The following is a 72,089-nucleotide window of genomic DNA, read 5'->3' on the forward strand; positions in this document are numbered from 1 at the left end:
ATTCTCAACTCGGAAAATATCCACAAACTCCCGCAAAGCATCGGCTATCCCTCGGGCTAAAGCGCCCATAGCCTCCTGACCTGCTGGCTCGGCCATGTTGGCCTGGCCAACCCCCTCCTGCTGTGCCGGAATATCATTCGGTAAAGGCATCTCCTGCCTACCACGTCTGCCATGTCCTCGTCCTGACATCCTAATAAAGGTAACGAAGAACGTTAGCGCATTCATAAATGTGCTAAAACTAAACACTCGCGTCCTAATACATGGACAACTGTAATTCACTCCACGTAAGCACATAAACACATAAGCACTTACGAATTTCATTTCCGGATAATGATAGTCTCGAGGCATTACTAGAGTTCCGGTTAGAAACAGCATTGATCAAGTACCTTTCCAACAAGACTCCTAGAAACCCAAGGATCCAATCAACATCCTGGAAACTACATTCCATACCCACATAGTCACATAAGCATGTTATCAATTAAGCACATAGCATATGACACTACATCTAAGTCTCTATCAAGCGAGACAAACCCATTGTGATCCTAATCACTTCCCACGTACCCGAAGTATTCGAACCCAGTACGCTCTGATACCAAGTTGTAACGGCCTCAAAAAATAATACATAACACCCATCACTTTAAACATGCATTGACATAAAAGAAACCAACCATTTCTATTCATCAGAGTAATTTTTACACTGTATTACATGTTAACAATAAAAGCAAATGCCCTATGGGCTTACAGCTTTCCAAGTCAACACCTGGTTACACAAAAGAAGAGTACTAACTCTATACAAAATAAGCCCTTGGCTTGATATACATGTAATACAAACAAAATAAACAAAAAGAGTCTTCAACTCTCATTATCATCCAAGCTATGTCCTTAGAGGTGGCATATTACCTGTACCTGAAAATAATGTCCCATAAAGGGTGAGCCAACGCCCAGTAGAGATATGCTAAACACAGTATGAGCAATGACTAAGACATTAGCAATTGATAAATGTTCAATTTCCATAAATCAATTCATAACCCATTTCCATTTCATGACCACCATGTTCATGTTTCATTTCAATTTCCATTTCTTATCAATTTCACAATTTACATCAACGGCTCAGAACCTGGCCAACCACTTCTATGAGACAGTGACTTATATTAGACATTTCCCATTTTACAATAGATAAACATATTAGTTGTATCAACATCTCAACAGATAAGCATACAAGCTGTATCAACATTTCAACAGATATGCATATTAGCTATATCAACACTTCCAATGATAAGCATATGAGTTGTATCAACACTTCCAAAGATAAGCATATGAGCTATATCAACACATTATCTGACAAGTATATGAGTTGTATCAGTGGAATCCATCCCCTATCTCCTCCCAAACAACATCCGGTTTAGAGGCCCATCCCCTATCTTTCCCTAAACCGTGGAGTACATCCCCTATCTCCTCCCACACACACAACGTATATACACAAAGGTCATATACACAATCAATCAATACATAACGTTAATTTATTCTATCAACCGTCATACTCTATGACATATCCAATTGATTAGTTTTAGTTTGCCTAATCATCATGCATTGTCTACAATAATCAAGACTACCCTCCACCGGTAGCCCAAGCAATTATTTCTAAACAGATAATAAAAGTTCCAACAGATAAAATATCAATGTTTTCAAAAGTGAGCGATTAATAAATCTAACTCCACTATTTAACCATATAATGAACCAATTTCATTATTTTCAACTCAATTCCATAAAGTCACAATTTTCCCAAAATTAGGGTTTTCCACCCGATTTCCAAATATTGACCCAATGGTCTAAATATCAACAACCAATAACGGTATCATTATTTTGAACCCATAATATACATTTTAGACTCAAAATAACAAATCTTCTTTTAACATTTTGAAACCCTAAGTCCCAAAATTACCCAACTTCAACACTTTATCAAAACAACCAAAAATCTAGGTCAAAGACCATAAGAATGAATAGGAATCCCTACCTCAAATTCGGAGCTCAAGGAAAGAAGGTGAAGAAACTCAACGTGCTCCAAAACTCAATATTCTTGGATCAATGTATAGCCCTCGACGATCAACCTAACTTTACAAAGGCCGAAGGGAAAGGAAACACTCTAACTAGATCAAACCCTAGAGAGAAGGGAGTTTCTAGAGAGAGGAACTCTCAAAATGTCTTTTTAGAAAGTAAGAGAGAGAGAGAGAGAATGTAAAAAGTGATTTTAAAATGCCCAGCTGCCAACTGATATACGACATTCCCGCTCGAGCGGAGAACACAACGCTCGAGTGTCAAGAACAAAAAACTAGGTACGCTCGAGCGCAAAAAGACCCGCTTGAGCTCCAAGACACAAGAATAAAGTACATCCGCTCGAGTGCGAAAACCAGTCCGCTCGAGCATAGATTTCCCCCTCCCAGAACTTACACCAAAAGGTACTACACGCTCGAGCGCCATAGTACCCGCTCAAGCGCCACCGCTCAAGTCCAAAGAAACCCGCTCGAGCGTGAAAAACATGCCTACAGAAGTTCTGCAGAGCACCAAAATACTGGGAGCGTGCAATCTCCGCTCGAGCGCAAGAAGACCCGCTCGAGCGGACCTCCTAAAAACTGGGCAACAAAGAATTGAAACTGAAGCCTAACTAACCTGTAACAACTCTGCCCAATACATCCTAAAATCCGAACAAATGGAATTTAAGGATGACAACAAGATAGAGACAACTACCAACTCCACGGAACTGAATCCGGAATACAACAGAACAGTAAAGGGACAACCGGGATCGTTATACATTCTTTGCTCCAGCGTAACTTCTTTTGCTCGAGCGAAGAGTGCGAATTTTGAAATTTCTAGATTGCTCTCTAAGCTACAAAACTTAATTCCAATGCTACAAAACACATTCTTTTGGACCAAAACTTAAGAAAACATGTAGAAAATTATAAAACTTCAAGAATTACAAATCATTTCACAAAATCATGGCCCAAAAGCAGGCCAATTGTTCAAAATCAAACTTGAAACTTTCAAAACACAACATGCATGAGTTGATATGAACTTCAACCTTCCAAAACATGATCAAATGAGTCATTTAGATCAAAAACATGTTGAATTCTTTTAACAAAACCAAGATAAGAACATGCATGTGGGAATTCGTTTGAAAACAACTTCAAAATTTCATGAAATGCACATGCATGCATGGAATACTCTTCTTTCCTATTTCTTTAGTTCATTTCATGTCTTTAACCTCTAAATTCTCTTGAATCCATGCATTTGTTGACTCAATTACGTAACCAAAGGCTTGAATTCTTACCTTAGGTATTCAATTGTGTTCTAGATGCTTAGTTGGTTGAGCTCTCAAGTCAAATGCTTTAAATTTCTTCTCAATTTAAGCTTTTTCCTCTCTTGTCTTCTTGAATTCTTTTCTCACTCTAGCTGTCCCTCTCTTTCATGTTTATGAGCTCAAAATAGATGAAGGAGGTGTGTGTAAAGTGTGTTCTAGAAGTCTTCCTAGCCTTATATAGGCTTGGTTAATGGAGTTGAATTAAGTTTGGGTTAGGATGCTTAATTGTGATTATTTTATTATAATTATTTGGTTTCGAATCAAATTTTTAATTAAACCTATCATAATATTTCAAAAATTTCAAATTACACATTAACCTAGGCAATTTCGTGATCGGATGCCGATAAAGTCTTCAATTCGCATACCGAAACAGAAATATAGACATATATTCTTACTATGGACAGATATAAACACAATTAACACATATCACATGTAATTAATTCAAAATTTCATCTTAATTACTGATTAAGCATTTTTAAGTAAAGTTTATTAGCCAATCACAAGTCGGAGTTGTTACAAGATGGTTCCTTCTAATACTAGTATAGATAGATAGATAGATACATTCAGCTTGTTTGGTTTCAATTTTTTGAATTCAATTTTTTAAAAATTAAATTTTTTGTTTTTCCTTTTTTTTTAAATTTTTAGTGATTTTTTTTAATATTTTAAACACATTTTTTACTTTTTAGATACATCTAACTTAATTGTACTTAAAATGTAAAATATTGGTAAAAATATTTTAAAAAATCAACAAATACACAAGAATATGAAAATGTACTGAATTTTTTTATTATTTATATTTTTAGTATTTAGTAAATTTTTAATTTTTTTTACAAATATTATACTTTTTAATTATATTTAAATTAAATGTGTTAAAAAGTAAAATATTAAACAAATTTAATAAAAATAAAAAATTTAATTTTCACAAATAAGGTGGATATTTTTTTAATTTTTTTCGTGACGGACTGTGTATCTCCCTCACGATCTGCCGATGTCTCACGTTTCACACAACACCATTGGCAGCAGTCCTTCATTCTTCGCTTCCAATTCTTCTCTCTCTCTCTCTCTCTCTCTCTCACGTTAGATCAACTGATCGTTTGCATTGCTCTGCTCGGAAATTTTCTGATGAATTTCGATCAGATTTCACTTTGAATTTTAGGCAAGACACTACTGTTAGATTACACCATTTTTTATTTTTTGTACCTAATTCTGTTTTATTTTGGTTCATGTTGATTTCATTTTCTGTGTTTGTATTGGTTTTTGAATTCCATCTAATTTTTTGTTGATCATATTTTCTTGTCTTTCTAAGTTACGCCAAAAAGTTGAAATCCTCGAAAAATATGGACCTGAAGCCTTGAGAAAAATCTGCAACTCTGTACACCTTTCATGTTGGAACATTGAACTCTCTGAATTTTGTAAATTATTAATCCTTTCATATTGTTATAAAGTTAAACAAATTTGGAATCCTATACCGGATTCACAATGTGTATTTCCCAGGGAGTTTTTAAGTGCCAGAAGCTAGTGACAAAAATTAGCACGCTAAATGTTGCCTATGTCAGATAGGATCAGCTCAGCTTCGATTTCATAGTCATGCCGATTTTCTAGTGGTTATTATTTACTCGTCTTATGGATGTATGGTGTATCAAGAGTATTCTTTCACCTATCATTTCTCATTTTGCTTTCCTGCTATTGTTTTTGGAACCACATGAGGGTGGGAGTTGGGGAAAAATATTACAAACAAATGGAGGTGCAAGTGTGTGCGTCTATGGCGGAGTGCAAATGCACCCGTCCATATGTTGGTAATTTTTTTTCCTAACTCCAACCTACATGTAGTTCCCCCATTGTTTTTCTATAAATATGGCCAATCTGATATAGCCGACCCCGTTTGATGGAACTTAATGCTTGGTCTAGTTTAACTTTACTTGGTAATATTGTTATATGTTTTTAATCCTCTGGCAGCTGCCTCTAAGAACATGCCATTTGTTTTCTTCACTTTGGTGGCCCTTGTTGCCTTCTTTAACAAGCCCTTGAGCTTCCTTTCCTTTGCCCCACATTCAAGTTGAGTTTATTACATCATGGTTTTGTCTGAACTGAGATTTTTTAGCTCCTTCTGCTGAGTAGCTTCTATAGGTAGTGTTATTTCCTTCTTGGTGATTAGTGGAGACTCAGCCACCAGTTTTCATATCCTTTCATTGGATTGTTTACCATAATTTTTAATCAAAGACAAGTCTGCTTTTGGAGGTTGCTTGATCCATATTCTGATTGCATTTCTTAATATTCAGAGTGAGCATCTCACATATAGATCTTGCAGGAACTAGCTAATGAAGTAAGGTTTTGGAGAGCATTTGGGTTTTATGCTCTTTTAACTTTGATGTGTTATTTGATTCTTTTGCTAATTCATTATTCACCTACTCTTTAACAAATTACTTGAGATGTTTGTTTGACTCATTGGATTTTTTTTCGGTTAAAATTGAAAAGTATTTTTAAAGAACTAATATTAGAATTGGCTAAATAAAACTTATGAAAGCAGGCTTATCTTGTAACTGGGTTGAGTGGAGGTTTATTGACTTTTTCCTTGTCAGTTTTTATGCTTCCTGCCTGGATTTGCTTCTGCCTATCACTCAAGTCTTTTGGTCATCAATCACTTAGGTAGCACGTATGATAATTCTTTTTCCAATATCATAAGCTTTTTCGGAATGCATACTGGACAATCTAATTTGTTATGCCACCTGTTTCAGGTCAATAGCATGTTATGTTGTACCTCTAATACCTTGCCTTACTTAGTCAGTCTACTTTACTGGGTCTATTGCCAAATTCTTAATTGAGAAGATGGGGATGATTGGTTCTCTGCCACCTCCTCATGGTTAGTAGTTTTGGACTTCTTTATTTTCTGAGGCTTCCATCATTTCTTGACGTTTTAGTTTTGTCACAACTGATTGCTCTCTTGATGTTAAAAAGCTCCATTTACTAGTAGTTTACTCCTATGTTACATGAACTAGGGTACAAGTGTTGGGTACAGGTGTGATATACGTCCAGGTGTCCAATTGTTTTAATTCTCAATGTCATTGGACATGGGGACACAGGTAAATTCATATTTCTTAATTTTTTTTTTTTGTTTTTTTTTTCTAGAGGGAACAATGTTCACAAGGTACCATAGAGCATTTCATGCATATGCAGGGGTTCTATGCATAGTTTTATAGTAAACTTGAATTACTAATTGTGCTTACTAGGTGAATGTTCAAGTACACATGTATACATACCCCATTCTCTTACCCAAGTATCAAGTGTCCACAGGTACTTCATACGTTTAGAATAATCCATGTAACATAGGTTTACACTAGTGCTAGGTTTTCTTCAGTCATACTTTTCGAAAAATGGCCCATTTACTGCCCATAAGAAAAAGAATTAAAGTATTACTTACCGAAAATACGTTAGATTTCCAAGTTCATATAAAGTTTACATTTCATTGTATTTTGCAATCTGCATTGTCATGCTTCCTGCTCTCTATATTGCACTCTTTTCCAAGACTTATGTTGGACTTTTTAGTCACCAAGTCAACACTTCGTTTAAACTTTATCCCAATAATGATTTTACCTTCTCTAAATTTTGGATAATGTGCAATTATTTTTTCTTGTGTTTCTTTAACTCTAGTTTCAAATTTTAAGATCTTCCTGTCCCAAATTATTGAATGGGTTATTTCATTTGTATGATTCATTTTCTAAACAGACAATGATGAACACCTGTATAGAAATTTTATTTTTTTTTATATAATTATACTTAAGGCTTGGCTTGGTTTGGTTTGGTTATAATTATACTTGAATTGGTATGTGTTGAACGTGTATTTCCGTGAATATTCATCTTAGCTAGATCAGGTTGTGAGAATATATTGTGTATATTCTCAATTTGGCATGATTGTGTGTATTAGGTATTAGGAAAGATTGTGGTGTAAATATTTGAATTGGCTGTATTTCCTTTTTCAGTTATAGGTTTAAGGTTATATAAACTAATGAGCTCTTTATAAATAAGATACAATTGAATGTACAGAAACATTCAAAAATCTTACATGGTATCAGAGCCAAGTGCGAAACCCTAACAGAAATATCAACTGGTTCTTTGGTTCTGAGCTTTAGTTGATTCTGTTTTGGTTCTGTTCTCTAGATTTGATTAAGTTCACGACCTATTTAGTTCACTATCCATCATCACGGTCAAGTTCACCCTTTGCTTCATCTTGCTTGTGTGACTCATCTGAGTTCAAATCGCGATTCGTCTACTCGCGACCCACCTAATTCACTTCACGACTTCGCATCATAGCCCGTTTGGTTCGACCCACCTTGTTCTCTCTAACTCACGACTCATCTGGTTTGCATCGCGAAGTTCTCTGGTTTGAAGTTCTACTTGTTCGACACCTCTCTGTGGTCTCGGAGTCGCAATTGACATCGTGATCAGCATTTGCCTTTGTCGTATCGAAACCTACCTGGTTCGCAACTTGTTTCCTCTGTTACCGACTTGGTTCTGGACGTGCGATGCTCGCTCGATCTCTCTCACTTTGATTCTCTGCTTGTGAGGTCTTGGTGGCCCGTGATATTTGGTTCTATTTTGGGATTAGTACACTTGAACCCTCTAATTTTTGTTTATTACACTTTGCCCAATCGGTTCTCTATTTTTGGTTCATTATGATGTTGAATGATCAGACTCAGGCTATTGGTTCTCCATCTGTCTTCTTGGATTCTGCTAGGCCCAAGATGGGACGCTTGGCTTTAGATGGGTGTGCTTTTTGCCATCAAAAGGGCCATTGGAAGTATCATTATCCCAAGAAGGGATGTCTGACTGCCTCATCTTCTCAACAGTTTTCGATCCAGTTCTGCGCCCCTTCTCCGAATATTTTTTAGCCTCCCGCCGGTTCTACTGCATCTGCTTTGGCTCCTGATCCTGACCTGACTTCCTTGAGTGCTCAGATTAGTCAGCTCCAACATATACTGTCTACCTCCCAACCATCCACGTCTACCTTAATTGTTTCCTCTCTTTATTGAGGTTTGCTTGGGTCTTTTTCAAGTATCTCTTTGTCTGTTTGGATTTTTGACTCTGGTGCTTCTCATCATATGACTCTCCATTTCTTTTTACTTCAAAATTGTACTACTCCTCCCCTTCCTATTACTGTTAATACTGCTAATAGGTCTGGTATGTCTGTTATATCTGTTGGGTCTGTCTTATCGTCTGCTATCTCTATTCCATCTGTCCTTTATGTTCCTCAGTTATCTGTCAGTTTATTATCTATCAGTCAACTTGATGCCTCCGATTTTGATATTATCTTTTCTTTTTCTATCTGTTCTGTGCAGGATCGGATGTCCAAGCAGCAAATTGGGACTGGCCGTAAAGTTGGAGACCTCTATATGGTAGAGAGCTTGCATTTGCCTATGACAACCTCTCCGACTAACTTTTCCTCTTTTCAGCTAGATTCTCTGTCCAGTCCTTTCTACTTGTGGCATTCTAGATTAGGGCATTTGTCTGCTGACCGCTTACGATCTTTAGCTCAATCAGGTATATTGGGTAAAGTTTCTGTTAGTAAATTTACTAAATGTCGGGGGTGTAAATTTGCCAAAATGACAACCTTACTTTTTCGTAAAAGTATTTCTATATCTAATATACCATGTTCTTTAGTTCATACTGATGTTTGGGGCTCTTCTCCTATTCTCACAAAAGGGGGTTCTGCATACTATGTGTCATTTGTTGACGACTGCATCCGTTATACTTGGATTTATCTTATGACTCATAAGTCCGATTTCTATTAGATATACTGTACCTTTTAGTCTGTGATTACTACTCAGTTTGGGTCTACAATTAAAGTGTTACGGTCTGACTTGGGTAGGGAATATTTTAAAAATGAGTTCTGTGAGTATTTAGTCAATTTGGGTACCATTCACCAAACTTCCTGTATAGATACACCTGTCCAAAATGGTCGAGCCGAGCGTAAACACCGCCATCTTCTTGAGACAGTTAGGTCTCTTCTTCTCTCTGCCTCAGTTCCGGCTCCGTTTTGGGGAGGCAATTCTTACTGCTGCTTTTCTTCTCAACCGCATGCCTACTCCCCTTCTTTCTGGTCGATCTCCTTATGAGGCTTTGTTCTCCCAAATTCCTAATTAATCCCTCCTTCATGTGTTTGGGTCTGCCTGTTTTGTCGTTCTTCTCCTCAAAGATTGGACCAAATTTAGTACCCGGTCTGTCCTCTGTGTCTTTTTGGGTTATAGTCCTACTCAGAAAGGCTATCGGTGTTACGACCCTGTTTCCCGTCGTCTTTATGTCTCTTGTCATGTTTCTTTTCTCGAACATCTGCCTTACTTTCAGCTTCCTCCTATCATTACTCCAGTTTCTAAAGAGGATTTGGTTCATATTGATCAGTTTCCTTCTGAGGTCCCTCATGATGAGTATATCTCTATTGTTCCCCCTGAACTTGTTCCCTCTTCTCCTACCACCCCTCTTGCTGAGTCTTTCTCCAATGAATCCCATGAATCTGCTCCGTTTTCTCCTCCTTCTCCCCAGCTTGCTCTTTCTCCTCCTCCTCCGTTGTTAGTTTATTCTCGTCGTTAGGCTCTCCCTCCACCAGTTGTCTCTGCCCCTACTACTGATCCTTTTGCTTTTGATGACTCTAATCCTGTTGCACACCGATATCCTACTCAAGCGCGTCATCCTCCAAACAGGTTGGGTTGGTCTAATACATGTTTTTTCGCTTCTTGTTATACTTTTTTGTCTGCTATTTATTATTTTTTAGAGCCTCAGTCTTGCAAGAAGGCCTGTTAGGATCCCAATTGGGTTTGAGCTATGGAGGATGAGTTGTTTGCCTTACAGAAAACTAACACTTGGGCGTTAGTCCCGTTGCCTGCTGGCAAGAATCTGGCTAGTTGCAAATGGGTCTATAAAGTCAAGACTCATTCTGATAGTTCTCTCGAGCGATATAAAGCTCGCCTGGTTGCCAAGGGTTTCTCACAGGAGTATGGTATAGATTATGATGAGACCTTTGCCCTTGTTGCCAAGATGACTATTGTCCGTACCTTGATTTTTGTTATCACTATTCACCATTGGCCTCTTTATCAGATGGACATTAAGAATGCTTTTCTTAATGGTCATCTCACTAAGGAGGTCTGCATGTATCCACACCCTGGCCTTCCCCACTCCTTTGGGCAGGTTTGTTGTCTTCGGCGTGCTCTGTATGGTTTGAAACAATCTCCTCGTGCTTGGTATGATCACTTTCAGACTGTTGTTACTCAGCTTGGATTTCATCCTTCTGCTTCTGACTCTGCTTTGTTTCTGAAACATACCTCGGCTGGTTTTGTTGCTCTCTTACTATATGTAGATGATATGATCATCACTGGCTCTGGCTCTTCTACTATCTCTGAGGTCAAGCAGCATCTCTTCCGCACCTTTGAGATGAAGGATCTAGGTCCATTGCGGTATTTTCTTAGTATTGAGGTTGCTTCTTCTCCAAAGGGCTATTTTTTGTCTTAGGCTAAGTATGCTAATGAGGTCATTCACCGTGTTAGTCTTACTGATACTAAGGTTTTTGATACACCTACTAAGCTTAATGTGAAGCTCAACTCTACTGATGGTGTCCGTGTGGATGATCCTATTTTATATCGCGAGCTTGTGGATTGCTTAGTCTATCTAACGGTTACTTGTCCTGATCTTGCCTATGTTGTTCATGTGGTTAGCTAGTTTGTTTTTGCTCCTCGCTCCACACATTGGGCTGCATTGGTTCGGCTTCTTCGCTATCTCCGAAGTACTATATTTCAGGGTTTACTGTTGTCCTCTACTTTCTCTCTAGATTTGGTGGCCTATGCTGATTTTGATTGGGCTGGTGATGTTATTGATCGCAAGTCCACGTCTCTGTTTGTTTCTTAACGATTCCTTGATCTCTTGGAAAAACAAGAAACAAACTGTTGTTGCTCGCTCTACTGTCGAAACTGAGTACCGTGCTGTGGTTCATACTATTGCTGAGATTGTTTGGCTTCATTGTCTCTTATCTGATTTGGGTGTCCCTCAATCTTCTCCGACCTCCCTCTATTGTGACAACCGTAGTGCTATTCAAATTGCCACAATACTGTCTTCTATGAACGGACGAAACACATTGAGATTGATTGTCACTTTGTCAGCCGACATCTGCAGTCTGGCTCTCTCTCGCTTCCTTTTGTCTCTTCGGCTTTGCAACTTGCGGACTTCTTCACCAAAACTCACGCTACCGCTCGGTTTCAGTTTCTTCTTAGCAAACTCTTAGTGTTTTCTGCTAAAACACCTTGAGTTTGAGTGGGGATGTGATAATATATTGTGTATATTCTCAATTTGGCATGATTGTGTATATTAGGAATTAGGAATTAGGAAAGATTGTGGTGTAAATATTTGAATTGGTTGTATTTCCTTTTTCAGTCATAGGTTTAGGGTTATATAAACTGATGAGCTGTTTGTAGATAAGATACAATTGAACATACAGAAATATTCAGAAATCTTACATATCATGCAATTTTTGCTGCAACATAGTGTGATTGCCGTGGCACTCTCATCACTATTCTTTCCATATAGCATTGATGAACCTAATACAGGTATTGAAGAAAGAACAGTTCAAATGCTTCGAGTGCTATAGTCGTTCTAGAAAACAATCTTGCAGCCACAATCTTGTTCTGATTACTAAAATTGCTGTAGTTCTCGACAACAAATATTCAGGTAATAATTTTATGTAGTTTGATTACAGTTTTTTGTTCATTAATTTACTTATTTTTTGCATTGCTTGATAATCACAACATGAAAATATGAGTGGAAAAGTTGTACAGAGCTTGGATAATGTCAAATGCAAACTGTTGCATTAGGAGGAAACAAAGTTGGTGGTTGCATTAGAGGTGTCATGAAATGGTTTTTATAGCATACATTGCATGCTGCCAAAAGTCAATTATGTTGTAGTGTGGAGAATCTAAGAATTACAGATAAATTTTGGAATAAGTGAAATTTTGAAGAATCTAAGGAGATGTCTAGAGAGAGCGTGGTTTTTGACCTTTTTGGTAGAGTCTGCTCAATTTCTCTTTATTATGAGCACGAAATTGAATTGAACCACATAATGTATCACAGAAAGTGCATTGGTAGGCTGGGATTTATTTGAAGTGGGATCCCTCCATAACTGGGTTTAATCTCAGTTTTTCATTACATTTTCTGTAATAGTTAATTTGGTTACCCAAAAAATGGGTCCAAAATTTTACCCAAAACCTGAGCGTGGTTGAGATTGAATTCGTGTATTGAGGGGTCCATATGTAGAATGAATCTATACCACGTATTGATATTTCTAAGTAAAATTTTGAGTAGGTAGGTAGTATTACTGTTTCTGTAAACTATTCTATAATCATTTGTGTGTTGCTAACATTGTTGGAGAGAAACGGACATAAACTCTTCATATCCTGTGGAGGTTTTAACCACAACCATCCATTGAGAAGATCTAATGGTGGTAAAGATGACATGCAAGAATGATGGGACCATTTAGTGCGATGTTGTTCTGGATAGTCACTGACCTAGCCTAGCTCGCCTTTTTTTTTTTCTTTTTCCTTTTTCTTTTCTAATTCACACAATTGCCCACACAATGTTGCATTTTTATTTGAAGACAAGTACCAGGCAACCAACTGAATGTATGAGGGGAAAAAAAAACTAAAGAACAAAAATATATATATAATAAATTAAGTGAATATTTTTTTTAGTTCAGAACTTGATGTCTACAACATAGATTCCTAATTGCTCAGATTGTGAATCCGAATGGTGGGGTACTTATGCCTGGTGGATGAAGAACAAAGATGAGATTACACCTGAAGGGAAGAAAAGAGTTGCATAGCTGATTTGCTGAGGAGCTAGACCTGGTCCATGTGGAGATCAATTGGTATAATCCTGATGAGCAAACTGATGATTCTAATTGGAACCAAGAACCCGAAAGGCCCAACCTAAAGATTGGACTACAGCATGAACCAAATCTGAAATCAAAACCTGAACCAGAAAAGCCTAAAGATTCAACACCTGAAATCCATGGCCTAGAACCAGATTATCCTATCTTTGACCTGTTAAAGTACATTATCCCATCCCATCTGCCTAAACCCATTGCCCATGTCCCATCAGACTTGAGCTGAATTTGCTCACTAGAAGATGATGAGAAAAACCCATTCGACTTCAAAGACATAAAGCAAGCAGTGGAAGATCTCACCCGATCTGAGGTGTATGATGACTCGATAGAACCCGAATTGGACTTGCTATTTGCAAAACAAAAATATTGCAAATATGATTGTCTTGAAGCAAAGGTCGTCATGCAGACAAAGAAGGCTGTGAGCGACAAGACTGCTTTTGAATTTCTGAAAATCATTACCACAAGGGAGGAAGGCAAGTTGATAACCCCTCAAATCCAAGTCACCAAAGTTGAAGAAGAGGATCGAGATTTGGAAAATGAGGGATCAAAAAATGAATATGCTAGTGACACTGAAACCATTGGCCAGCAGGCCAAGAAGCACTAGTCAAACCAAGAATAATCACAACAAATGCTAAGCACAGCACTCTGAATTGCTTCAGAATTTGATCGATTAGGCTAATGAAGTTGATGATACTTTTATGAAAAGTTTGTTTGCATATGAGAACCCAAAAGATCAAGTTGCAAATGGAGTGGCAATGCTTAACACTGAAGTCAACATGCTGGACTACACTTTGGTTATCGAGGATGCATGTGGAAAGCTGAAAAACTAATCTTAAAAATGGAATAAAACTTGTCTACGAAACATTCGTGTCTGAGTCTAAGTTTGATAGTGAGTCCGAGTTTGAGTCTAGCAGTGAGTTAGAGGCTGAGTCTAGACCATTTGTCAAACCTAGGTCTAGCTTTTCTTTTGAGTTTGAGTAAGGATTTGAGTTTGAGTAAGAATTTGTAACTCAGAATTCTATCAATGAAATAAGCTTAGCTTTTGCTTACGTCCATGTTCCTCAAGTTAATGGTGTGGATCTCGATATTGAAAATGATTGACACCGATTTTAAAAATGAAAATGATCTAAAAATAAAATTCCCAAAGATTTGAAAGATTTAGTTGAACAGAGGAAAAATGTACTCAACCAATAATGGAAGAAACTTTGACAATAAATTTGAGAAAGAAAAATCCTAGACGATTTAGATTGATTCCAGTTTATTTTCAGAGGAAAGCAAAGAATTAGTTAACTTTTTGAAAGAATACAAAAATGTTTCTACGTGGTCCTGTGAAGACATGTTTAGAATCAATATGGATATTGTCCAATATCGTATTCCTTGTACCCTGATGCTAAACATGTAAAGAAGAAATTGAAAATAATTTGACTTGACTGGCTTTTGAAAATAAAGGAGGAAATCACTATGCAAATTGATGCTGATTTTCTATTGGCCATGGCGTATCCACAATGGGTAGCTAATGTTATGCCAGCCCCTAAGAAAGATGGTAGAATTAGGGTCCCTAAAGATGATTTCCCCTTACCTTACATCAATACCTTGGTCGATAATATTGCTGGCCATGCAATATTGTCTTTTATGGATAGGTTTTCTAGATACAATTAGATCTTAACAGCACCTAAAGACAAGGAGAAGACCACCTTTACCACGCAATGAAGGACTTTTTGCTATAGGGTTATACCATTTGAGTTGAAGAATGCTGGAGCCACTTATCAGAGAGAAGCCACCACACTGTTACATGATATGATATACTCAGGTAGAGGTTTATGTTGACGATATAATTGTCAAATTTAAGTAGAAATCTGAACATGTGCAAGTATTGCACAAGTTTGTCAACCGAATGAGGAAGTACAGACTCATGCTCAATCCACAGAAATGGACATTTGGGGTTACAGTAGGAAAGCTTTTGGGTTTTCTAATCATTGGACGTGGCATTGAGGTCGATCCCAGCAAAATAAAGGTTGTCCTTGAATTGGCTCCACCTCGAATTGAGAGTGAAGTCATTAGTTTTTTTTAGCAATATGCAATACATCAGAAAATTGATTGCCAAGCTCACCATAATCTATGAACCGACAATTTGTGATTCCTGAAATGAAGTTACAACAATTCGTGATACAGTAACATATTTTATGCTGTAATGTTATGTATTTTCATCCAAATGTTATGTTAGAATACTTATTTTTGTTCTTTTGTTCTCTTGTTAATATTTACGCAAGTTGAGGGCACGATAGTCATATTGCTATGTTAGGGTTTGTATATATATTTGGCTAATGTAAAGTTGAAAAATAATGATTATTCAATATATATAAAATTACTCTTTCTTCTTCTTCTTCCTCCTCCTAAATCCCAACCCTAAATCCTTCATTTTACAATCTAACTTGGTATCAGAGAAATCTATTCTTTTTCAAAAAGGTTTCTACAGACTCTGGAGATCGATCTGGGGTGACTGAGACGTGCTGATGTCATTAGCTGTACGATGACGTCAGCATGACGTAAGTACTGTACGGATGGGACCTTCACCCCTAGACTCGAAATTGTCTCCTAAGATTTATGGTGATTTTTATAGAATTTTTTTATCATCCCTGATGTGAGTTTTCGATTTTTGAAAGTATTTCATGTTTTTTGGGATTGTTTTTTTTGCTGAATCTACTTGCTGGAATCCTATCTCTGGGAGCCGAGGCTCCCTCCTTTAGTGTTATTTGCTATTATTTTGTTGATTTACTACCGTTGGGTTGATGTTTAATTCGTTTTTGGACTCTTTCTGGTACTATACATAATCGGCAGTGTTATTTTCCAGCCTACCCACTGAAACTTACTATATAGGGCTGAAAATTATCTAGCAAGGTTTGGTTGATTTTAAAGTGTTAATTTGTGTTGGTGGGTTGATGTTTTTGGTTGAATTTGCGTCTAAATCTGTTTGGTAGACATAGGTTCTCCACTCATGCCTTTGTAATCTTGGATTCTTGTTGATTGAACTATTTCCAGTGGCTATACTCATGATTGTAAGAGCTGATTGGTGTGGATAATTTCTATTTGCAAGATTTCTGCTGCTTTTATACTCTTGTGTTGAGTATTTTGTGTGATTGATTGTCATGGCTGAAATTGAGACTAAGGCAATGGCTATGAGTAAAGATAATGACATGCCCAATTCTATTACTACCAAGAAGTTGAATGGTGCCAATTATTTAGCTTGGGCTCATGCTATAAAAAATTTCTTACATGGTAAGAAGAAATCCTGCTTCATTAGCGAACTCCTTCCTGCCACTGACGACAAAGCTTATGATGATTGGTGTAGTGAGGATTCTTGTGTTATGGGTTGGATTTGGCATAAGCTTGGAACCACAGGTTGCTACTACCGTGGAATTTTGTGATACCTCTAAGGAAATTTGGAACTCCCTTGCTGACTCCTTTTCGAATCAGAGTAATGTCTCTCGGGTCTATGAGCTATATGAGCAGATTTTTGCTATGCGTCAATTTGGCCGGTCCCTTCTTGATTATTATAGTAGTCTCAAGACATTGTGGGATCAGTTATTGCAGCATCAACCCTTCACTACTGATGTGAACAAACAGAAGCAACACTGGGAGGAGTTCATGATGGCTTCTTCACTCTCTGGCTTAGATCCTAAATTGCGGGGGTTCAAGGATCAGATTCTTGCCAGTGAGACTTTACCTTCTGCTGCTAATGCCTATTCTCAGCTGTTACGTCCTTCTTTGGGACAGGCACAATCTACCTCCAGGTCCGCTACCTTGTCATCTTCTACATTAGTCTTGAGTAGTGTTGATCGTAGGTCTACTCGAGGGGGTTTTCTTGGCACATCTGGTCAACAGGGCTCTTATTCTGGTTCACGGGGTTCTCGTGGGGCTGGTTCCTGTGGTGGTGGCTCCCGTGGTGGTTTCAGGGGTGGATGTAGTAGTGGACCTAGTTCTTGCACATGTGGTCATCGCAAGTGTACTCATTGTGGTTCCCAAGGTCATACTGAACCTTGGTGTTGGCAAAAGTATGGCAAACCTGACCATGTCCATCAGGTTATTGATGTTCCATCCTCACAGTCATCCTTGCTTTCCACTGGTTTTGTTGCTTCTCCAATTGATTCACATGAGACACTCAATACTCAGATTAGTGAGCTTACCGCTCTTGGCCAATCTCTCTGGCCTAGTCTACCTTCATCCTCTACCACTACTATGGCTAGTTCAGGTAATATTGCATGTGTGGCTAAGTCCTCTCTGCCTTGGCTCCTAGACTCTGGTGCTAGTTCCCATGTTTCTGGTAATTCCTCTCTTTTTGATACTCTTAGACCTGTTGATCATACCATTATACTTGCTGACGGATCTTCTCGACCTGTCTGTGGTCAAGGTCCTCTTCATCCTACTCCATCCCTTTCCTTACCCTCTAGTCTTTATGTTCCTAAGTTTCCATTTAATTTGTTTTCTGTTAGCCAATTGACTCAAGCTCTCCATTGTTTGATAACATTTTCTTCTACTTCATGTGTTTTGCAGGGCCTCCAGACCAAGAGGATGATTGGTTCGAGGCATGAGAAGGATGGCTTATACTTTTTGGACACTGAGACCTCTCATTATCCTCCATCTGCTGTGTTGAGTGCTGCTGTAACTCCTCTTTAGTGGTATTTTTGCATGGGTCATCCCTCATTGGCCAAGCTCAAGTTAGCTGTTCCGGGTTTGAGTTTTGTTTCTCAGATTAAGTGTGAAGCTCGTCAATTTAGGAAGCATCACCGTAGTTCTTTTCCTAGTCGTAGTGTTAGTCGTGTGTCTGAGTCGTTTGCTCTTGTCCATACAGATATTTGGGGTCCTTCTAGAACTCCCACTGTTAATGGCTTCTTTTATTTTGTTATTTTTGCGGATAATTACTCTCGGATGACTTGGTTGTTCTTAATGAAACAAAGATCTTATTTGCCTTCCATTGTCTCTAAGTTTTGTAATGAAATCTTTACTCAATTTGGCAAACGTATTAAGATATTTAGGTCTGATAATGCCTTAGAATATGTGCAATCTATTGTAACTACCTTTTGTGATACTCATGGTATTATCCATCAAACTAGTTGTTCTCATACATCTCCTCAAAATGGTGTTGTTGAGCGAAAACACCGCCTTTTGTTAGATGTTGCTCGCATACTGATGTTTAATATGCATGTCTCCAAACAGTTTTGGGAGTTCTCGCCACTTGTTTTCTTATCAATCGCATGCCCTCTAGTGTTGTCCACCAATCTCCCTATTTTCTGTTATATCACACAACATCTCTTTTTCCCTTACCTCCTCGCACTTTTGGTTGTGTGGCCTTTGTCCATGTTCTTGGCCCTGGTTTGGATAAGTTATCTCCTAGAGCACGAATGTGTGTGTTCTTAGGCTATTCTCGCACTCAGAAAGGGTATCGTTGTTATTGTCTTGAGTCACGTCGCCACTTTGTCAATGCTGATGTTACCTTTTTTGAGTCTACTCCGTTTTTTTCTTCCTCTGGGCAACAGTTATCCACTGATCTTCTCTCTTATCGTGCGGGGGAGCCAGCCTCTCACACTCTTACTACTGATCTTCTCTCTTATCGTGCGGGGGAGCCAGCCTCTCACACTCTTACTCTTCCCACTTATGCTCCTTTCACATCCGCTCCTATATCCTCTACCTCTCCTCTCGCTTCTACCCCTCCTTTGTATGTTTATCACCGGTCTCAAGCTTGTTGCATTGTGTTTTATGGCCCGACCAGTTCATCTCCTTCGTCTAAGGTCCCTGTTCCACCTACTGATATGCCATTGGATAACCTTCCTATTGCACTCCGCAAAGGTAAACAAACTTGCACTCAATATCCTATTGCTAATTTCGTTTCTTATGATCGCCTCTCTCTTGATCTTCACTCTTTTGCTTGTAGCTTGTAGCTTGTCTAGTATTTCCATTCCTCGCTCCTATCAGCAGGCTATGTCCATCTCTGGTTGAAAGCATGCCATGGATGAGGAAATGCGTGCTCTTTATCAGAATCAGATGTGGGAACTTACCCCTCTGCCGTCTAGCAAATCTATTATGGGTTATCGTTGGATTTATACTGTTAAGTATCTTCCTGATGGAACTCTTGAGTGACTTAAGGCTTGCATGGTAGCTAAAGGCTACACCCAGACCTATGTTGTTGATTATTTGGAGACCTTCTCTCCTGTGCCTAGTCCTAACTCTGTTCGGATTCTTCTCTCTGTTGCAGTTAATAAGTCTTGGCCTTTATACCAACTTGATATCAAGCAGGCCTTTCTTTGTGGTGATCTCTAAGAGGAGGTCTATATGAATCAGCTCCCTAGCTATGTTGTTCCCGGCCAAGAGCATCTTGTTTGCCGATTGCAGAAGGCCTTGTATGGTCTTAAGCAGTCTCCTTGTGCCTGGTTTGATCGCTTCAGTACTGTTGTGCTTGCCTATGGATTTCACCGTTCCACCTTTGATTACTCAGTTTTTGTTCACCACTCATCTACTGGGAGTATTGTTCTTATTGTCTATGTGGATGACATCATCATTTCAGAGAGTGATTCCAATGGTATTGCTGATTTGAAGCAGTATTTGGGACAACAATTTCACACCAAAGACTTGGGCCATCTTCGGTATTTTCTTGGGATTGAAGTTGCCCGCTCTTCTCAGGGCTTGTTTCTTTCTCAACGGAAGTATGTCGTTGATTTTCTTACTGAGACTAGCCTCTTAGGCACTCGCCCCAGTGATACTCTCATGGATTTTAGTGTCAAGCTTGATGGTGACACTGGAGACTTATTTCCCGATATTGGTCGTTATCGTCAGTTGGTTGGGAAGTTAATCTATCTCACTGTCACTCGTTCCGATATTACCTATGCCGTGGGTGTGGTCAGTCAGTTTATGCATGCTCCCTGCCAACCCCATTTTGTGGCTGTGTGTCGTATCTTACAATACTTGAAGAGTGCTCCAGGTCGGGGTGTGCTCTATTGCCCATCTTCCTCTATGTCTGTTACTGGCTTTAGTGATGCTGATTGGGCTGGTAATAAGGCTGACCGACGTTCTACCTCGGGCTATTGTACTTTTGTTGGTGATAATCTTGTTACTTGGCGTAGCAAGAAACAGACTGTTATTGCTCGTTCTAGTGCCGAGGCTAAGTATTGTGCTATGGCTCATACTGCTTCTGAGATGCTTTGGGTTCAGTCTCTTCTCCAAGATTTTGGCTTTTCTGTTCCTACTCCTATGAGCATGTCTTGTGACAATCAGGCTGCTATCTTCATTGCCAATAATCCCGTGTTTCATGAACGCACCAAACATATAGAAGTTGATTGCCATTTTGTTCGTGATCTCTTACTTCGCAAGCAACTTGTGACTCCTTATGTTCGTTCTGCAGATCAATTGGGTGATATTCTAACCAAGCTGTTGGCTCTGTCTTCGTTTCATCGTTTATCCGTCAAGCTGAGCATGTTCGATCTCTATGCTCCAGCTTGAGGGGGAGTGTTAGAATACTTGTTTTTGTTCTTTTGTTCTCTTGTTAATATTTACGTAAGTTGAGGGTACGATGGTCATATTGCTATGGTAGGGTTTGTATATATATTTGGTTGATGTAAAGTTGAGAAACAATGATTATTTAATATATATAAAATTACTCTTTCTTCTTTTTCTTCTTCCTCCTAAATCCCAACCCTAAATTCCTTCATTTTACAATCTAACTTGTTACACAACAATTTGAAATATAATATAATAATGTATTATTATTGTGAAACATTTCAATGAAGAAAACATAATCCATATAAAAATACGTAATTGTATCACAAATTATTGTAATTCCACTTTAGAAATTACAAATATCATAATTTTACTTAGATTGCGAAACATTTACCACAAAAAATCATAATATTTACCAAACAAAGCAATACAAAACATGCATATAGTATTCCCTTTAGGGCATATTTATGATCACGTTTATTTAACCTTTTTACTTTACCTCATGTATGCATTTATACAATCAATATAGGAAATCCCTTTGGTACACAAGTGTGGACCATATGCCCCTTGTTATGCATTTTTCTAGTACATGTTATGTATTTTTGTGGCAAATGTTATGTATTTTTCTGGTAGAGTTGTCACATGTGTAACTTCATTTTTGAACCATAAGTTGTTGTAACTCTACCCAGAAAGTACATAACATTGATCACAAAAATGTGTAACATATATAAGAAAAATGTGGAACAAGGTGCATACGATACACACCCTGAATGGGTTCCCATCAATATAATACGTACATGTAGAGACCCACATTTAATAAGAGAAATGCTTGAAATCCACTTTTTAGACTCCTAAATTCACCCACAATGATGTGACAAGGGAGTTGGGCTCTAACAAATCAAAAGTTAACACTTAAACATGCCATGTGGATCTAATTATGAGAGCATTTTTAGTGACATCAGACATTTTCAATCTAATAAATGGTGAAACATAAGGCCTTCTTTCTCATAATTTATTTTTTTCATTCTTCTTTCATTGCTCAATATTTGTCAACTCCTTACTCATTCAAACAGGAAATTCTCTATTTATTTTCTTTTGGCACTAAACTGCAACAACCCAAACAGCCTGTTATTATCATTTATTACTATCCTTTTATTAGATTGAAAATGTCTGACACCCCTAAAAATGCTCTCATAATTAGATCCACATGGCATGCTAAGTGTTAATTTTTGATTTGTTAGAGCCCAACTCCCTTCTCACATCATTATGGGTGAATTTAGGAGTCTAAAATGTGGATTTCTAGCATTTCTCTTATTAAATGTGGGTCTCTACATGCAAATACCATTTTTCTTTCATTGCTCAATATTTGTCAACTCCTTAATCATTCTCAATTAATCATTCAAACAGGAAATTCTCTATTTATTTTCTTTTGGCACTAAACCGCAACAATCCAAACAGCCTGTTAGTATCAACTATGGAGAGAGATCCATGTGATGGAAAGGAAGCATCTCCTGCAGAGACTTCTTGGTCTCCTGAGATTCCAAACCACTGGATTGAGTACTTACCTCATTTACATTCATCAATCTTTGGTTAAAACTCAATCAGTATATATACACATATAAATGGGTCTTAATTCATTTAGGGCTCAAGATTCACTGAAGAGAAGACTAGTCACAGAAGATGATTTCACATGGAAATTACCCACAGACACAAATACAGCCACAGCCAGTGCATTCGGAGGAGGAGAAGTCTGTGGAGTGTTGAAGTATGTGGGTGGGGTGGATATTAGCTTCTCCAAGGATGATCCATCCATTGCTTGTGGTACACTTGTTGTTTTGGATCTCCTCACTCTTGAAGTTGTCTATGATGATTTCTCTGTTGTCAGGCTCCATATCCCTTATGTTCCTGGGTTTCTTGCCTTCAGAGAGGTCAATATTACCCCTTTTTCTCTCTTATTGTATAATTCTGCACTGAAGATGTCTTGCTTTTCTTTCTCCCATCTTTCTAGATAGTCTTTTTTTTTTTTAAATTAATTTTTAAATTTTTTTTTAATAATTGTGCACACATATGCAGGTAGTTTTGTTTGTGCGTTACATTTATATCATAATTTGGCATAGAGTTCCACAGATCATTCCTTTGTCCTTAATTTGTGACACCAAAACTTAGAAATTGGTACATGTTTGCTATCGTTTTTGTGACACCAAAACTTGGAAATGAACCTCCAATAGCATTTTTCTTTCATAGATATTTTGTCAGAATTTATGTAAATATATATACCTTGAAATTTAAAAATAATTTTTAATATAATTATAACGTCATGGTTCGATTCTAGTTGACCCGATGGTTGAACCCTTGACCCTTGACCCTTTGATGTAGGACGAGTAGGGATTATTTTCCTACAAGTAGTGAGCCCGGTTTAAGTATACTGGCAGCAACAACTTATAGGACTGGATTTGGTGGAATGTTGTGGCTGCAAAAGTATTTAAAAAAATAGAAGTTTAACGGTTTGTAAAAGGGTAGGGTTTTGGGAATGAAAATACGAGTGTTCAGAGGTTGTCGGGTGGTTGTTCTGAGCACCGTGAATAGTAATCTTGCTGGATAGAAGAAGAACAAGAAGAGAGAGAGAGAGAGAGAGAGAAAGAGAGAGAGGTGCTTCACACTCACAAGGGATAGGCCAATCACACAAACACAATTTCAAATTTTCATAATATTAACTCTTCTCCTCTATCATTGAGATTACACATATATTTATAGGCTAAAGACTCTCCTAATTCTATAAGGACAATAACTTCAAAACTAAAAAATATTTAGCAACTACTAATATTCTAGACCAACTATGACTTCTAATTCTACATCAATCATAATAGGAAACTTTAATGACTTCTAATTTTATTTTAATATTAAAATAGGAAATTTAGACTTTTGACCACTAAGATTATTTTAGACATAATAAAACCTATATATAATAAGCTATTTAATAACTTGACCCAAAATAAAACCCATAGGCAATCTTACAACCCATGTCCAGCAAAGCTGAAATTCCTTAACTACTAAAACCTACTATAATGACATGAAGACTTAAAATTATTCCAAATATTTAATTCTTGATGCCCTGAATGTGCTTCATGTGAAATCCCAGATTTGTTTTTTTTTTTCTTTCCATGATCTTCATCACCCTTGATCCGGTCCCTTTTCTAGTTTCACCAATGGTCAGGGTTACAAAACATTGCAAAATACTGTAACTGGATTCATTGTTTTATACGTAGGCTAAAGAATATAACCTCTTAGTTTACTTATCCCAAAAAAGTAAAAAGTAAAAAGAAAAAAGAAAAAAGAAAAGGAATATAACCTCTGACCACCACAATTATGTGAAGTTTATATATATATAAATATTTTTGGTCATTCGTTTAATTGAACAATTACAGAAGTCACAAGATTTTTTTGGTTGATGTATTCAATTGGTTTTTTTTTTTTAAATCTTAGGCTCCAATCCTTCTAGAGCTTTTGGAGAAAATGAAGAATTGTGCTCATCCTTTCTATCCCCAGGTGTTTCTTGTCTTTTGTTATATTTAATTTGTCTATTTTCAATGTGCATTTTTTGAAACTTCAAATTGTAAGTTGTCTCTGCTAAAAATTACTGAATAACCGTTCATCAACCCGGCTAGTTTAAAAGCTATTGTAGTAAATACATTACTCACTATGGTGCTATACTTAGATCTGATTGCCCCACAATTTAAATTCATACCAGCCTGAGCCCTAATTCTGTTATTTTATGAATGTTTACAGTTGTTGATGGTTGATGGCAATGGATTACTCCATCCTCGAGGCAAGTGGTCCCCTCATAGGCATAGATATTTCCTGGAACTTTTTTTTTGAAATATTTGCCTATTGCATATCATTATTGCACAAGGTTTTACATTACTATTCATTTTTCTTCTAAAGCGCCAGCTAAATCTTTTAAGACCAATAGGAACAAATTTTCATTTTTATAGATTTATTAGAGAAGGAAAAGTGAATAGGTACTTACCCAAAACAGAAAAGAATAGGAGATTCCATAATATAACTTGATTGTACAAAACATTCTAAGTTCTTAACAATATATTCATTCAATTTGGATTGGCTCCTTTCATGGGTCCCATCTCTTCGCTCAATCTTTCAATATGAAGGGGGTCAAACTAAATTATTTATTATTTTACCTACTGCTTAGCCAGGAGACTGCTAATATCTGCTAGATCCATTTAAATTTTAAACTCAGCAGTTCAGTCACAATTATACTTGACAATAGATTGCATTCACAATTTAATATAAGTTGTGAGTTTGACTGCTTTAATGGTCATATCTAACATTCAGTTTACTCCACTTCTGCAAATTCTAAACCATAAAGTTTCTTGTTTAGGCTTTGGTTTGGCTTGTCATCTAGGTGTTCTGGCTAATCTTCCTACTATTGGGATAGGAAAGAATGTGAGTTTTGACTTTTTCACCCAGCTCCTTTCTATCTATATTATTGGTCATGAGTGGACCTCCATTTAACTCCACAGGATTATTGACCTTTTATATCTTCAATTATTTTGTATATGACCATGTATGCTTCTTGCGAAACAAGTTTACGAACTTGGCTCAAAAAATCCCTTATTTGTTGGGATGTAAGCGGTTTGGTACGGTCGGTATTTAGATAAAATTTATCACCGAACCAATAATATCGGTTTTATTATTTTGAACAGTAATATAGATTGCTTCTCCCATCAAACCGCACATAACTGAATCGATTAAAACGGTTCGGTTCGATGCGGTTTAAACAGTCTAAGACCTTTCAAACTTGAGCCACTTTTTAGTATAGTCACTAATCTATCCACCACTTCAAACATATCCAATCCATCCATTTAATAAATATTTTTCAATTCCTAATTAATAAAAATACAAACAAAAAAAAAGTTAAAAAATACTAAGGCTTTTAAAAATAATGTGGATTAGAGTTAAGATTACATATAATAAGAATTTACAAACTTAGGTTATAGAGATAATAAAGTTAATTAATTGAGGTTAATAATTTATTATACTTATTAATATCATTATATTATTATATTATGTCTATATATATTATAAATACAATAGATGTTGAAGCGGTCAGTTTTGGTTTAGTTTAGTACACAATATGCTTGAACCAATACCGAACTGAAAATTGAAAAAAAATCAAATTAAAAAACCGACTGATTCTTGTAAAAAAAAAATGACCAATTATAGCTAGTTCGGTTCAGTTCAATCGGTTTGGTCGGGTTTTTTGGTTTTTCTTACATCTGTACTTATTTGTTTATCTATTCAAATCACAATACAATTATGATTTTTAACAATGATTAATGTCAGTTGCATCATGTGGATGGTCTTCCCCAATCTAGAGTGAGACAGCTCCTTGAAGCGAAAGGAAACTTACCTGAAGATATTATCACTTTAAGTGGTGACTCTGGGAGTATATGGGGAGCGGTAAGGGATCTACTACAAGCTGTTGCTTCCTTTCAGGAATTAGTAAAATCTATAGGTATACATTGCTATTATTGAGATATAGTACTTTTGTTTGACAAACCATATTTTGGTAACTTGTGCCAACACAAAATAAAGCACCCCTGGTAAAACTTGCAGGCATCTTCATTCTTGCTCTTTCTTTTCTGTTTGTGTTATTTACACCAAGACCCCCTCAACTATTAGCAAATATCACTTTAGAAGCAACACGAAGCAATTTTTAATGAAATTATTTATTCAGGCAATGCGATCGACTCAGGGGTCATTTAAGCCCATATTCATTTCAGTTGGTCACCGTGTATCTCTTGCAACTGCTATCGAAATTGCTAAAATGACTTGCAAATACCGTGTGCCAGAGCCTATCAGACAGGTAAGCTTGTCTAACTTGTAAGCTTGAAAATACTTTTTTTTTTATTTATAAATGGTAAGCTTGAAAATACTTAATGGTAATGTTGTTTATTGACCCTTGTACAATCTGTTCATGTTGGACCGTTTATTAAAACCAAATGTAGAAGCTGGGTACAAACTAGAAGTGTCAACATTGTTGATGTCTGATTTACTTTGCATTGAATGCTTTTGTCTCTCATATCACTTACAAAATTGATATGCTAAGGATGGCCATGGAAGTTATTGGTCTGATATGAAAGTCGATACAAATCTATTATAATTTTCCTTTAATTTTAATTTTTATTTTACAAGCAATCTTTAAATTTTTTTGATAATTTATCATTCTTTTTCTATTAATGACTTGCCTGCAAAATTGTCGTTGTTTCCAAAATTCAATTTATGATGTAATCATATGAAAGATGAGTTTTGAAAAATCTAAAATTCCCGAGATATTGATTCGTGATTATGTTTCAATTTAAAACAATAAACAACAATCCCAATCAAACAATCAAGACAAATCGACATAACAATTTAATGTGGAAAAATCACAATTGGAGCACATCCAACTGTGATAAAAAACTACGGGCCAAAGCCACAAAACAACTCACTAAGAAGACAAAAAAGAATTACACAAGAGTATTCTTAATTACCTAGCGAATCCGTGTCCAAATTGAATCGACTCCGATGTGCCTTTTCCACCATTGTCTTTTCCATGGGATTGTCTTGCCCAACATTGAATCCACAACGCCGATGTCGAATCTACGATGACGAGCCATGCCGATGTCCAAAGTCTTTGATCCTTTGTTCCAAAGACCAATGGTAGCCATAGCACAATTGAGCTCTTCATCTTTCTTGATGACTAGTTTTTCCAAGGCAACTTGAAACATCTCGAGAGTTTTTCTTCATATGTTGCATAGATTTGTTGTAACTTAATCCTCTCTGTCTCACAAGTCAAGAGTTTTGAACAAAGAGCTTGTCGATCATTAGAGATCTTGATAGCATCATTCCTAACCTCTTCCTTTAGTTTGACTTTCTTACTTTCAAGGCTTTTAGTTTGATAGTGGGTTTGTCATTCAATTTGGATAAGTTAAGGGATTCTTTGTACAACTTTTCATAAGCTTGTTGAAGCTCTTCACCATCTATGTCATCATCACTCCCCAAAGGATTCATCATCAATGCCATTCTCAACCGGCCTCTTGGGATACTCCGTTCGTCCTTCAGCTCCGGAAACCGCCATGAAAGCAAGAAATTGTTCATGTCCCTCTTTGCCTTGAGCTTCATTGTCACTTTTATCCTTATTAGACTCTGATTCATCATCTCAAGTAATAGCAAAAGCTTTCTTCTTCCTCAAATGATTAGGGCATTCTTAAGCAAAGTGGCCAAACTCTTGGAATTCATAGCATTGGACTCTTTGAGAGTTCCCTTGTATTTTTCATTTTTTCTTCTTTGTTGTAGGATCAATTTTGAGTTTATCTTTGTCTTTAGATTTATGAGTTGATTCCAAAAGATTAGGCTTTTTTTTTCAGCAAAGAATTTTTAAATTGTTTTGAAAGCATCCGTAATCTTGGAACCAAACTCACAATCCTCATCGAAATTCTTTCCAACTCTATGAGCACTACTCAAAGCAATATTATCTTTTTGTTTCTTTTTGAAATTCATGTGTGCCTCATAGGTTTGGAGATTACCAACCAAATGATCCAACTTGAGGTTGTCAACATCTTGAGCCTCCTCAATGGCCGTAACTTTTGGTTGAAACCAATCGGACAAGGACCTCAAAATTTTTCCTACAATCATGGATTTCAGTATTTTTTCACCTAAATTGAAGCTGGAATTTACAATGTCACTCAACTTTGCATAAAATTCGTCAAATGTCTTACTATTTTTCATTGAAAGGTTTTCGAAACTAGAAGTGAGCCTTTGAAGTTTTGAATATTTAACCGAAGGAGTGCCCTCATGAATAGTTTGTAAGATATCTCAAGCCTCTTTTGCAACTTCACAATTACAAATACGACTAAACTTTTTTGGTGTAACGGCGCAAAAGAGAGAATTGATAGCTTTACTATTCCAGCTTCTATTTTGGTAATTAGTTGTGTCCCATTTATCAATTGGTTTGGGAAATATTACTCCATTAATGGTAATCGTTGGTCCGGTCCACCCACACATGACAGATAGCCAAATTTTTTCATCAATAGATTTTAAAAACGCTTTCATCCGAGCTTTCCCAAAAGAATAATTGGATTTGTCAAATAGGAGTGGTTGAACCATAGAATTCCTTTCACGAGTTGAATCTATTATCACAAATCAAATAAGATCTCGCTCCTATAGTTTTGAAAAAATAAAAATTGAGTGACCTACTCTGAAACCAATTGAAAAATCACAAATCAACATCTAAGAAATTTTAGATTTTTCAAGTGTTTTATGTAACTTCAGAAATGTTTAGAATCCAAAAAATGGAGCCATTCTTGTTTGATAGTATATTTTATGCTTAGATGAAGCTTTGGGTCTGTTGCCTTTCACAGCACGCGCGTGCAGGTGCGCGCACACACACACACACATATATTGTTGTTTAGGGAAAGTTGCAATGGTTCCTGTGTTAGAACATTCCTCAACAAAAAAACTGGCTTGTTATGTGGCATTCTTCCATTAGACAAATGTCTGAAAATATTGCCTCAGATTTTAGTGAAACAGATTTCGTTCTGTTATCAGGTCGATGATACCAGATATGGAATATAACACTTGAAAGTTGCTGAAAACAATGTTCTGCCTCCATGTTTAATGAGAATGTACACCGGACTTTTTCTCTTTTCATTTTTTTTTTTTTTTTTCACCGTTGGTTTTCATTTACTTAATTGCATGAAAATGGTTTTCTCTTGCTATGATTTTGGAATATGTCTTCAGTTCTAATTCCACGAAGCCATTTTCACTGTAGGCTGATGTAAGATCCAGAGACTACCTCCGGAAGCATCAATTGGTTCAGTAATTCAAATGTGTAAGCAAAGCACATTTTGCACTACCTGGAAGAGTTGTTTTGTATTTAGTTTTTGGTTTTATTTATTTATTTATTATTTAGTCACTAGATAGAAGTGTGACCAAGAATCTTAAAACATCACTTGCTGGTTACATAACATGTAGAATAAAATGAATACCCATTTCCATTTTCTGGAAGTAGAAATGCAAAGGATATGATGGAACTAGATAGCCTCTACTTTTTTAGAATTTTAAATTAAAATAAGCATGAGTATAAATTTTAATGACTTTTGTGTGCAAACTAGGTTTGTCAAAGAGGCAAGTTGTCTTGGCTCTAAGGGTATGTTTGATTGGGTGGATTAGAGTATGGGATTGAGATTATTAATCCGTAGGCCCAATTATCTCATGTTTGTTTTAACATTTTGGTTTAGGATTATTAATCCAACAAATTTGTAGGATTATTAGTAATGGGGTAGGGGTGGGATTATTAATCCAATGGATATTAATCCAATTGAATAGTAAATACTACACTAATTTAATAAGATTATTAATACTTCACTATTAGTCTTTTGAATCAAACATGACCCAAATGTATAAATATACTAGAAGCACTAATACAGGATACAAATATACTAGCAATGTTATTTCTTTATTTATTTTATTATTAAAAAAAAAAAAAAAAAAAACAGGACACTTGTCACACAGCATGAGAACAAATTAATATATATTCTTTTCTTTTTTTTGGGTGAATAATTAATAATTAATATATATTCTACTACTATTAAAACATAGAAGAGGCCAGAGGGGGCTTATTTCCCTGAACAGGGTAAATGAGACAATTAATTCCCCAAATTGGGTGATTTTTTAGTTTATTCATTTATTAGGGTAAAAGGTGAATGGTGACAGTTTTTTAAAAAATGTGATTTGCAATCACATTTTTCGACTTTTTTCTTGTACAGAAATAATATTATTTCTATACTAGAAAAACTTTGTTAATTGTTAGTACTAAAGATTTTTTCAAAAAAAAAAAAAAAAAAAAAAACCTTTATTAGTAATCACATTAATTTAATTATTTATGGTTGCTGCTAATTTATTTTTCTAAATAAAACCGTGTTTAGAAATAGAGTTTCAGTCATTTATACAAAAAAGCTCCCTTTCTATCAAAGTTTTTTAAAAACCAAAAATTCTGGTTAATTTTTTTTTTTTACTGATGGAGTTTATTAAAAACTTTCTTACTAATATAGTATATTAAAAACATTTAGAGAGTATTAAAAACTTTCTTACTAACAGAGTTTTACAAATCATATTTTTTTTCTTCTCACCCTTCTTCAAAAAACTAGCTATTTTACCAACAGAGTTCTTCAAAATTCAAAATTTTTTTTTCCTACTAACACCTAAAAAAAAAATTCAAAACTTGCTTGCTATGAGAATTTCTCAGTACATATTAAAAATTATTATTAACAGAGTTTCAAAAAACATTAAAACCCAAAGCGCGCATTGAAAAATAAGCAAAAAAAAAGTGTCAAATTTTTTTAGCTATTATATTAATTAACAAAAAAATATTTAAATTTGAAAGGTCTCAATAAAATTTGATCAAAACTAATAGATAGTTAATGTGATGAACTATTTCTTTAAACTAATGAGTAATTGTTTATCAAAAAAAATTAGAAAGCCTATTGATAATGTGAGTTATTTGAAATTAATGAAGGGTTGGTTGTTTCTCTAATGAATTGTGTATATAATACAATTAACTGATATTTTTTTAAAAAAATTTGCCTAATTAAGTACACATTAATGTGTTCGGGAGTGAGAAAATTGGGTACATGCCTAATTTTTAACATAATACACACAGTAGCTATTCCGAGATTTGGATCCATAACCTCAAAGTTATTAAGCTAAGGTTTTACCATTAAAGCAATGGTCACCCCTGATTAACTAATATTTTTATGAACATGAAATATAAATTACAATAAAAAAAATTGTTAGTAATAAAGTTCTATCAGATTTTTTTTCCCTTTATATATATGCTTGTAAATATGCATTACAATGTTCATATTGTTTTATAGAATTATGTTTCGAGTTCTGTTTTCACTCACAAGTTTGTGTACTAAAAAAAAAAAAAAGGTGATCAACCCAATTTTTGCTTGAACCGGAACTAGAATAGACGTTTTGTTAATAACTTACTCTACGGTATCCCGTTTCAAGTTCCATTTTTCTTGAGCTTGTACTAGAATATAAATTTCACAAATTACACTATATTTAACCTAGCTGTCATGGAAACCTTAATTTGTTGATAACTTGCTTTACATAATCATGTTTCGAATTTTATTTTCACGGCAAGTTTGTGTGCTAAAAAAGAAGGTGAGCAGCCCCATTTCGCTTGAATCAAAATACAAATTGATTAACTCACCTCCCAAAATCGTAAACTTCAAAGTTTTTAACCTCACTGTCATAGAAATCCTAAATTTGTTGATAACTAGATTCTTAATTATATCAACATAACTAAAGGCATAAGCACATAACATAAAACAAATAACCTTAGAGTTCTTGTCACACCTCACTTTTTAATTTACGGTTAATATTACCAAATTTATTGTGATAGTCCATTTTTGTTGATATAATATAGAGACAAGTCCACAAACATCCATAAATACATAAAAAAAAAACCTCTCAATCGTATATACATATTGAAATGCAACATAAATTACAATTAAATAGATTGCTCGTAAGATAACACTATTACATAAAAAAGAAAGGATTTAATTCTTTTACAACAACGGTGTTCCGCCAATAAATAAAGAGCCCGTGGCCAACAGCTAAAGAAGATCATTGATCTTGAGCCACTTCTTAACATACACCTGAAAAAGAATTAGCAACGTGGGATGAATATGAACTCCGGTAGAATTTCCAATATAATCCTAAATAATAACAATATATAGATAACTATGATCATGAATGCTTCATATCATACTATATAGGGTAAATTACACTTTTTGCACCCCTGCACTTTATACAAAATCTCACTTTAGTCCCTACATATCAAATTGTAACACTTAACCCCCTGCACTTTTGGTCAAGTGTCACATTGGCCCTTCTGTTAATAGTGAGGCTAACAGAAGTTATCCTTTAGGGAACTAAGTGTCACAATTTTGATGTGTAGGGACTAAAGTGGGATTTTGTGTAAAGTGTAAGGGTGCAAAGTGTAATTTATCCTCACATATTTTTCATGTGACTAACCTTTGTTAACAATGAAGCTAACAGAAGGGTCAAAGTGACATTCAACCAAAAGTGCAGGGAGTTAAGTGTCACAATTTGATGTGTAGGGGCCAAAGTGGGATTTGATGTAAAGTGCAAGGGTGCAAAGTATAATTTACCCTACTATATAAATAATATGACGCTTTATAACCAAAGTATACTTGTATATGCATTTCTTTCCAAAATCATTCAGTTTATTCAACACACCAAAAGATCCACTTTTCTTTCCCATTTCTCATTTCATAAATATCACATAACAATTGGTTTGTTTAAAACATGTTCACAAAAATCCAATTACTTTTCATTACTTACGCCCCAATACATGACTTCTGTTCATTTCTAATACGTTCATAACATTTCCTAGCCTTAATGGTGAAGAAACACTTTCAACAACTTGTCCAATACACCTATGTACATACATATACATCTTAACACAAATACAAAAACAATACAAGTGCAATGACCACTACACTATCACATAAGACAACCCAGCCCCATATAACCATAATCATTACCATGCATCATATACATGGATACACCGAGACAAAATAAGAAATGAAACAATGTTCTACCTACCTCAAGCATAGTAAATCAATGATACACCTTTCCATAACGAAATGTCAATTTACTAGACACAAGCTGGAAGGTAATAGTACCTCTGCCAAGTTTTCCAAGTGCTAGCTGGAATGTATTGGTATTTCTCAATCTAAGCGCAATCAATTCTCCAGACGCTAGCTGGAAGGTAATGGTACCTCTTATTCTCAGCGCATGTACATTACCAACCATCACAACATGCTAAAAGCATAAATAACCCAGGTGTAATACATACACATAATCTATTCAACACATGAATGTCATATTCCACCAATAACCAAGGACAAAACCTCTAAGCATATGCATTTAATACGCGTAACAATAACCCAATTCTCATAAGACATTAAGTCCAACAACAATAATAAATAAAGTGTACAAAATCCAATCTCCTTTTCATTCTCAATTTTCAAAGTGTTATGATTTCATTTTCTTTCCTAAAACCAATTTCCTTATTTTTCCCAATTCACAATACTCAAATCTTTATCCCAATTTTCTATTCATTTAACAAAACCTAATCCATGGATATCAAAAACTACAACCCAACTCAACTCAACATATGTTAATCAAAACAATCCTAATATATCGGCTAACTCCCTTTTTAACAATTAACACATTAATTAAATTTCCATAATACATATAACACAACAATTACTCAATTTACCCCTTTACATTTCATCAAACCTTTGATGTGTTTCTCCATTCATAACATAAACAATATCATATTCCAAAGCTTAAACCCCAAAAATCCCCTTTCATGGCTTTGAAATCACATAACTAAATCATGACTTTCTATGCAATAAAAATATACCACATATCTATCTATAAAGAAGTATTAAAAATGAGTAAAGAAATCCTTACCTCAAGCAAGAAGAGAAAAAATCCCAGAAGTCCGACTTCGACGAAAATTGTAATGCCCCAATTTTTATTTCACGGATACCATTACCAAATCCATTATTATAATACAATTTCAGAGATAACGTACGGAACTTCAATACATTAATAAGAACAATTAAGCTAAGGTTCTCTCATTCAAATACATGAAGGATGCAACATGAGTTATAATTAAATAAATTGTCCACAGGCTTACATTATTACATATAAGAGAAAGGGTTCAACCCTTTTTATTTACAACGACGACATTCTGCCAGCAAATAAAAGGCCTGTGGCCAACAGATAAAGAAGATCCTTGATCTTGAACCGCTTCTTGACATTCACTTGAAAAATAAATAAATAAATTAGCAACGTGGGATGAACACAATGTCTAGTAGGGATTCCAACATGATCCTAAACAATAACGACTTACAAATAGCTATGATCATAAATGCTTCATCTCATACTATATAAATAATGTGGCGGTTTATAACCAAAGTATACTTACATAAGTATTTTTTCCAAAATCATCTAATTTATTCAACAATACAGACGGTCCACCTTTCCTTTTCATTTTCCATTTCATAAATATCACTCACCATTAGTTGTTTGAAAACATGTTTACTTTTAATACATTCATCACATTTCCTGGCCAAACTCATGGTAAAAATAAACACTTTTGACAACTCACCAATATGTCCGAGTACGTACGTATACATCTTACATGAAAATGGAAACAACATATGATTAACCTCTATCCAATCATATAAGACAATTTGTACTCATCTGACCATAACCATCGCCACACTTGATATACACAGATACACAGGGATATTAATGATAAACAAAACTCTATTACCTGCCTTAAGCACGGTAAACCAAGAATACACCTTCTCATAACGAAATGTCAATTTATCAAATGCTGGCTGGAATGTAATAGTATCTCTGCCAAATTCTCTAGGCGCTAGCTGGAAGGTACTGGTACCTCTCATTCTAAGCGCTGCCAAGTTCTCTAGGCATTAGCTGAAAGGTTCTAGTATCACTCATTTTCACGTGTATATCACCGATCATTTCAACATGCTAAAAACATAAATAACGCAAGTCTAATACATACACATACTTTATTCAACACATCAATGTCATCATCTACCGATAACCAAGGACAAAACCTCTAGGCACATGCATTTAATAAGCGTAATACAATAATCCAAAACTCATGGGACATTAAACAACTATAACAAGTAAAATGTTCAAAGTTTAATCCCCATTCCTTCTTAATTTACAAAAGAGTTATGACTTACATTTTTTTTTTCAAAAATCAATTCTGTTATTCCCAAAACTCCAATCATTTTCCACAAATTCCATTTTCTTTATTTAATCAAAAACCTAATCCATGGATATCAAGTCACAACTCAACTAAACTCAACTTAATAATTGTGTAATCAAAACGATCTCATCATCTTGGTTAATCCCATTTTTAGCAATTAACCCATTAATACAATCCACATAATACAAATATAACTATTATTCAACATTACCCCTTTATCTAATTGAACCAATTATATAACATTAGGGATTTTTCTTCTCCTCAACATAAAGATGTTTAACTACTCTCCAATTAATCAAAACAACCACCAATTTAACAATTAAAATCCCCAAGTGTCAAACCCTAGATCCCTTTTTCATGATTTTTGAAAAATTCATAATAAACATGATTTAGGGCAATACCAATCTACCACATGTCTATATATAGACGAGGTATCGAAAAAGAGTAAAGAAATTCCTACCTCTTGAAGGGATGAGTAGAAAGCCGAAAATCCACGGTGACGAAAACACAATCCGCTTAGAAATCCCTACCTCTTGAATAGATGAAATCAAGGTTAAAAAGCTTAGAAACTCAAAAATGCTAGAAAAAGATAGAAGAGGGTGAAAAGTGAAGAGATTTGATCCAAAAAGTGACTTTTAAAGATATGATCCTGGATAGACCGCTCGAGCGGTCAAAAATGCGCTCAAGCGGTGAATCGAGACTTCCAATATCTCAAACAATTTTGAGAAACAGAGCTGGAAGGATCTATGGACCGCTCAAGCGATGAAAGTTGTACTTGAGCGAACTATGCGCACAACACATATTTGCAAACTTCAACCAAACATAACTTTCTCGTTCAAACTCGGTTTAGAGTCATTCTTGTCTCCAAATTGAAGCACCGGAAGTAAGCTTTCCAATGGTTTTAGCCTATCATCAAGATTCAAAGTGTGGAGAGAGAAAATGATAAAAGAGTGAAGACTAAGTAATAATAACTATTCGAATTTGGAATTTTTGATTCAATCTCGCCAAACCACTATGGTAACACCTCAACCAAGGCTCAAATTTTGACTAAGAATGTTCTCAATAAAGGTAATCAAATAGTCAAATATAATTCCATTATAACAGGAAGTACAGAGTGCTACAAAAATACGATCCGCTAAGATTACTAGAAAGCTCTCTTCGTGCTTTACATTTTGGTATATGGAACTAGGGTGAGATTTTAAGTAAAAGGAGATGAAATCCAAGCTTGAACGCTTGGGACTTTCGGAAATGGAGGAAAGAGAGAGAGAAAGAGAGAGAGAGAGAGAGAGAGAGAGAATGATCTAGATGACCAAAAAGTGGATGATAAGCATACATAGATTAATGTAAGGAGAGTGTTGACAATGTAAACATACATAAATTAACAAAGTCTAAGAAGAAAGAGAGGGGAGGGGAGAGAGAGAGAGAGAGAGAGATGGATTTACCTAGTGGTGGTGGTGGTGGTGGTGGTGGTGGTGATGGTGGGATTGATGATGTAAGTGCCTAAAAAGAGAGGGAAAGGAAGGGAGTGATGGTCGTGGCTGGAGATGTGGCATGATTTCATGATTTTTTAGTGAAAAGTAAGAAGAAAGGAGAGGGAGAGGGAGAGAGAGAGAGAGAGAGAGAGAGGAGGGTAAAAAAAGGTATTTTGAAAAACTCTTTTAATATTTTGAAAAAGTGTTGTCATCGAAATGTGAGAAGAAATGAATTTTGAGAAAGTAAGGAAGATTTTACATTGTTTTGAAAAGTTCTATTAATAAGAACATTTTTAACCAAATATACATATATATATATATATAATCATAAAAACTGTATTAGTAAGAAAGTTTTTAGTACGCGCACGCACACACACATATATCTATATAATAAAACAAAATGGATTTGAAAATATGTAAAATGTATCAGAGATACAATTTGAATCAACGGCCTATATCAATCCTAAGTATATATCAATAGTTGAAATACATTCACTTCCTGCCCAACCAGTAAGCTACCCACTTACCCACGTCTCCCCTCTGCTATGAGTTAAATTACTTAAGTAAAAGTGCTGATCTGCAATTTGTTAAATTGAAATCACTTCTTTATCTTTTAAATGGCGACAGGTTAGATAGATGGATAATTCGAATGGGGAATAACCTGGGTAATTCAAAAGTCCTAGCTAACCACTAAACAACAGAATTGCTCAGCAAAAGGAATACATTGAAAGAACTACAATCACTCATTAGTTATCATGTTTTGAAATTTTTGTTTTAGGTGGTGTATCACGTGCTCTAAAATGCCATTGATAGGGATAACAACTTTCCAAAACAGGCACTAGTGGACTATTTTACATTAAAAACTGGAAAAGGGTAAAAAATAGTTGGGACAGGCAGGCAAAACCTGTAACTGAATGCTACAAACTGCCCAAAGCAAGAAACTTTCCTCGCCAACAATCTTGTACATTTTAATAGCCATCTGCAGAAAATAAAAAGCCATATAAGCAAATGCCCTATTCTAACTCTTGCACAATCTATACGAACATAGATGTTACAAAATAACAAAAACAAAATAAATAAATAAATAATAAACTCGGAACATCAACTATTGGATACAATCAACCTGTTGCTGCTTCACAAATGAGTACTCACGAACATAACAGTTGAAAAGGCCCATCATTAATTCCAAATTGTTTGGAATCTTGCCACAGGCATACTCGTAACAACTAGTAGCCATGTCCACTGACAAGATAAAACAATTATTAGAGCTATGTATGTGTGTATGTATGTCAAGCAGTACATGTACTGACATTGATCAAGTCGTTGGAATACAATCTGCAGTGTGCTGAGAGTGAGATCATCAATGGAGTCATTCTTATACAATAGCTCTTTGGCATTTAGGCAAACAGACAATGCTTCATCAGATTTACCCATCCTTTCCAAAATGTGACCCTTGAGTGCCTGCATGATAAGATAAGAGGGGAAAAAAATTGAGAACCTGTTTAATACACTGGACATGGACATACATAATTGACCACAATAAGACAAACAAGATATGCAAATGACGTACATGAAGCTAACAAAATTGTGCTTTCATTTATGCTTTTTGCACAAAATCCATGCTTTTGCATTGTAAAAAAATATCGAAAGTTGTAGTTTCTATCATTCTATGTGTCAAGCTGATTTTTTTTTTATATTTTATTTTTAGTATATCAGTCTGATTTTTCTTTATAATGTAACCCTATGTTAAAGGGAAAATTTCATCATATTCTTCTAATCTGATTTTTCTTTCTAATCTAACCCTATACTATAAGAGCATCTGCAATCCTTGTCCAAATTTTTCATCAAATTCAAATTTAATTATAAAAAATGGCTAAAAGTGTGCTCCAGTCCAGCCATTTCATAAAATCTGTATCAAACAAGGGAGAGGCAAATCCTTCACCAAATTCCCAACATTCATATATTTTTACACAAATTTGATGAAACTTTAAAAAGTAACAAGGATTGGACATGGTTTTCCTTTCATCAAAAATGGTTAAAACAGGTTTTCAGGATAAGTTCTGAAATAAATTTTCAAAAACATTTGATCAAGTTTTTCATATCAGATCAAGTTTTTAACCTCAAATTTGATATATATATATATATATATAACAAAACTCTGACACGGTAATTTGGTGGAACAATTCACTTGCATTCATTCATTTGATATATAGTGTATGTAATCAACGTGTAACAGACTTACGAGAGCGTAGGGACAGTTGGGATATTTCGAGAGAAGAGAAGCGGAGAGCTTGAGAGCGTTTTTGAACTGACGAGAGTCGATAGCGTCCCATATAGGTCGAACTCGACGCTCTGGTATGTCACCGGCGATACCCAACTTTGACGCCATTCATTAGAGTCCGACCAAATCAGAGTTAATTAGGGGGCTTTGTTAGCCAACAATCTCTCTCTTAGGGCATCGCAATGGGATAGTCAAAATTATTTGTATACGATAAAATGCGATAAAAATGGGATTTAAAAATATTTGTTAAGATGGGTTAAGAGTTTATTAATTTTAGAGAGGGAGTGGTGGTGCAATGGATGTGTTAAGGGGTGTGTTAAGGGGTGTGTTAAGGTGTGTGTTAAATATATATATATATATATATATACGTATATAATAAATAAAATAAATAAATAATTTAGTTTTATAAAAAATTTCAAGTCCAAAATTAAATTTTAAGTCCAAAAAAAAAAATCCAAACAAGTAAAAAATAAATAAATAAATTTCCATTGACCGGGTCAACCGGCCGGACGTCCGGCCGGTCAACCCGAAAGACAAACAAAACACTTCCAAGCACTAGCTAAAGCACTAGTCGCAGTTAACAAACTTTTTAACACACACGACTAACACACACTACTAATGCACGCACTAACTGATCCACTGCAGCACCCAATAACACACTTTGCTAGCTAAAATTTACCAACTGACACCAAAACTCTAGCAGCTCCGCTGCGAATGCCCTTAGGACATCCACAATGGGATAGCCAAAATTGTTTGTTAAAGTGTGTTATATGACAAAAAGTGATAAAAGTAGGGGCCCAAAAATGTTTGTTAAGATGTGTTAAGAGTTTTTTAATTTTAGATAGTGAGTGGTGGTGCATTGGATATGTTAAGGGGTGTGTTAAGGTGTGTGTTAAATATATATATATATATGTGTATAATAAATAAAATAAATAAATAATTTAGTTTAATAAAAAATTTCAAGCCCAAAATTAAATTTTAAGTCCAAAAAAAAATCCCAACAAGTAAAAAAAATAAATAAATAAATTTCGTTGACCGGGTCAACCGGCCGGTCAATCGGCCGATCAGCCCGAAAGACAAACAAAACACTTCCAAGCGCTAGCTAAAGCGCTAGCCGCAGTTAACAAACTTTTTGACACACACCACTAACACACACACTAACTGATCCACTGCAGCACCCAACAACACACTTTGCTAGCTAAAATTTACCAACTGACACTAAAACTCTCCTTAGCAGCTCCACTGCGAATGCCCTTATTTCTCTTTTCTGTGGGTCGATTTGTATTGTGAAGAACAAAACGGTGGACGATGGGGCACACAGAGAGTGAGAGAGATGGCGTCACAACTGATTTCTACTCATTTGGAACAAAACGGTGGAAGATGAGACACACTAAGAGAGAGGTCGCGTCAATACTGATTTCTACTCAGTTTGGGTGTCAGTTTCGTCAAGTAGGCGTCTGTTGAAGCGTGGGATACCTAAATTCGTGTTTGGATCAGTAATAGATAGCACTCGTGGGGATTAAAATTATTCCCTTACGCTTGCTTATAATATGAATTGTAATTTTTTCAAACATAAAATTACAAACATATTATTATTATTATTATTATTATTATTATTATTATTATTATTATTATTATTATTTTAACAAAAAAGAAAATTACTTTGTGGGCATCATAATATTTGTGGGCTCTAATTGTGAGATAAACTGTTATTGGTTAGATTTAATCCAACGCAAACCTCATCCACTTACCACTTATTCACTCAACAAAGTAAGAGATCGGATGTCAACCAGAATACAATGCACAAATCTAAAGATAAATTGTGTCCCCCCCAAGAGTTAACCCCCATACGCCCCTATGAAAAACATATGCATAATCCCCTGGGACACCAGCCCCACTGGTACAAACATGTCATCTAAAATTTGTTTATAATATCGACTTGTATTATAAATCAATTTCAGATAATATGTTTGTATCGGAGGTGGTACAAAACTATTCTCTATAATTTTAAAAATTATAAATACTCTCCTTTCAAAAAATTTTATTTAACAAAATTAATATAACTTATAAAATTTATAATTACTTTCCTATACAATAATAAAATTATCTAGATTAATTAAAATATATTTCTGACATTATAAAAAATGTTAATTGATTTAATGATTTATATTAATAAAGATGAGTAATTTGTTAGGTGATTAGAAAGTTAAAAGTGCGAGAAGTAATTTTTAAAACCACATAGGGTAATTTGTATTTTAAGCAAATCTCGGGAATATATTTGAAATTTACCATTTTTTATGGTAATTTTACTTACACACTACAAAAAAATCTCAATATACACCATTTATATTGTTTGGATATAAACTTATAAACAAAAATCAAATGTTCAAATATAAAGTTATGAAGAAAAGCAATTGTTTGAAAATAAATAGTTAAATATAATATATATATATATATTTTAAAAAATTACCTTTGTTCATCAATATATGTCCGAACATTTACCTTTTGTTCAAAAATTTATATCCAGACAAAATAAATAGTGTATATTAAAATTTTGGGGATTTTTTTTTAGGATCCCTGATATTAAGATTTTATAACATAAAAAACATTCAATATTTTTATAATGTATAAAGTCCCTCAAATTGATCCAGAGAAAATTGGATCTAGAAAAATTCTTTTCTCTGGAATTTCCAGGAAAATTCTCCCAAACCTAGAGAAATTCTCTCCAAAATCAGAGAAATTCCATTTTCTAGCTTTCTACTCATCTCTTAAACCTACTTCATCTTCTTCACCATCTTTATCACAGGCCTTCAACCTAATAATATTCAAATTTTAAGTTTCTTTCTATTTCACACATTTTCTCAGCAACTAAACACACGACCACTGATACAAAATCTAGAGAAATTCTGCCCAAAATTTCGCTAGACTCCTAGAATTTCTTTGGACTTTCTACAGAAATTCTCCCAAACCCAGAGAAATTCTCTCAAAAATCATAGAAATTCCATTTTCTAGCTCTCTACTCATCTCTCAGACCCACTTCATCTTCTTCACCATCTTCATCACAGACCTTCAACCTAATAATATTCAAATTTTAAGTTTTCTTCTCATTTCACACATTTTCTCAGCAACCAAACACGCAACCACTGATACAATCTGGAATCCCTAACCCAGATCAAAACTAGAGAAATTTCCAAACAAACCTTTCCAGAGAAATTTTCTCAAACCCAGAGAAATTCTCTTCAAAATCAGAGAAATTTCATTTTCTGTGATTTCTAACATCTCTCAGACCCACTTCATCTTCAACAATCTTTAATGATAGACAGTTCACCACTACTAACAGATTGCCCGTACTCCATGGCCGCTTATACCAAAATCAAGAGCATAAGTCCGCCATAAAAACCCCCAAACTCGTAGCACTATCACAGAGCCAACAATTCATGAGTAATTGTAATTGTAACAACAACAGAGGAGATAGCAAAATCAGAAATTTTTTAAAATTAAAAAAACAAACAAACAAACAACTTGGGATTAAATCAACTACGTCCCCATGTGTGAAGAAATTGAAAGAATTAACGCACTTGCAGTGTTGGTACCCTGAAGTTTTGACAAGGAAAAGAGAGCAAGAGAATGAGCTGTGTGAAAAACGACACACATAGAGAGAGATTGGTGGGCCACGGTGGCCACTGGTAGTTCACGGCGTTCCACAATGGTTTGGTTTTTGGTGGTTTGGCAAGAGAAAGACGAATGAGAGAGAATGCAAGCGATACAGAGATCAGAGAGATAGAGAGAAGAAGAGATGAATTTAGCAGAAAAGTTTAGAGTGAGAGAAAGAAAAAAAAATGAGGTTTGATTTGAGAAATTTCTTTGTAATGTATGAGTATGGGGGTTGAGGGACTTTAGATATCATAAAATAATATTGTGCATCTCTTCTATTACTAAAATATAGGAGAGGGACATTAGACTAATTTTCTCTAAAAAATTTTGTAGTGTATGAATAAAATTTCCTTTTTTATGATTTTTTTTAAATTATATTTTTTATTTTTTTGATCTATCTTTATGGACAAATTAAAATTTTGAAAAAACTCTAAAAAATAGAAAAAGCCAACTATTTTTAATTTTTTTTTTGTTATTTTAGACTTTTTTTCAAATTAAAAAAATATATATTTTTCTAGTCCGTCTAGTCGAGTAAAACTCAAAAGCCTAAAGTTTTCCAATTTTGTTTTTAAAAAAAATTCACTAAAAATGAAAAAAATCAACAAAAAAGAAGACCCTAAGAGTTGAACAGTTCGTTCGTTTTAAGGAGGCATAATTTGTTAAATCATTTTAACTATATGTTTGAATCACATTTTTTTAAATAAAAAATGAATGATTATTCTTGAAAATATAATTGTCTTCTATTTTTTTTTTTTATAAATAAATGTGATTTTAACATATAACTGTTGATATCTGATTATCTTAATTTTTTGTATAAATATTCTACATAATAAGTTTTAAAAAGCGAACAGTTCAAATTACCGAGGTTGGCCCAAAAATGGGCCCAATAAACTCAAATACTCTTTCAAGTTGAGATAGTAAATATGAAATAATTCAAACTCTTAAAAAAAAAAAAAAGGATTTTTGGTGGAACCCCCCTTTTGGGCCTTTTTATTAGGGTAAAGGATAACCCAATTAATTTTCTTTCAAAAAGTCCCTGAGTAAGAAATGCTTACCTTAATAAGGACATTTTATAATTTCTATTTTTTTTATCACAATATTGCCCTTATATATATAGTATCATACGTATGAAAAATTTGAAATCTGAGCTCGTAGCCGATGAAGACGATGAAGACGATCTCCAAATCGATCATACTTCACAAAATCGATGAAGACGATCTCCAAATCTGAAGATCTCGCAGCCGTTATATTCCTCATTCAAGATTTTGAGAATATATGTATATATATATATATATATATATTTGTGTGTATGAGTGTTGTTGAACATATGTATTCTTTTCATTGAGATTTGTGATTGTTGATCGAGTTTTAGAAGTTTTTCTTCTCAATTAGATATGTTGATTTGTTGATTAATTTGTTTTGTTTTTGTTTGTTTTGTTTTTGATTTATTTTTGTTGTTTTTTTATCAAATTTCATTTGATAGAACCAGAGTAAAATTTTACTCTGGTTCTATTGTTCTGTTTTTTCATTTGACAGAACCAGAGTAAAATTTTACTTTTATACAGAGTAAAATTTTACTTTTGTGTAGAGTAAAATTTTACTTTTATACAGAGTAAAATTTTACTTTTATACAGAGTAAAATTTTACTTTTAGCTTCAAAGTCTCACAGTTTACTCGTTTTTCAGAGTAAAATTTTACTTTTATACAGAGTAAAATTTTACTCTTAGTTTCAGAGTGTAAAAATTTACTTTTATACAGAGTAAAATTTTACTTTCATACAGAGTAAAATTTTACTTTTAACTTCAAAGTCTCACAGTTTACTCGTTTTTCAGAGTAAAATTTTACTTTTATACAAAGTAAAATTTTACTTTTAGTTTCAGAGTGTAAAATTCTACTTTTATACAAAGTAAAATTTTACTTTCATACAGAGTAAAATTTTACTTTCATACAAAGTAAAATTTTATGAGGATAATATGGTAAAAGAAACAAGTTTTAAAATATTAGGAAATTTTGAAAGTATTTATATAATTCTTGTCCTTTTGAAAGACAAATTAAATAGTGAGGAGACTACCACCAAATCTCCCTAAAAAAAATGTTTCATTTAAAATTGTCGCGTTGAATCTCAAAGTACCTTGAGTTGGTCCTACCGAAGCTAATTGAGCCCAAAATTGTAAGTGTCCTCTCTCTCTCAGCAATTATAGCTAGTTTATCTCTCAAAATAATCTCAATAGAGCTGATCAACTAATAGTTGGTTGAAAATTGTGCAAGTAAAAATATACACCACACATGTTCTGATAAAAATATCTTATTCCCTAATTTGTGAAACGATATTGAATTATGAAATTATTATTAGATATTTAAATTTAATTTTTTATATATCTAGAGTCTAATTAATATTTTTGTAATAGTTTAGAAGGCAAAATAAAGTTTCAAATAAAGCTTCAATGTCATGTCAACAACTTTTGTTTTATCATAGACGACTATTGACGGCAGGAATAAAATTGATTCAAAATCAAATTGTTTAGATATAAAATTATTATTATTAAAAGAATACCTAGGTTAAATTAATTTTTGAGTAATAGTTTAGGTGCAAAAATATACCAAAAAATGAGGATAGCAAACTGGTAAAATGGGGATGGAGTGTATGAAATTAATTTTGGTAGCAGGATATCGTTGCTTGACATTCAAATAGAGGCATGTGCTATTATTTGAGGGATTGGAAGGGGAAATTGGTTAGTGGTGTAGTTTCCTCTATTCATTCTTCCTCAAATCTTTCAAAGAGAGGCATGCGTTGTCCTTTTGGCATGCTTATTAATTGTCATTGACCATGTCTCCGAGCTGGTCCCTCCATGGGAGTGTCTTGCGATCATCTTTGATATTTGATCTTTGGGCTTGAGCTTCTCGTCTTTGTTCTCTTGGGCACCCAGAGAGGCCAATCGAGTTGCACATTGGCTTGCTGCAGTGTAGACGAAGGGTGTTTTACCTTTAGATTGAGTTAGGATTCCTCCTCTTCTGAAAGGATATGTTGTTTTTTTTATTCTCTATTGTAGCCTGAGGGCATTTACTAGTTCAAAAAAAAAAAAAAAAAAAAAAAAGGGTATCGTTGCTTGACAAGTGGAGTGGGTTGATGCTGGTCATAAGGGACTGTCATGGGCATTTCGTTGCAGTTAGAGTGTGTCCATTTCGATAACTTTGTGATCCATTAAGTGTGGAAGTTTGTGATGTCCGTTCGGGATTGCTATTTGCTAAAGAATTACATCTACTACTAGTAGTTCTGGAAATAGATTCACAACAAGTAGTGAAGTTGGTGTTAGGACAAATAACATTGATAGCGGCGATTGAAGGCATTGTTGGTGGCATTAATTGCCTTCAGCGTGATTTTTCTCTTTGTGAGATTCGATTCACAAATGGGGAGGCCAATGGTGCAGCCCATTGCTTGGCCAAAAGAGTAGTGAATGAGAACCATGTTGCTACGTGGGAGTTTTTCCCTATTTTATATGACAAGGAAACCTCCAACTCAATTTGAGCAGTAAAATTTGAATATGTGGAAGGGTTTTCCCATACATATTTTTTATTTTGTAACTCTTTTTTTGTGTTAGGATTAGGGTGTAATTTGGGTTCGACCCATCCAAGCCCGAGCTCAAACTGGCCCATATTTGGGTCTCGTGGACTCTCGTCAAAAATTAGGTTGGGTTGGGTCACCCACTCTCGTGAAATATTGGTCTAGGCCCAAGCCCCTAGGGGAATTCGGACCTTGGGCTGGGCCTCAGGCTTAGGGTTGGGCCTGGGTCAAGCATGACAACTTATTATTATTTTTTCCACCAAAATAGTTTAAAAATAAGATTAGGCCTTGGGTGGGTTTTAGAGTGGGCCCCAAGCGAGCAGGCAGGCCAGAAAACACATGGCCTAAGCCTAGGCCTAGGGGTTCGGGCTAGGCTTAAGCTCAGGCTTGGGCCTGGTCAGATAGCGGGCGGGTTTGGGGCCGATGAGCCATTTTTACACCCCTATTTAGGATCATCATTATAGATTCTTGAGAGAATTTCCTATTGTGAAAGGGAGTTAATATATTTTTTTAATTTTTATTTTTGGGAAATCTCAAACCCAATACACCTCTATAAGTACTATATCTTGAAGTTTGCCAATTTTTTTTTTTTTTTTGGAGGGGGGGGGGTTCAAAATGCTATGAAGTTTGTTTCAAATACAGATTATCTTACGTAGTTCTGAAATTATATTATACCCTTTAAGTTTCTAATCGCAAAACGAATGACTCATTTTATTAATAAATCATCAAGTCAATTAAGAGTTTTTAATAATGTTATAAATATATTTCAATTAACACTAAGATAATTTTATTATTGTAAAAGAGAGTAGTTAGGTATTTCATTTTTTTTTTATGAATTTTGTTAAATAAAAAATTCTGAAAATAAAATATTTGCAATTTTCAAAATCATAAGAGACAATTTGATTTAAACAAATTCCAGGAATATATTTGTAATTTACCCAAAAAAAATAAATATTTAATAACTTTCCACCGAAATTTTTTTCTCAACAACCTACCATGCATTATAATTAGAAGTATAAAAATGGCCTGCGGCCTATGAGCGGCCTAAGGTAGGCTCGGACTGGTTAGGCTCGGACTCGAACTCAGCTCGCGACCTTGGGCCTAAACTGTCATTTTGAAGCCCAACCCGACCCGACTCGACCCGCCTAGATCGGCCCAGCCCATCTGCCCACTCAAGGCCCATTGAAAGCCTGGCCCACCGGAGGCCCAGTATCATTTTTAATGGAAAATAATAAAATTTTAGGAGAAAAAATAGAAAAAAATGTTTAGACCTACCCAGGCCCGAGCCTAGGCCTAGGCTTGCCACCCTGTCTAAGGCTTGAATACCTCCTAGGCCTGGGCCTAATTTTTTGGTCTATGAGCTGACTCAGTCCAAATTTTTGTGGGAGCCCGCACGACCCAACATGGTCCGGCCCGAGCTCGGGATCAGGTGGGCCGGGCCAAATGTACTCCACTAATTATAATGAACATAATACATGAGAAGTTATTCCATAGGTCTTGAATTCTATGTTAGCAGTGTGCTCGGCTAATAGAATGGTATATAGAGAGAAAAAATCACAAAATATTAAGTAAATTTAGAAACTTTACCAATAACTACCACATTTTTTAAAATGTCATTGGTTGAACACATCACATTAGTATGCTAATATGATGTACTTAACCTATTGAATAATTTTTCCTAATATAGATAATATGGGTTATACATCCTTCTCCTAGAGAGATATAAGAACTGATAATCCGAGACATCATGGATAGATGGGGTGTATTTCAAGAGTTTCTTATGGAAAATATTTTTTAATTTGTCACATACTCAATTATGTGGGGCCTGTCTCTCTTGTCACATCACTATGGATAAATTTAAGAGTCTAATTTGTGGGTCTCTAGCACTACTTGTTCCTTATTTCTTGTTAATCGATGGTTAAAAATAGAGCTTCATTACTTGCTTGAGAGTCTTAAGACAAAACAATTTGTTATCTCTGTATCTAGTGACAGAGCCACATGAGAATTAGCGAAACATGCCCCTTTAATTTTTTGAAAATTACACTTCTATATATAATTAGGAAAAAAAAATCATTTTACTCTATTTTAATTTTTAAATATGTTTCTAAATCTTCTATAATTTATATGTTTCATTTTTCTTTTTAATAATTTATCACTATAAATATTTAATTTTATAAAAATATTCTCTTATAATTATTTTTCTCTACATCTCTATCTTTTTTCTTTTTTTTTTTTTTGTGTGTGGGGTACGAATGTGATTACATTTTAAATTGTAATTATTATCATATTCAAGAACTAAAATTTTATATATAAAAAAAATTATCGGTTAATTATAACTCTTAGTATATAATTTTGATATCATATCGATCTTTGGTCATTCTATATGAAAATTGGATTTGATTAGATTGTGAATAATATCATTAAGAATTCAATTTAATTGTACCCCTCTAAATCAAAATCCTAACTTTGCCATTATACGTATCTCTTTCTCCTATGTGCGGAGGAGTCGTCCTCTATGCTTCGTCAAGTTGAGGCAAACAAGGATATTGTTGGCATTTGAATTCCATACCTCTTTCTCTTATATGCAGAGGGGTTGTCATTTATGCTTCGTCAAGCTGAGGCTAACAAGGATATTCATGGCATTTGAATTTGTCGGGAGTGCCCTTCCTCTTAGTCATCTTTTGTTTGCCGATGATATACATATTAATTAGGGGGATTTGGTCATAGCCCCCTTACTATCTAATTTCTCTTTCAAAAGGATAAGAATTATATAAGTACTTTCAAAACCCCCTGATTTTTTAAAACTTGTTTCTTTTACTATATTACCCTCATATCTATCAGCTCTCCTATTAAGACATTTTCACTATGTATTTCAGAGTAAAATTTTACTCTGTATGAAAGTAAAATTTTACTCTGTATAAAAGTAAAATTTTACTATGAATGAGAGTAAAATTTTACACTCTGAAACTAAAAGTAAAATTTTACTCTGTATAAAAGTAAAATTTTATTCTGAAAAATAAGTAAATGTAAGACTCTGAAGCTAAAAGTAAAATTTTACTCTGTATAAAAGTAAAATTTTACTCTAGTTCTGTCAAATGAAAAAAACAGAGCAATAGAACCAGAGTAAAATTTTACTCTGGTTCTATCAAATGAAATTTGATGTTTACTCTGAAAAATCGATGGAACTTTGAGCTTTGAGCTTTGAATCAGGCCTATAATCCTTGAATCAATCGATATTTACTTTGAAAAACATTGAATCATGCCTATAATTCTTAAATCAGGCCTATAATCTGAAAATTTTAGAGAAATCTCAATTTTTCATACTGCGGTTCTTCAGATTTTACAAATTTTTCAGATTTTTAAAACTTTGAGCTTTCAAAAATCTATATATTCGAATTCAAATCTCAAAACACACAAACACACACATATATATATATATATATATATATTACAGATCGAAATATGTAGATATATATATATATATTCGAATTCAAATCTCAAAACACACAAACACACACATATAGATAGATAGATATATATATATATATATATATGTATCAGCGCGATTTGCAAGTTCTCCACAGCTCCGGCCATAGAGGAAGCTAGGATTAGAATAGAGAGACGAGATAGAAGATGAACAGTTGAAGGAGAGTTGAAGGAGGAGAGTTGAGAAGATGCAGAGAGAGATCGTCGGAGCTTAGAAATGACACAGCTCCGGCCATGGAGGAAGCTAGGGTTAGAAGTGAGAGATGAGAGAGAAGATAAATTTTGTATCTGGATTGTGTATATGTGAGGGTATAATAGTCTGATAAAATATTTAAATAATAAATTTTGTCCTTTATGCAAGATTTTATAATTATGAGGGGGTTTAGAAAGTATAATTTTTTTCTTAGTCCTTCTAACAATGAAAGGAAGGTAAAGGGGATTTATGGCCAAATTTCCCTATTAATTATATATAATAATAATGGGTCAAAGTCAGTCTCATAATGGTTCAATTTCATCGTGAAGTTGAGATCTTCAACTTTAATAAACTCAAACTCGATATAACATGATTGTGGGCTCGTTGGGAAATTTTTTTTAATGATTTTTTAACTTTTGAATTTTTTTAGCTCGTTAAGAACTTGGCTTTATTACACACGCTGCCCAAGTTATCACTTCAGGGTTTAGTTATGAGTTAATTATGAATCATGAGTTATAATCTATTGTGGTCTTATTGTGGTGTTGATTAATGATTCTAGGTAAGAAACATGAAAATTTTGTTTGGTCGGATAAGATTTGTTGTTTTGGTTATAATAGGAATTTTTTATGAAGCAATAAAAATTAATGTGTTTAGAACAATTATTTTAAAAAAATAATTGATTAATGTGCATGATATGACATTTTGATAATAAAATTGATTTTTTTTGCGACTATTTTAACCAAAAAATTGGATGCAAAATAGGACTTGAATTTTTATGGATACAAAAGCACATTGTTTGGCTTTGATTAATTTTCTAAACGAATTTTTCATTTTTCGTATTCTTTTATTTTTAATGAATTTTTCTAATATTTTAACTAAATTTTTTTACTTTCTAGACGGACATAACTTAGATGCACTGGGAATTTTTTTTTAAGTTATTTGATATTAAGATTTTATAAGATAAATGACATATAATATTTTCATAGTTAGGGTCCCTTAACATTTTTACTGAGAAATTTTGATTCGGAGAAATTTCAGCGCAGAGAAATTTCAATTTAGAGATATTTCAAAACACGGAGAAATTTCTATGGTTTGAAATTTCTTTGGTTCAAAATTCCTTTGATTTGCTCACAAATTTTTATGTGTTTTGCTCACAATATTCTTTGTGTAGAAATGATCACTTACCAAGAGAAATACAAGCTCGAGCAACTATATTGACATATGCATGAACGAAGGCTTTGGCATCGGTTTCATCAATGTCACCCATTTCATCTCTGAGCCTTTTAACACCATTTTGCATAATTTTAGAGAAATTTTAGCACAAATAAATTTTAAACATTTAAGACAAATTTCTCTGTAAAAAGAAATTCACAAAATTTTTAGAGATATAGAATTTCGTTGAAAATTTGATTTTCACTAGACACATTACACTCCCTTGAGATATAAAATTTCTTTGACATGTTGATTTTCTTTGGTCATCACATTGTAGACGTCCCCGAACGCCCCGGGGAGAGACCCCCTCCCCCCCCATTTTGTTCATTGGGCTCACTACAGTTCAGGACTCAATGTCACGGTCTTGTATCTAATCTCGCAGAGTGCAATGCAAGACCGATGAAATCATCAAAGAGTCCAAAATCCGGCAAATCAATTTTGAAAACAGATTTTTTGAAAGAAGTGCCAAGCATAGACTGCTTTGCCAGATACAGAGTCGCCACCTAAATATTTTATTTGGAAAATTTAGGAAATCCTGACTCGTTGCCTAAGGCCACGTGTCCGTCATCACCAAAGCTACCTCGGCTCGTGAACTTGGGTACGATTGGGGAAGGTCACTTCGTGAGCACCCCTACTCGCCCGATCAAAGATCGGCCTCTACTAACCATGATATCTAGTTTTGAAAACATTATGCGTTCTTAATCTGGTTATTAGCCTAGATTTACTATGTGATGCGCACAGCATACAAGTATAGACTGGATCGCCTGAATTGGAACAAAACATTTCATGTTTGTTTATTTTGAAAATGGTTTGATGGTGCTACCCGCAAGTAGGCTAAGACGTGGATTTGCCACCCTCGAGTGGGCTTAGAAAACATGATTTTGCCACTATCTAGTGGGCTTAAAACTCATAATTAATGAATTGTTCCAATTCAAATAACCCAACCTTCACCCACAGGCATTCAGGCAGTTATATCATATAAGCACATAGCCTCATGGTAAGCATGCTATCATGGCAGTCACTCACACACATGCAAGGATACTAAAGCATAAACACTTACCGAGTACTCCAAGCCAAAACAAAAGCTATATTAGAAATCTATGCATGATCCTAACTATATAGAAATGCCTAATGCAACATATGCAAAATTCAACTAAGATAGGCTCGGCTATTCTAAAGATAGCATGTGAAATGCTACAACTAACAAGTATTCAACTTAGAATTGAAATACAATGCAGTTAGTATGATGCGCTGAGCCCGGTGCATGCAAGACAGATGAATGAATGCAAACATGCTATCATGCTGTATGCTAATTGAAACATGCCCTAAATTAACCATCATAAGCTGGTAAATAAAAGGGAGAAAGACGTGGGGTTGGGAGACATACATCACACGCACGCACACTTATTACAATTGTGCTCTCGCTCGAAAGGTCCGAATAAATAATTACAGTCCGAATGAATAATTAAATATTACAAAACCCTAATTAATTAACAAATTAACTAGGAAAGCAAATAAACTAGTATGCAAATTCGTGGACCGCCTCAGCTCTGTTCCAAATGATGAAAGATGCATGCTCGAGTTGCCTTGCGCGGAAATCCATTGCGATGCCCGATTCGCCTCTGTTTACGCTTAATCTCAAAATACTATGCGAAGCTCCAGAATGCTGTTGATTTCTAATTTGCTGCAACAGAGAGCAAGAAAGGGGCATGGCAAAGTATTTTCACATATGTACGAATGACTACTCTTCAGGGAGTGTAGTTCCCGATCCTCGTGCCACCAATCACGCATCTTGATGCATGATGGCCGAGGAGTCGAATTGCACGACTCGATGTGGAATGAATGCACATATAAACACAACAAGACCTAAACTCCATCATGGGTAATCCGGAGTGTCGGCGACCGGGAATTGAGACACGTTCCGTCACTCGCAGTACTAAACGTCCCTCGTTTTCCGTGCTTGGGCTAACTCCTATACCAAACACAATGCAAATGAGATGGCATACACACTGCGACTAACATACAACCTAGCATACGCAATGCTATGAAATGGCATACACAATGCTCGATGTAACATGACATACACAATGCTCTAACATGCAACCTAGCATACGCAATGTTATGAAATGGCATACATAATGCACGATGGACTTACACCAACATGAGTGGACCTCAGCCACGCTCACATCAGTGGCCATTAGATGAAAATGAGACAACAAAAATGTGTGCACACATGCACGAATACCAAGGACCGAACCTAAGGCATGGAATGCCACTCTACCAAAGCATGGCAAGGATGGAGCATGACATGGAATAGCATAAATTACAGCTCTAAAATAGCATGAAATATGGTCCCGAAACATGCAAATATGGCACACAATGCAAGCTAGGGGGCCCGGGTACCGAAACTAGTGAAGTGCGTTACACTAGAGGTACCCAAAGCAATGCACCAAAGGCAAAACCAACCCCGAACAGACCCTAGGCAGGTCTGAAATAGTGGGCAAATGGCCTAAAATGGTGGCTCAACATGCAAGAAAATAGAGCTCATTCAATGGTTCGAAAACAAGGCATTCAAGCCCGACTCTCAAGTACACTTAAAGAGATGAAAACATGGAAATATGGCATTCATATAGGCTCTGAAATGTGATGTAAAATGGCCTCAAAACATGAACACACCTCAGCACATGCATGCAATGGACCTCAAATCTCAAAGTTAAGCATGGGTATTGAACTACAAGCATGCAAAACAAACATCATTCAATCATGAGACCCAAAAATAGAACTAGGGCAGTCCAAAATAAGAGCAATATCATTTTATGACATGGCCAAAAAGTGCTAAAATCAAGGGCCCACAAAGCATGCAAAGAAAGCTAGTGAACCATGAGTTGTTCCACAACTATATGAAGCTTATGAAAGCTCATTAAACCGGCCAAAAAAAGATGTATAACATGCCAAAATATGCCCAAATAACCACTGAAACTCAGTCAATGCATGCAAAAATGATGAGCTCCTTTGGAAGGCCATGTAAGGGGTTACTCTACACCTATATGATGGACACATAAAAGGTCAAAACCACCTCTGGAAATGAGTTATGACAACCTTAAAACTCACCAAACAGGCCCTGGAATTGGTCTAGGAAGCATGCAATGAAAGGTCCTTTTGAAAGGCCTTGAATAGGGTTGCTTTACACATGCATCATAGGCATAAAATATGGCAAAATGGGCTCTGGACAGAGCTAATGCAGACCATAAAACTCACAAAATAAGTCCTGGAATGTGACTTCACAACATGCAAAATGGAGCTCCTTTGGAAGGCCAACAAAGCTAGTAAAGAGAATGATGGGTGAGAGGGTCACCCCTCTATGATTTTGGAGCTCAAAGACACATCAAAGCCACTGAAAATGTACTGGATTTCAGTGGCTAATATGCCAACACAAGGCCAATGCAAATGCCCAAATGCATAGCTCAAAACATGAGGAAATGAAGCATGCAAGGAAGAAGATGACTCCAAATAGAAAAGTGACCTCAATGAAACTTAAAGAGGAGGTCAAAACAAGACTTTCTTCAGTTTATGTCGAAGTCCAAAAATGCTCACAAATAGGGCTAAACTATGGAGCAAAACAATGTCAAAATAGGAGAAATGGAGACTTACCCTCGTAGCACAGCAATGCAGCAACTTCTGGACCAAGAAAGTGAGCCTTCAACCTCTGAAAATGAGTTTCAAGGTGCTGGAATGGATGGTGGAGGTGTTAGGATTAGAGGTGTAGTGCAAATGGCCAAGAAAAAGGGTGTTTTGAGCTTGGAATGGAGAGTTATGGAGGGGAGTATGCAATGCTCCAGCCAAATCTTTTCTAACCCTTGCAAATGGAGAGGAGGGTTCGTTTTTATAGAGGAAGAGAGCCAAGGCTTCTTGAAAAAGCCTCAAGAAAGGGTCAAAGCTTCTCAAAGAAGCTTAAGTAAAAGGGTCAAAGCTTCTCAAAGAAGCTTAAGCAAAAGGTTCAAGCTTCTTGAAGAAGCTAGAGCAAAAGGTTCAAGCTTCCTCAAGAAGCTAAAACAAAAGGTTCAAGCTTCCTCAAGAAGCTAAAATAAAGGTTCAAAAGGTTCAAGCTTCCTCAAGAAGGTAAAACCGAGGGTTCAGCCAACAAAAAAAAAAAAAAAATCGGCCAACAAAGATGGCCGACCGACCGACCGTCAATGGTGCCGACCGACCGTCTATCAATGGTGCCGACCGACCGACCATCATTGGTGCCGATCGACCGACCGTCAAAGGTGCCGACCGACCGTCCATCAAAGGTGCCGACCGACCGCCCATCAATGGTGCCGACCGACTGACCATCAATGGTGCCGACCGACCGACCGTCAAAGGTGCCGACCGACCGTCCATCAAAGGTGCCGACCGACCGTCCATCAATGGTGCTGACCGATCGTCCATCAATGGTGCCGACCGACCGACCGTCCATGGTGACGACCGACCGACCGTCCATGGCCGGTGGCAAGAAACCAGGGCCGGTGGCCTTAAGGCATGGCCGGTGGGTTTAGGGAATGGCAGGCAAGCCACTCTCTACCCTCCAAAGCAAAAACCAACAAGTGTTTGGTTCAACCAAGCACAAAACAAACAAGTTAAGAGATCCTGAGGCAGGGCGCTTGGCCGAGGCCTCCGGAAACTCAAAACGAATGAACACGGATGATCATCGAGTGTTCAAACGATGACATCCAAGTCTTGAGGACGGTCAAAAATGGGGTGTCTACACACATACTTACTACTCTCTTGTGCATTTGAATTTCACTAACCACATTACAATTCCCTTGACATATGAAATTTCTCCAAGTCTGTGTTCATGTGTGTGTGGAATTTCGCTGGTCACCTATTATTTTCATGTTGAAAAATTTAAAAATCACATAAAAGCATATAAAAACACAGAGAAATACATAAAATTAAAATAATATCAAAATTTAGCAATTGAACACATTTATAACAACATTTTCAAAAACCTAATATGATAGAAAGACAAGAAAGTAACAAGAACATAAAAAAAACTAGAATGGGGACCACTTTTGTACATCTAATGTTGAAGGAGAATAAGGTGGGTCTCAAGCAAAGAAGAATGTGGGTCCAAGGAAAATCACTGGCAAAACCTTTGAAACAAACAATTCATGTAAACACCACATATATATATATATATATATATATAAGGTTGCGAAAAATATTGCATAATCTATTAAAATTGTATTGATCTGCATCAATCTACACCGCTTTAACTACTAATCGCGATTTGAATTTTAAAATTTATAATCCGCCTTCCAAATCGCTCCGCTCCACTATAGTTAATATATGTATGTTTTAACATTCAATGAAATATCAAAGTAAAAATGAAGGTGAGAGAGATTTAAGATATGAAATTTATTACAAATTAGTAGTTATATATATGAAACATATTATGTAAATTATTGTGTTATATATATAAAAAAATATTATACAAATTAATGTTATATATTATGTAAATGTATGATAATTAGTTAGAATATTCTTCAATCCGCCAATCTGCCAAAAATCGCCCAAACCGTAATTTGTCAATTCGTCAATCCGCCGTTTGGTTTATAATTTTACTCTCAAACTGCCTGAACTGCACCACGCACACCCCCTATATACACACACACACACATATATATATATATAGAGGGAGAGAGAGATAGAGGGGTTTTGTGATCACACACTTACTACTGTCTGATGTTGTTATTTCCGGCGACGATGACAAAGCCAACGATAGTGAATCTGACAACGGTAATGCTTTGAAACATCATTCTAATGCAGCAATGGTGGTTACATGACAAAGATAGTTGTGTCTTCGAAGTGGAATTATCGTCGACTTTGCGATTCCATTGGGGAGAGAGAGAGAGAGAGAGAGAGAGAGAACCAGGGTGTCGAGATCATCGAAGATAGGAAGTCAAAGTCGCTGGAGAGAAAGGGTCTTAGGCTACAAAAAATAAATAAATAAGTAAAAATTGTAAACCTCTCCTATTACCAAAAGTTGAAGAGGGATGTTAGGCTAATTTTGCCCAAAAAGTAAACTATTTTTGAAAAAATTATTTAAAAAATTCAATAAATACACAAGAATACAAAAATATGCTAAAATTTTATGAATATATATATATATATATTTATATTTTATGAATTTTTTACAAATTTTTTCATAAATATTATATTGTTTAAGTGTATTTATCTAGGTTAGATATATCCAAAAAATATATATATATATATATTACTGACTAAAGCAAAAAATGTATATATAAAATAAAAAAAATTCATTTTTTTAAAAAGTTATCTCAATTTTCTAAATCCAAACAAGATGAATAGTATTGTTCCATTTATGAAAGGGTGTTCCATTTATGAAAGGGTAATTGAAATTTTGCAAATGTCAACAACTATTTTGGTGGTTTTTGATAAGTTTGTGTGTTGGATTTTTTTTGATTTTTTTTCACTAAAAGACAAATTTTTTGCAAAACAACAAAAAAATAAATCCAAACAAAATATCATATCGAACCCCATAATCATTTCATTTTTTCTCTTACAAACATCACATCCAACCACAAAAAAAACCAACTATCTTCCCAAACACTAAAAATTTTTCTCCAATAATATCCTACAACTAAAAAAACCTACATAAAAACCCACTTTCCAAACACCCACTTTGTTGAATCAAATTCTTTGTTTGACATTGTTTCAATAAATGCGTCATATTATTTTTTTATTTTTTATATATATTTTTATAAAAAATTAAAAAATATATTTATTCAGATCACCTCTAATGACTTATTATTTATTCACACCAATTAATTTACTAATATATATTATAATATTATAATTTTAAAATTATAAATTTCACTTATTACATTACAAAGATTTAAAACAAATAAAATAAAATAATACTATATTATATTATAACTTTATTCCTTGAATATAGAGCGTCACATGAAAAGCAAAAAAATAAAAAAAAAGGCAATGACGAATTTTATCTTCATCATTTTCCGTTCTTGGTATACAAGGATAGCAAATCAGCTACTATTCTACTTCATGCTCGAATAAACAAGAACACACACCAAAAAAAAAAAATCAGCAATATCATTTTATAAAATTCCTGGAACGAAATTTCAAAATTTGTATGAAACCAAAAAACAAAATACTGTCAAGCAATTGGTGCTTTCAGATTAGTTCAAATGAACTAAAATATAAAATAAATAAATAAAACTTTGTGTGATCTGATCATTAGATCGTTGGCCGTCAAACGGAGGGTGCTGCGACGACAGCAGCAGAAGATGCGGCCCCACCAATGAACGAGAAGAGTCCAGATCCAAGAGGCTCTTGATCATCAAGAAACAAGTCCTCAGGAACCCTAAATGCGCCATGAACACACACGATCCCTAACCCAACCAATGTTGCCCTTAATAGTAGCGATCCGACGCTGGTGAGGAATATCACCACTACGGTGACCAAGATCAGGACTCCTAGGGTTTCACGATCCGAGAACAAACGGCCGAAGATTGTGACGGGCTGATCGGACGGACGAAAGAGGTAGAGGAAAAGCCAGGCGGCGAGGAGAGAGAGGAGCGTGAGAAGAGAGAAAGGATGTAAGAGGAGAGAGAGGGCGAGTACGGCGGCGAGTAGGGTGAGGTAGTTGACGCAGAAGTAGGAGATGTTATTGCGGACGCATGAGGCAGTGTCGGAGGTCGTGTCGGGGGGGCAGAAGGCGGAGCGGTCGGCGAGTTCAAACCAGGGGCGGCGATGAGCCAAGGCGCGGTGGAAGGAGTCGGAGAGACGCGCGATGAACGTGCGTAAGGCCGGTGTGGCGAACAACGACGCAGTGGCAGCAGTGGATCGAGGGTTCGAGATTGGGAGCGGTGGAGGAGAGGACATTAATGAAATTAGGTGAAAAATGTAAGGGTATTTCGGGAAATGGAGAGTTTGTTGGGAGTTTAGCAAGAATTTTAGCTGAAAGCGACGGGAAAGAAAGAGAATTGAAGTGGATGATTTTTTTGACTTTGGGACTGAGGAGAGACACAGAGAGAGAGATATTTAAGAGTGCTGGGGGTTTATATGGTATGGTGTAGAGCAGGGGTTTTATTGTGAGTTTTCGACGTCGTAAACCGTTCATGTTTAAATGAACGGTGGTGATTGAGGTTGTAGGTTATATTGACTTGCTGTATCAGTTACGTTACGCGGAAAGGGGACGAAACTGACGGAGAGGAAATGTGAGGTGAAGCTACGTCAAATAATGCAGTTTTGCAGATGAAGCAAAGGCCCGTTTGTTTGGAGAGTTAGGGGGGAATTGAGATTGGTAGTGAGGTGAAACTCATTAATATTGTGTTTATTTTGAGAGGTGAGGAGGGGATTGATAGTGAGCTTCAGATTAGGATGGTCCTCCCCAAGGAGATTCGGATGGCCCCCCAAGACTTGGTATTAGAAAAATAGTCCGACAAATTAGAAATTTTTTATTTTATTTTTTACATGTCGGGTATTTTTTTTTAACATTAATATTTAATTTTTTGTATTTTTTGTCAAGTAAAAATTATTATTTTATTATTTTTATTTTTTTCTGAAATTTTTTTATTTTATTTTTATTTTTTAAAATTTTTTTACATGTTGAACATTTTTTTAAAAACATTAATGATTAATATTTTTGTAACGCCCTCAAAATAAACCCATAAAACATACAATATTAACATGCTTAGACATAGGAGAATAAAACATAATTACATTTTATCAGAGTATTTCTTACAAAAGACAGTACATGTAGACAACAAAAGTAAATGCCCTATAGGTTTACAACTTTCCAAGTCAACACTTGGTTATAAAAAAGAGAGTACTAACTCCACACAAAATAAGCCATTGGCTTGATATACATGTATTACAACAAGACAACAAAAAGAGTCTGGCAGCCTCAAGCCTCCCACGTTACGTCCTTGGAAGTGGCATAACACCTGCACCTGAAAATGATGTCCCTTATAGGGTGAGCCAATGCCCAATAAAGATATGCTAAACATAATATGAGCAAAAACTAAAACATTGGCATTTGATAAATGTTTAATCCACATAAATCAATTCATAATCCATTTCAGTTTCATGACAAATATGTCCATGTTTCATTCCATTTTCCATCACTTATCCAATTCTCAATTTATGAATAAGGCTCAGAACCTGGCTAATAATTTAATGAGACTATAACTCATATCAACAGTGCTTCCATACTTCACAATAGATATACATGTTTGCTGTATCAATAACACATAAAACACTTCCATACTTCATAGATGATACACAGATTTGCTGTATCAATACTTCAATAGATACACATAATTGCTGTATCAACACTTCAAAAGATACACATAATTGTTGTATCAATGGAGTCCATCCCCTATCTCCTCCCAAATAAAATCCGGTTTAGGGGTCCATCCCCCATCTTTCCCTAAACTGTGGAGTACATCCATTATCTCTTCCCACACAACACAATGTATATAAACACATATCATATACACAATCAATCAACACATAAATTCGATGTATTGTTCTGTAGACACCCCATTTTTGACTGACCTTGAGACTCAGACGTCACCAGTTGAGCGCTTGGTGATATTGCATATTGTGCTCGTTTAGAAGTTTCAGAGTCTCGGCTGCGAGCCTTGCCTTCGGACTTCCGGACCTTTCATGCTTTGCCTCGGTTTGCGAACCAGGCTCGGTTTTCTCTATTTTCTCTTCGCGAAGGGAGGGAGAGGTCTCGTAGATCATCTCTCAGTGGCCGTAGGCTACGTTTTGTGGTCGTAGGCCATTTTGCCCGTTTGGAGTCTGGTTTCCAATTTTTCGGAGCCGTTGGCCGTGTGCCTCGGTTCGGGATCGCTTAACCACCTCCATTTGCTTCGATTTTTGGCATACTTCTTATTTGCTCCCTTTTGAGGGACACTGTGGTCCGAGAGACCGACTTCGTGGTCGAACGCCACTCCCGGTGCTTAACAGCCTGTTTTCGGGGCCCCGAACTGTGCGTTTCGGCCCCCGAACCTTCGTTTTGCATTGGTTTTGGTTCATTTTTGGCAGGGACCTCTATTTCACTGGTAAGAAGGCCGTAGAAGGGTGGGAGGCCAGTAATTGTTCTGTCAGCCAACTTTATCCCTTCATCGCCCCCCATCGCCCGATTTTCCTCACTTCAAAGCCAATGTTGAACACCCTTAGGCCATTTTCTTGAACCCTAAACCCCATATTTGTGATGTACACATCTGGGAGGCCACCAATATTTGGTGGCCGGCCAGTAATTGTTGTTGACCCTTTTGAACCCCTTTGAAAAGTGGGTTGTTCTCTCTCCTGGTTCACTTTTTTCAGTGTTCAACCACAGGGTTGTGTTGTGCACACATCAGAGGATCTCTTTCTGTGGTGGCCGGCCATTAATCACACTTGAACCTTTTGACCCTTGGCCGGCCGGCCATGGGAAGTAGCCGGCCGGCCACCTGCAACCTAGATAAGCAGCCGGCCATGATCCTTACATCATCTACAGTGCAGAAGTGCATTCATTTTCCCCCCAGATTCTGTATCCGGGGGGCTGCATTTTGGAGGGAAACTTGGTTGGTTTTCCCTCAATTTTTCCCCCCTTTTCCCCCCCATTTTTGCCTATATAACAGAGGCTCTAGCTCTGATACTAGGGTTACAAAATTTCCCCCCTAAGCCTCTTGTTGTATCTCTGTCCCTCTATACACTTTAACCCTCCAACCTCTCAAGTCCTACTCCTTTTTCTTCACCAACGCATAGCCTCACCCTTCCATCCTCCATTCCAGCAGCTGGAGGTTTTTCTTCAGAGCCTAGGAGTGCTGCAACTCAAGCCAAAGAGCTGTCAAGACTTGGTCTTCAAAGGTGAGCTCCTTTTTCCTCTTTTCTACCCTTTTCTTGATCTATACATAAGTCATTCTTGCTTACTATTTTGGGCTCCGACCCTAAGTGAAGTTAAGCTTATTTTGAGCCATTTTTCATGTTTCATTAAGGGCCTCTCACTGTTTGAGGCCTCCTTGGTGCACTTACTTCATTATCCCTCTTGTATGCCATTTTCTTGTGTAATATTTTTGGCCTGTGTATAAACTGTTTTGAGCTCTATCATAAACTGAAAAGTTACTTATTTTGATCCCTTCTTCAACATTGTTGAAGGGCTCATTGCTGTTTGAGGCTTCCATTTACTACTTTCCATTATATCTCTCTTTTGGCCATATTTTTGCATGATTTGTTAGCCTCTTGAGCTTCTGTTTTTCAGCTCTGGTCCGAACTTAAAACAGCATTATTTTGACCCATTCTTCATGTTTCATTAAGGGTCTTTCATGGTTTGAGGCATCTTTTATATACTTTGTGTTATATCTCTCTTTTGGGCCTCATTTTGCATGGTATCTTAGGCTTGCATGCATACTGTTTTGGGTCCGGCCATCAAATGTAAAGTGCATTATTTTTGGCCCCTCTTCAACATTGTTGAAGGGCCCCTTTGTGTTTAAGGTCAGAAATCACCACTTGCTTCTTTGGCCCTCTTTTGGCCCATTTCTTGCATGAGAGCTTAGCCATACCTGTGTTGGTTTTTGTGGTTTGTCATAAACTGTAAAAGGTCATATTTTGGGCCCCTCTTCAACATTGTTGAAGGGCCCTAATCTGTTTGGGGTCAGCATCTGTGAGTTGCTTCTTTATCTCACATTTAGGGCCATTTTTGCATGCTAGTTTTGCCCTATTTGTGTTTTCTGTTTAGCTTTGCTTAAAACTGTAAGAATGCTTGTTTTGGGACTTCCTTGAATCTGTCTTCACATGTCATAATCAAATAATGCATGCTTGATGTAGCTACAAGTCATTTCATGCGCTTAATCTTGCATTTCGGGACCATTTCATGCATCGGGTGCTATTTTGCCATCTTTCGGGGCTGTTTTGCATCACTTATCGCCTCTGAAATTTGCATGTTTTCATATCATATTTCATTCCTTGCCATGTCTTGTTAGAGTGGCATTTCGTGCCTTAGGTTTGGTCCTCGGTTTGCGTGCATGTGTGCACGCATTCCGAGTTGTCTCATTTTCATCTGATGGCCTCTTATGTGAGTGTGGTTGAGGCCCACTTGTGTTGGTGTAAGTCCATTGTGCATTGTGTATGCCATTTCATTTCATAGCATTGCGTATGCTAGGTTGTATATTAGAGCATTGTGTATGCCATGTTACCTCGGGCATCGTGTATGCCATTTCATAGCCTTATGCATGCTAGGTTGTATCTTAGTTGCATTTCATGCATATCATGCATATTGCATCGTGCTTGGGATAGGGGTTAGCCTGAGCACGGGAAACGAGGTACGTTTCGTACTCCGAGTGACGGAACGTGTCTCAATTCCCCAGTCACCGACACTCCGGATTACCCATGATGGAGTTAGGTCTTGTTGTGTTTATATGTGCATTCATTCTATATTGAGTTGCACAATTCGACCCCTCGGCCATCATGCATCGAGATGCGTGATTGGTGGCACGAGGATCGAGGCATGCATACATTTGTGAAAATACATTGCTATGCCCATTTCCTGCTCTCTGTTGCAGCAAATCCAGAATTAGCAACCTTCCAGAGCTTGGTGCGCTTTCCAAGAATAATTGTAAAACAGAGGCTAATCGGGGCATCCCAGTGGATTTCCGCGCAAGGCAGCCCAGACATGCATCATCCATCATCTGAAGAAGAGTCAAGGCAGTCCCTGGCTTGCATGCCAGTTTATTATTTTTCTTAGTTAATTTGTAAATTAATTAGGAATTTGTATATATTTGGACTATATTATTTGGACTGTAATTATTTGGGACTGTATATTTATTCGGACCCTCTGCGCGAGGGCATAACTGTAATAAGTGTGCGTGTGTGTTGTATGTCTTCCAACCCCACGTCTTTCTCCCTTTTATTTACCCGCTTATGATGGTTAGATTAGGGCATGTTTCAATTAGCATATAGTATGATAGCATGTTTGCATTCATTCATCTGTTTTGCATGCACCGGGCTCGGCGCATCATACTAACTGCATTGTATTTTCAATTCCAAGTTGAATACAAGTTAGCTGTAGCATTTCATATGCCATGTTTAGAATAGCCGAGCCTGCTATAGTTGCATTTTTGCATGTGTTGCATTAGGCATTTCTGTATAATTAGGATCATACATGGATTTCTAATTAGCTTTTGTTTTGGCTTGGAGTACTCGGTAAGTTTTATGCTTTAGCATCCTTGCATGCGTGTGAGTGACTGCCATGAATAGCATGCTTGCCATGAGGCTATTTGCTTATATGATATAACTGCCTAAATGCCTGTGGGTGAAGGTTGGGTTATTTGGATTGGAACAAATCATCAACTGTGAGTTTTAAGCCCACTAGATAGTGGCAAAACCATCTTTTCTTAAGCCCACCTGAGGGTAGCAAAATCTACATTTTAAGCCTACTTGCGAGTAGCAAACCATCTTTCAAAAACAAACATGAAATGTTTTGTTCCAATTCAGGCGATCCAGTCTATACTTGTATGCTGTGCGCATCACATAGTAAATCTAGGCTAATAACCGGAATAAGAACACACAATGTTTTCAAAATTTGATATCATGGTTAGTAGAGGCCGATCTTTGATCGGGCGAGCGGAGGTGCTCACGAAGTGACCTTCCCCAATCGTACCCAAGTTCCCGAGCCGAGGCAACTTTGGTGATGACGGACACGTGGCCTTAGGCAAACGAGTCAGGGTTTCCTAAATTTCCCCAAAATAAAATATTTAGGTGGCGACTCTGTATCTGGCAAAGCAGTCCATGTTTGGCATTTCTTTTCTAAAAATCTGTTTTCTCAAAACGATTTGCCGGATTTGGACTCTTTGGTTCAGATTAAGAACCGTGACAATTTGAGAGTCCGAGCTGTAGTGACCCCAAATGAACAGAACGGGACTCACCCTCCCGGGGCGTTCGGGGACGTCTACAGTTTCTGGCGACTCTGGTGGGGATATAGAGAACTTAAGTCGAACTCATGATATCTGTTTTTGACTACACTTATGTATTTCTTTGCATTGCATGTGCATTGGTGTGCCTAGGACACCGTGTTTGCCATCTGCTATTCCTGAACGGTTTGCCGGAGGCTTGTCTTGTCAAGGCATGAGCATAAGGTTGACCGGTTGTGGGCTCTGCCAGTATGGGAACACAAACCCCGGTTTTACCGGGGCACCCTTTTTGACCATTCGACCTAGTGCATATTCGGATCCATAGTGACCATTCCAAACTAGGACAGGTTGCTTACCCGTTTATAGGTTGTTTGAAACCACTGCGTGCGTAGTGAAACCCTAGCTCCTAACAAAATAGGACAGGGAAACCCTACCCCAACATAGGGGTGTTTTGCCTCTCACTTACTTGTTATGTGCTTTGGGGTGCGTCTCCATACGAATGCATGTATCAGTTTACAGGGTTTGGGCATCAGGCCTGCGGGCGTCAGTCCAGTATTGTGGGTATCAGGCCTGCGGGCATCAGTCAGTATTTGAGAATCAGTTATCTGCGGGTATCAGATTCAGTTTTGGGGACAGTGATTCAGGGATAATAATCAGTGTTGGAGGACAGTGTGTATTCAGCTTGTCAACCGTGTGTTGTTATGCCAAGCTGTGTGTCATGCATTTATTTTAAGCTGTTATGCTGTCCGTTTATCTGTTTATTTATTTCCTTTTCGCTTTATTTATCTTTTGCTAGGGCAGTTCTAGCACAATTGCTTCCAACCCAGCAGACATTCCCCAAGCACTTTGGACACGAGGTCGTCGACTCAATCGATCCGAGGATCTAATTGTCGGACAGCCAGTGTTTCATTCTCTACCCCCGGTTGCCAGAAGAAAGCCGAGAAACTGCAGTGTGTCAGAACAGAGGTTGCCAGAACAATGGGTTACTCCATCAGAGGATAATAGGACTGAGGTCTCGATTGTTGCTATAGAAATAGACATACCAGTTAGTCAGATGGATCAGCAAAATACATCAGGGATGAAAGCCCTAATGCGCCAGATGCAGGAGAGCATGAGACAAATGCAAGAGGATGCCGCCCGTCAAGCGGAATTCTCCAAACAACAGGCCGCGATCATGGCCCAGCAAGCCGAGCTAATTACCAGACTGCAACAGCAGAATGCGGCATCTGCTTCGCATCAAGTTCCTCCTCCGCCAGGGGCTTCATTACCCGAGCAGGCACCTACTGTCCAGAACGCTCTGCCAAACACCCAGAACACCGTGCCAAATATCCAGAACCTGCAAGAGGACACGAACCTTCCAACGGGGCCAGCTCCGCACCCGCTTCCGCCTCAACTGTCCAAGACCCATACACCCAACCACCCGGACTCTCCCTTCGAGTTCGAGATTGACCATACAGCTCTGAAACTAAGCAAGCTTGAGAAGCTCTTCAAGAAATTGCAAGGGGTAAAGGCTATTCCGGATATCGAGGATGGATATACCGATGTGGCCGTGACATTGCCTGATAGGTTCAAGATGCCGCAAATTGACCGCTTTGACGGGTTTGGGGACCCCATGGTCCATCTTCAGCTATTCTCGGACATCCTGCGGCCAATGGGCCTAACTCGACCACAAAAGCTTTCGCTGTTCGGCCGAACCCTGTCGGGTGTGGCCGCCATCTGGTACGCGAAGTTAGAGGATGAGGTGAAGAGGAGTTGGGATGAAATGGCTGAGGCCTTTGTCGCACAATACTCGTACAACACCCAGATCGAGATTACAACTCGTGATCTCGAAACGACAAGGCAAGAGCCCAAGGAAACTTTCTCAGACTTTGTAACCCGGTGGAGGGCAAAGGCGTCAATGATGACTTTGAGGCCCACTGATAAGGACCAAATCCGAATGATTGTGCGCAATCTCCAACCAAAGTTGATGCAGAGAATGATTGTACTCCCCTTTCCTACCTTCTCAGATTTACACGAGATGGGGGTACAAATCGAAGACGCAATGAAACAAGGTCTGATTGACCAGGATAGGGAGCAACCGAGGAGGACTTTCAACCGTAACAACAATGCAGGCCCGAGTGGCACTGCAAACGCAAGAGCTTCGGAGGTCAGCATGGTCACCACCATTCCCCCTCCCATTCCAAGGCCCATGGCAGCTACACCCTTCTCCGGTGCATCCGGAAGCAATGCTCAAACCTCTAAATACCCGCGCAGAGGCCAAAGAACCTTCACCCCACTATACATGCCTTTGTCTAAGGCTCTGGGGGTCCTGATCAGAAAGGGGCACCTAAAACCCCTAGAGCCGAGGCCATTGCCGAATCCACTCCCTCCCTCTCACAACCCAGCCAAGTACTGTGCATATCACCAACAGCATGGCCATGATACCGACCAATGTTTCAGGCTGCATCACGAGATTCAAGACCTCGTTGACAAAAATGTGATTTTGTCGCCAGAAAAACCCAACGTCACAACCAACCCCCTCCCTACACACAACCAAACTCCACCTCCCAAAAGAGTCAATCTTATCCAGACTGGGGTCGTGTCTTACGATCCTAGCATCTATATTACTCCTACCCATCTACCTAAGCCGGAGGTGTTCCTCCCCGACTGCTCTGACTTCTTGTGCATGTTGGACATCTCAACAACCCAACCAGAGCCGACGGTAGTGACCATCGAAGATGGGAAAGGGCAGACTTCAGGAGAGAATGGGATTGTTGAGTCTGGGATTGAACAGAGTTTTGCTGGGAGAGCCTATGATCCAAGTGAGTACATCTTATCAACGAGCCAGATTGGGCTGGGTATAGAATTGCCAGAGACGGGAGAGCTGTGTGTGATCCGGGAGGATGGATTTGAGCAAGGGGCAAATGATCTGACAGCTGTAGAGGTGGACTTTGCCAACCTACAATTTTTCGATGACCAAGAATTAGGGGATGCGGCAATCAACTGGTTTGACTATAAGGAATCGGCAGAGGCCACTAGATGGCTCGATGATCAACCAGATGTAGCGGGAGAATCCCAACCAGAGTAGGGCCCGGCAGAGGCGAGAGTATCAGCTGTGGACGGAAGGGCCGGAAGTCAGGTTACATTGCCGGAGAGCGCCGGTACGAAGAATTTCGCTCAGGATGGAAGCATTGTGAAGATTGAACAACAAACTGCACTGACGCAGGTGGAACAACAGGGTTCTGAGAGAACCGGAAAAGCCAAGATCCATGAAGGGATCGAAAGTGCTACGGGCATAAGAACAGAGGATGCTGTGAGCATGCGGGCTGAAAGTGCTGTGAGTACGAACATGCCCGAACCAAACAGGTGCCTTCTGAATGCCAGTGGAATGTGGTGGGAAGACGATGACTTATGTCTTGCCCACACAGACGAAGACTGGGGAAGTAATCAACCGGATGACACTTGGTACCTCGATGAGGTTGATCACATGACGAGAAGTGGGCAGTACTTCAAGCCCCCGCACCTAGACCAACCCGAAGCATCCGGGAAGGATAGAGAAGCTGAGAAACAGAAGGAGAAGCAGATCAAAGAGGAAGTTGTGCTGAAACAGCTAAAGAAGATACAAGCAGACATCTCCATCTGGGGACTGCTTATGGCGTCACGAGTACATAGACAAGCTGTCTTATCTGCTATGGACAAGTCCAAACTCTCCATAGATACTACACCAGAACAGCTGGTTGGGCTGGTTTTTCCGGGAGGAGGTTCCCCGGCATTAACCTTTTCAGACAAGGAACTACCGCCTGAGGGCACAAATCACAACAAACCCCTCGACATTTTCGTGGAATGTAGAGACAAGTGGATACCGGTGGCACTTGTTGATACCGGGTCCGCTATCAATGTCTGCCCGACCAGAACAGCGTATGCAATCGGGTTGAAGCCCGCGGACTTCGTCCCAACTACTCAGGTAATCAGAGCATACGATAACACTAGCAGGGAAGTGATGGGGACTGTCAAAATTCAAACCAAGGTTGGTCCAGGACAACACAACATTGAATTCCATGTCTTGGACGTTCCCGCAACCTTTAACCTACTTTTGGGGCGACCGTGGTTGCACCAGGTCAAGGCAGTCTCTTCCACTCTACATCAGATGTTGAAGTACCCTCACGAGAAGGGGGTAGCGATTGTTTTTGGGAATTCATCAATCCATCCGCCGTTGGAAGTGTCCACACTTGTCTTGAAAATCGAGCATGGCACTGAGGATGTGTTCTTATCAGGGTTCACTTTGGCTGAGGCTCGAGTGGTACAGAATGTTATGGCTGTGAATGAGGGGGTGTACGTCAGTGCTCAATCCGTCTACCTCATGAACAAATTACAACACATCCCCGGAATGGGATTGGGAAGAAGCGGCCGGAAAGGCGTCGCAGCATTGGCCGAAGTGCCACATAACCCTCACACCTTTGGATTGGGTTATCTGCCCACCAAAGAGGACTGGGTGAGGAAGGGGAAAGAGATGGCCGGAAGAGCCAGAGCAAAGAAGGATGGGAAGCCTTTTGAATTAATGCATCGGCCCATTCAGGGTACCCTAAACGGACGTTTCGTCCGGGAGGGGGAAGACTTTCCATTTTGCAGCTTCCCAGAGCCATGGTTGAACGCGGAGAGGAAGCACATGCCTGGTTTCGAGATCTTCTTCGACTTACAACTACCCGGGGATGACGTTGCCGAAGAGCAGACAGACCCATCAGCTGAGGTTGAGCAGTGTAAGGCAGTGGACTCCGAGAGCGCCGAACTGGAGATGGGGGTAGTGCTGGCATGTCTACTTTCAGATCCTTCGATCGACCAAAAGTGCTTGGGGGATAACTCCTCGGTTTCCATGATTGGAGATGAAACAGTGGCGGGCCTTCCAACGGCTATCTTGGATGCATCTATCGCACCCTCTCTCACTTAGCAGTACGAGGAGGGATTTTTGTCCAGCAACACCGGGTCAGGTAGTGAGCCGGAATCTGATTCCACCGAGTCCTGTGAGTTGGAATCAAATTCTAACTCGACTGAGTCTGAGTCTGGTAATCCTGGGGATGATAACCCGGATGCCGCAGTTATGTCCAGGTCGTCTTTTTCTTTCTCATTTGAGTCTATTGTAACCGAGAACTCGGACGATTTGGATGTGCTTAATGAGAATCAAGTAACTGTGGTTTCTAAGTACTTTTCTGTGCCCTTAATTTATTGTATAAACTCAGACTTTCAAAATTTTGATAAAAACGACGAGGACGAAATTCCTCCGGTTTTGCAACAATTAATTGAGCAGGAGCAGGAGAGATTTGTCAAACCCTTAACGGATGAAATCATTACCGTGAACATTGGTACTGAGGAGGACCCGCGGCTGGTCCAGATCGGGTCCACGCTGTCTTCGGAGGAACGCGAGCGCTTAGTTGCTTTACTAAAAGATTTCAAAGATGTTTTCGCATGGTCCTACGAAGACATGCCTGGGATCGATCCTGAGATTGTACAGCACCGGATCCCCCTTGACCCCGAGGCCCGACCTGTCAAGCAGAAACTCAGAAGGATCCGCCCCGACTGGGCCCTCAAGATTAAGGAAGAGGTCACCAAGTAGATCGATGCAGGCTTCCTGCTGGTATCCGAATACCCGACTTGGTTGGCCAACATCGTTCCAGTGCCGAAGAAGGATGGCAGGATCCGGGTATGCGTGGATTTCAGGGATTTGAACAGAGCTAGTCCGAAGGACAACTTTCCCTTACTGCATATTGATGAGTTGGTAGACTTCACAGCAGGGCATGCTTTGCTCTCATTCATGGATGGCTTCTCAAGGTACAATCAGATAGTGATGGCACCAGAAGACAGAGAAAAGACTGTATTCACCACCCCGTGGGGAATATACTGCTACAGAGTAATGCCGTTTGGGTTGAAGAATGCCGGAGCTACTTATCAATGGGCCGCGACCACAATATTGCACGACATGATCCACAAAGAGGTTGAGGTGTATGTGGACGACATGATTGTCAAGTCCAAAGAAAGAGAGGGCCACTACACCGCCTTGCAAAAGTTCTTTCAAAGGATCAGAGAATTTCGGTTGCGGCTAAATCATCAGAAGTGTACGTTTGGTGTTACAGCGGGAAAAATACTGGGGTTTCTGATTACACAAAGGGGTATCGAGGTCGACCCTTCAAAGATCAAGGCCATCTTAGAAATGCCACCACCAAGGACTGAAAAGGAGGTGCGAGGCTTTCTGGGTAAAGTGCAATTCATAAGACGGTTTATCTCAAAATTAACCTTGACTTGTGAACCACTTTTTGGTCTCCTAAAGAAAGGCAAAAAGTTCCAATGGGACGGCCAATGCCAAGCTGCTTTTGAACAGATCAAAGAATATTTGCAGAACCCGCCTGTGTTGTCGCCACCAGAGCCGGGGAAACCGTTGATATTGTACCTTTTAGTGACTGAGACTATAATGGGCTGCATGCTCGCACAAGAATCGGAGGATAAGGTGGAGAGGGCCATCTACTATCTGAGCAAGAAGATGTTGGACTACGAGACTCGCTACACTCCGCTCGAGAAGGCTTGCTTAGCTTTGGTATGGGCTACCAGGAAGCTGTGGCACTACTTGTTAGCTCACTCCGTAATGTTGGTTTCACGACTG

General features: G+C 37.1%; 2 protein-coding genes and 1 pseudogene across 14 annotated transcripts; 1 reads left to right on the forward strand and 2 right to left on the reverse strand.

Moving 5' to 3' along the window:
• Nucleotides 1–4,303: 4,303 nt before the first annotated feature.
• Nucleotides 4,304–29,854, forward strand: LOC114306996 (uncharacterized). Of its 12 annotated transcripts, none has more exons than XR_014342485.1 (13): nt 4,304–4,511; nt 5,935–6,001; nt 6,091–6,215; nt 11,921–12,061; nt 22,167–22,316; nt 22,402–22,687; nt 24,243–24,305; nt 24,546–24,585; nt 25,156–25,220; nt 26,121–26,237; nt 26,515–26,643; nt 29,367–29,443; nt 29,590–29,854. XR_014342485.1 is itself a non-coding variant. In XM_082892107.1 (12 exons), the coding sequence occupies exons 5-12, from the start codon at nt 22,234–22,236 to the stop codon at nt 29,638–29,640; spliced, it is 834 nt and encodes a 277-aa protein (XP_082748233.1). In that variant the 5' UTR covers nt 4,305–4,511; nt 5,935–6,001; nt 6,091–6,215; nt 11,921–12,061; nt 22,167–22,233; the 3' UTR covers nt 29,641–29,854. The 12 variants fall into 12 exon arrangements, 9 of the variants coding, with proteins under 9 accessions (XP_082748236.1, XP_082748233.1, XP_082748232.1 ...); XR_014342484.1 differs by lacking the exon at nt 4,304–4,511 and adding an exon at nt 4,558–4,767 and having other exon boundaries at nt 11,879–12,061; XR_014342486.1 differs by lacking the exon at nt 6,091–6,215 and having other exon boundaries at nt 11,941–12,061.
• Nucleotides 29,855–34,427: 4,573 nt separating this feature from the next.
• Nucleotides 34,428–39,595, reverse strand: LOC114306995 (N-terminal acetyltransferase B complex auxiliary subunit NAA25). 2 transcript variants are annotated; one of them, XM_082892112.1, is made up of 4 exons: nt 39,388–39,595; nt 38,456–38,606; nt 38,269–38,387; nt 34,428–34,690 (listed from the first exon to the last, which is right to left on the reverse strand). In XM_082892112.1, exons 1-4 carry the CDS (start codon nt 39,532–39,534, stop codon nt 34,688–34,690), a joined length of 420 nt encoding a protein of 139 aa, XP_082748238.1. In that variant the 5' UTR covers nt 39,535–39,595; the 3' UTR covers nt 34,428–34,687. The 2 variants fall into 2 exon arrangements, with proteins under 2 accessions (XP_082748238.1, XP_082748237.1); XM_082892111.1 differs by lacking the exon at nt 34,428–34,690 and adding an exon at nt 37,277–38,124.
• An 18,894-nt stretch (nt 39,596–58,489) lies between these two features.
• LOC114306959 (PRA1 family protein B3 pseudogene) lies at nt 58,490–59,686 on the reverse strand (annotated as a pseudogene).
• Nucleotides 59,687–72,089: the final 12,403 nt, after the last annotated feature.

This window comes from Camellia sinensis, chromosome 10, assembly GCF_055761805.1.
Source record: "Camellia sinensis isolate YWXY chromosome 10, ASM5576180v1, whole genome shotgun sequence".
Lineage (NCBI taxonomy): Eukaryota > Viridiplantae > Streptophyta > Magnoliopsida > Ericales > Theaceae > Camellia > Camellia sinensis.

What these genes read in the sequence shown, in the direction of transcription:
- LOC114306996 (XM_082892102.1), top strand. Translation starts at nt 6,182, where the DNA reads ATGGGGATGATTGGTTCTCTGCCACCTCCTCATG. An exon ending in CTCATCCTTTCTATCCCCAG is followed by an intron (nt 24,306 to 24,545) that starts GTGTTTCTTGTC and finishes GAATGTTTACAG; the next exon opens with TTGTTGATGGTTGATGGCAA. An exon ending in CTATTGGGATAGGAAAGAAT is followed by an intron (nt 25,221 to 26,120) that starts GTGAGTTTTGAC and finishes GATTAATGTCAG; the next exon opens with TTGCATCATGTGGATGGTCT.
- LOC114306995 (XM_082892111.1), bottom strand. Translation starts at nt 39,534, where the DNA reads ATGGCGTCAAAGTTGGGTATCGCCGGTGACATACCAGAGCGTCGAGTT. An exon ending in ATTCCAACGACTTGATCAAT is followed by an intron (nt 38,388 to 38,455) that starts GTCAGTACATGT and finishes TTATCTTGTCAG; the next exon opens with TGGACATGGCTACTAGTTGT. An exon ending in CATTTGTGAAGCAGCAACAG is followed by an intron (nt 38,125 to 38,268) that starts GTTGATTGTATC and finishes TATTTTCTGCAG; the next exon opens with ATGGCTATTAAAATGTACAA.